This window comes from Lycium barbarum, chromosome 11 (assembly GCF_019175385.1).
Source record: "Lycium barbarum isolate Lr01 chromosome 11, ASM1917538v2, whole genome shotgun sequence".
Lineage (NCBI taxonomy): Eukaryota > Viridiplantae > Streptophyta > Magnoliopsida > Solanales > Solanaceae > Lycium > Lycium barbarum.
The window spans coordinates 18,318,172-18,390,260 of NC_083347.1; the positions used below are offsets into that span (position 1 = coordinate 18,318,172).

Genomic DNA, 72,089 nt, shown 5'->3' on the forward strand with positions numbered 1-72,089 from the left:
TTACTTTTCCTTTTATCCCTAATGTGAAAGTTTGCTGCTAAAGGCCTTTTTGAGTGTGTTCCTCTAATGCTATTACTATCATTTAAATGTTTGAATGATCATGTGGTTATGGATTTGCTTGTATATTTCCTTCATTACTAAGACGCAGTAAAGCATCTCTAACTCCTCCTCTTTTACTTTATTTATTTTGCATGATTACCGGAGCCGAAGAGTTTCACTTGAGACTCAACGACGCCGATGCCGCATGGAGCCAACATAATATTATTTTCTCCTTTACATCTGTGGAATATCGAAGTTGGGCAGTTTACCATCCCCGGAAAACTGAATGAAGAACATGCTCATCATCTTACGTATTTTTTTTTCTTTTCTTTGTTTGCTAATTCATGCGTTTGTGTGTTGAAACCAGATCGGTATGGCATTAACAATTAGACTGTATTTAATCATCTAGTGTAGCCGTTTTTATCACATAGATTGTATTAACAATTAGACTGCATTTTATCACATAGGAGCATAACACCTAGTTAGTATAAAAGGGGAAGTCTGTAGTATATTATTTTGGCAAGTATAAAAGTAACACTTTTGCAAAACTCTATTCTGTTTCATTTTTATGGGACGTTTAACAACTCCAAATGACCTTTACAACAACCAGACATATTTTCGTTCTACATCTAATTAAGTTAGCTAATTATTAAAAATTGGTATTCAATCCCAAGCCCCCTTTCTACCAGCTACAAATTCAGCACCCCCCCCCCCCCCTCATTTTTTTTTTTTTTTTTATAAATAAGTGTCTTTATCTAGTAGTATATTAAAATGAGCAAGTTTCGCTTGATAGTCTCAACTTTCATCCATTTTAGCGTCAAGAATTCCTTTAAGAGTCAAGTATTTTTTTTAAATCCCAAAGCCTAATTAATTCACCTAAGTCCGGTCGGTTAACCATTGTTAATGGGTCTTAAAGGATGCCTAACACCTTTCCTTTAGACTAGTTGAACCCTTACCTAGAATCTTAAGTTAGTAGACCTTAAAACGGAGTTAACTTTAAAAATAACTTTAATGAACTCTAGCTGTCCTAATTCACCATAAATAATTAGGTGGCGACTCCTTAACTATAATTAACCCTGGAATTACCGGAATGTTATAAACTATTTTGACTCTGGTTAAAATAGGGTATAACAACCGCCATAGCCGAATAGGGAATTGCAATAGCTCAGCTGTAGAGCAAAAATGATAAGGCAGCTCCGAAAAGGTCAAAAGGGGTCACCGAACCAAGGAGGGATGAAACACGGAGAGTCGAGAGTAATGGATCGGGAGCCGGTTCATCCACTAAAGTTCTGAAGATGCTCGAGACCTTGGCAAAATGGGTAGATTCAACAGAGAAGAGGGTGGAAACGTATAACTCTCGAGTGGATCAAATCCCAGGGGCTCCGCCTATTCTAAAAGAGCCGGATTCAAAGAGGTATATTAAAAGGCCTTTCCCTCCAAGTGCGGCTCCGAAGTTGATCCCAAAGAGGTTCAAAATGCCGAATATCCAGAAATACGACGGCACAACGGACCCACAGAAGCACGTGACTTCGTACACCTGTGCCATAAAAGTCAATGACGTCGAAGAGGATGAAATTGAGTCCGTGTTGTTGAAAATTTTTGGGGAAACCCTATCGAAAGGAGCATTGACCTGGTACAGCCATCTGTCCGAGCATTCAATCACTTCTTTTGAAATGCTCGCGGATGCGTTCATAAAAGCCTATGCTGGAGCTAAAAATGTGTAGGCCCGGAAGAAGGACATCTTCCGTATAACCCAAAGGGATGATGAGTTGTTACGATAATTTTTGAACCACTTACAAAGTGAACGGATGGAGCTCCCTCCAGTTCCGGAAGAATGGGCTGCATAAGCTTTCACTAAAGGGCTTAATCCTCGGAGCCCGACTGCCTCATTCAAACTGAAAGAAAACTTGTTGGAATACGAGGCTGTGACCTGGGCAGATGTTCATAACAGATACGAATCAAAGATTCAGGTAGAGGATGACCAACTCGAACTTCCCCCGGGACCCATAAATATGAGCAAAAGCTTTGAGAGGTTAAGGAACAATTTCTAGCCAGAGACGCGACCATCGAGAGAAAGGTATCGGCCATACTCTCATTCGGAAAAACCGAGCTTCAGGTCGAAAAAATCAAGGGTTGGTCCCAGTCACTTCTCAGGTAGGGGCGATAAACAGGCCGACCGCCCATCAAACAGTCGAGGCCTCTCATTTAGGAGTGATGCTGGAAGTTCGGCTAGAAACAAAGACTTACTGAGGATATCGGAGTACAACTTCAACGTCAACACCTCGGATCTCGTCTCGGCCATCGACCGTATCAGGGAAGAAATTTGGCCGAGGCCATTAAGGTCAGACCCGGGACAGCGGATGCCGAGTGTGGTGTGCGAATACCATGAAATCCATGGGCACAGAACTGAGGAATGTTGCCAACTAAGGGAGGAGGTGGCTCGCTTATTGAAGAATGGCCACCTTCGAGAATTACTGAGTGAGCGAGCTAAAAGCCACTAAAGGAAAGGGAATCTCACAAACGGGCCGAGCCGATGGAACCTCAACATGTAATCAATATGATAACTGGGGGAACAGATGCTCCTCGGGGTCCGGTGATGAAATGAACAAAGGTTTCCATTGTGCGGGAGAAGCGCAACCGGGATTACGTACCCGAGGGTTCCATCTCCTTCAACGACGAGGATGCAGAAGGCATCATTCAACCGCAAAATGATGCATTGGTAATTTCTATTCTTATTTTCAAATCACAAGTTAAACATATTTTGATTGACCCAGGTAGCTCGACCAACATCATCCGGTGGAGAGTGGTAGAACATTTAAGGCTACTCGACCAGATTGTGCCGGTCGCCCGAGTACTCAGTGGGTTCAATACGGCAAGTAAAACCACGAAGGGATAGATTTCTTTACCGGTCAACATCGATGGCACCATACAACAGACGGTATTCTATGTCATCGAGGGAGATATGAAATATAATGCTTTGCTCGGCAGACCTTGGATTCATAACATGAGAGCAATACCGTCAACACTACATAAGTTGCTAAAGTTCCCAACCCCGGAGGGGATAAAAACTATCAGTTGCTGGAGTTATACGGTCACTCAGGACTAAAGCAGTACGGTTCTGCTTAATAGACAGTCAATTGTATCGACGGTCCTTCTTCGGACCCCTAGCCATGTGTTTGGGTCCCGGAGAAACCGATTATGTGATGAGAGAAGTCCACGAGGGCACCTGCGGTAATCACGCCGGTGCCGAAGCCTTGGTTCAAAAAATTATCAGAGCCGGTTATTAGTAGAACTGGATGGCGAATGATGCGAAGAATTTTGTCTAGAAATGTGACGGGTGTCAAAGGCATGCTTTGATGATCCATCAACCCGGGGAGTTACTACATCCGGTGATATCGTCGTGGCCTTTCATGAAGTGCGGAACGGACATCATTGGTCCTTTGCCATGGGCACCAGGTAAGGCCTGTTTTATTTTATTTATGACTGACTATTTCTCAAAATGGGTTGAAGTGCAGGCCTTCGAAAAGATTAGAGAAAAAAGAGGTTATTGACTTCATATAGGACCATATTGTCTGTCGTTTCGGCATCCCGGCTGAAATAACTTGTGACAACGACCCTCAATTCGTTGGCAGCACGGTCAATAATTTCCTCGAAGGCTTGAAGATCAAGAAAGTTGTATCAACTCCGTATCACTCGAGTGCAAACGGACAGGCAGAATCCACAAACAAAAATTCAAACTCTAAGGAAAAGACTTGAAACATCGAAACATCAATAGAGGGAAGTGCTGCCGGAGGTATTATGGGCTTACAGAACTACGTCAAAATCAAGCACGGGAGAAACACCTTTGTCGTTGGTCTACGGGGCCGAAGCTCTGATCCCTGTAGAAGTTGGCGAACCGAGCCTCCGATTCAAATACGCTACCGGCGGGTCAAACGAGGAGGCCATGGCCATAAAACTCGACCTAGCGGACGAACTACGCGAAAATGCGTTGGTCCGTATAGTAGCTCAGAAACAGAGAATGGGGAGGTACTACAACCGGAGGGCCAATTTTCGGCATTTTCAAGTTGGGGACTTGGTGCTTCGGAAAGTTACTTTGAACACCAAGAATCCCAATGACGGGAAGTTGGGTCCGAACTGGGAAGGGCTGTACAGGATAACAGGAATAACGGTCAAAGGATCTTACCAGCTGGAATCCATGGACGGACAACGGTTGCGCAATAATTGGAATGTGGCTCATTTGAAGAGATACTACTGCTAAGGTATGAATGCTCGCCCTTGTGATCATTTTTTACTATTTACCTGTCTTTTTTGTGCAAAAAGTAAAGTACCGAACGAAGTTAGGTTTGAAAACACGTGTTACACTCTTTTCCTTAGTACGGTTTTGTCCCGAAGTGGGTTTTCCGACAAAGTTTGTAATGAGGCAACAAGTACAACGTATTACTTTATGAAAATGAGGTAAAGTACCTGGGTACGCAGGGTCTACCCCTCAAGTGGGGACTTGGTAGTGCTTACCCGATCATGCAGCTCGGACAAACACTAGGGGACTATTATACCCACATCGAGATCTACCCCGAAAAGTTAATGAAGAAACCTCGTTAAATGCTACCCTGGAAAGGTTCTCGAAATTTTATGTATCTCATCTTTGTCTAATCTCGGACCTTCTGTGTTACGTTTTGATGTAAGGACCAAACAATCAAAAATGAATCGTGTCCACTTAGTATTTGCTACGGCAAAAACAGAAGGAGACGGATGAAGTCTTCATATTATGTACATGCAAATACTTGCAATATAAAGAAAATTACGAAAAATCCATCTCAGACATGTCTTCTTATTAAATACCCTATACCGGGGGACTACCGTCGAAATTCGGCATGTTTTTATTAAATACCTTACACCGGGGACTACCGTCGAAATACGACAAAGGCAACAAGGTCACGTTGAACCGAGCCAAAATCCATTAACACCCTCAAATGGGGACTGCCATATCAAAATTTGACAAGGCAGGGATTCAGGTGTCCGAACCTAATCTGTTATAAGTAAGCGATCGGAAAACCTCGGCCCAAATATGCCTAACGTGATTCGGAGACGTCTGAATTCATAAATCATAAATAATTCCTGCGGGCAAATCACTCGATCAAATCCTCGGACAAAAATGTACCGAACGAATAGAAAAGCCAACACTTAGGCACAGTCCGAAAAAAAAAGAAATGACTCCGAACCTTTGAGTATTCCTAACGGGATAAGCGATTAAGGCAAATGTCATAACAAGCATTCGGATAAAAGAATGAAGAAACAATCAAAGGGGAAATGCTCATTTCATATATGAAAGGTTTTTACATTTGAACTTTCCACAAGTGAAAAAGCAAAAACAAACCAAAAGGCAAAAACAAAATAAAGGCTAGTGCAGACCCTGATCTACCCGGTACAGTTAGAGCCAGAGTTCTCGGAAACCGTTCGCTCGAAATCCTTAGGCTCAGAAGTAAGAGCTTTTTTAGTCTCCTCCTCGATTGCTTTGGCTTCGATTATCCGAGCCTGGAGGTCCCCTAATCCTTTTTGGGCCTGTTCGAGGGTAGCGCTCCGGGATTTCCACCATTTATACTCGACCAAAATCGTAGTACGAGCTTCGGCAGCCTCCATGTCGTTAAGAGACTCATCTAAATTGGCCTTGGATTTTTCCAATTTAGCCGCTAGTTCGGACCGCTCTCTGAGAAGAACTGTCTGAATTTGGTTAACCGACTCAAGCTCGGCCTGAAGCACGCCATTTGCCTCGACTGCCTCCTCGAACTTGCTCTTGAGCTAGTTACTAATCCTGGATCGACCCTCGGCCTTCTATTCGACCACCCTCAACTTCTCCTTATCTTTAGCACTCTCGGATTCAAGATGCTGATGCCTTTCTGCCATCTTCACGGCATCGGCCATGACCGAATCGAGTTCGCTTCGAAGTTGGAAAATAGTGGCCTCGAGTTCACCGAGCCTTGAAATAAAATGGAAATTGTCTCCGTTGAGGCCGGCATTATCTGCATCAACGAGCCGGTTCTTTTCAACCATGTTGGCCAACTCGACCTTCAAACAAAGATTTTCGGCCTTAGCCGCCTCAAGCTCGGGTTGAAGGTTGGAAAGAGCGACGGCCCGGCTCAATTGGTCTTCTTTTTCCTACAGGAAGAGTTGATACTTCTCCGTTTCTCGACCCTGGGCATCCAACTGGCCCTTCAAGTCATCAACCTCGTGTTGGGCTCGGACAAAGCCCTCATTAACGAGCATAACACTCTGCAGAAGAAGAAACGAAATCAAGTTAAGGAATTGAATAAACGGAGTTGAAAATCGCACATCAATATTATGTAAGGATGAACGTAGAATTTACCTGGTTGCCTGCATGCATGCCTTCGTTGATAAGGCACTGCCAAGGAACCCCGACCATCTTCACCTTGTCAGAATCTGAAATAAGGAGCCTTAGATAACTTGCAACCCCCACAGGACGGGATAAAAAACTACAGTCCTCGGGGATGATGATCACCGCTGACCTTATCCTCCTCGGCTCTACACTAGGGGCTAGGAAAATACCTACAAGATTGTTCTTCGCACCTGTTTTCGAGGACCGGCTAGCCGCCCTCGTGACCCGAGGAATGTGAAGATGGCTAAACCCGGCAGCTTCTCCGGTTGCTGAAGGGGTATCCGAGAACATGTCATCGAGGTTAACAGACCTCAGCGCAGGAGTAGGAGAGGCCGGAATAGCCCCAGCGGTCTCGGTAGAAGCAGGTGCCTCGGATGTTGCAGCTTGGTCACCACCGGGCAGTGGGCTGGTATCCGTTGGAGCCTCGGTATCGGGGGCCGACTCTGCTCTTTGTTCGGCCTCAATATTCAGAGATGGCCCAGATCTTCTAGGCCTCTGCAGGTAGGGCTGGGCATAAATACCGAAAACCGAATACCGAACCGAACCGGCTATTTCGGTATTTCGGTAATTCGGTTTTCGGTTCGGTATTCGGTACTGAAATATAAAATTTAGTATTTCAGTTTCGGTATTCGGTATTTACAATTATACCGTTCGGTAATTCGGTAAATACCGAATACCGAAATTTATTACCAATACTGTCCGTCTGTACACCCTAAAGGAGTAAAGGGCTAAAGGCCCATTGTAAAAACATTTCAAGTCCAGCCCAAATTCGGAAATCCAATAGCCAAATCCGTAAAAATCCCAATACTAAGTACTGACACTGTAATCCCTAAGACCCTAACACTTCACCTTCATCGATGATTTCAGGTTCCTTTTCCCTTTCCTGCTTACACTGGCTATTCTCTGCACGCATGTGAATAACTTGGACAGCTGTCGTCTTCATCCAAATCCTAACCGAGTTCTCATCCAAAGCCTATGATTTCTCCATCTTAATTTCTGATTCTGCTCCATCTTCGTACCTTCTTCTTCTTCTTCCGTGAGCTGACTGCTGAATTTTTGTTATCCGCTGTTCTCTGTCTACTTACTTGGGTCCTTTCTTGATTTGTTTTTGTTTATCTTGTGGTTCATGTTGGGAGCTTGGTGTATTCCTCTATTCAATTCGTTTTCTTTTTGTATTTCATATACTGTTCATGCTGATGTGGGAAGGGCATCGGGGAACATGGGTGTAGTCACACAGAAAAGGAAAAAATTTAAGTTGTTTTGGTTCTTTTTGTTTAAGTTGAAGAAAGGACATAGGAGAAACATAGTATAACAATTTAGAAAATAGAACTTATTTAAGCTTCTTTAATAGCTTCCGTATTGTATTTTTTGATTTTGTTTTACACTTCCAATAACATTTGTAATCTCTTCTATGTTTAGATGGAAGATGAAACAAGTCGAACAGCCAATGTCAGTGGAAGCGCACCTCTTACTGAGTCTCTTGATTCAACACCGGAAGTTGAACAACATCCAGTGACTGTGAAGAGGAAAGCTATAGAACCAAGATCTGCTGCTTGGCCGCATTATGATAAGCTCATAGAAGATGGAATTAATAAAGCAAAGTGCAAGTATTGTGGTAAAGTTCTCTTAGCTGATGCAACTAAAAATGGAATAAGTGGACTGAATAAACATTTGAAAACTTGTCCTAAAAATTCAAATAAGGTTAACACTTCCAATTCTAAGTACAAACAATCAAATTTAAACTTTCCATTAGAAGGTAAAATGGGTGATGGGGCAACTTGGACTTTTGATGAGCTTCCTTTTCGTTTTGTTGAAAAGGAAGGTTTTAAGAAGTTTATGAAAAAACCCAACCTTTATTCCGAGTTCCCTCCCGTAGAACAGTGACTAGGGATTGTTATGTAGTTTTTGGTGAAGAGAGACAAAAGTTTATGAAGTATTTGAAAGAAACATCACCGAGAGTTTGTCTAACCACAAACACATGGACTTCTATACAGAGAATAAATTATATGTGTTTGACAGTACACTTTATTGATAGTGATTGGCTCTTGCATAAATGAATTTTAAACTTCCAGGTTGTTACTAGTCATAAGGGTGACGAAATGGCCCGTTGTATTAGTAAGTGTTTGCTTGATTGGAAATTGGAGAAAATAATCACTATAACTGTAGATACTGCTTCTTCTAATGATGTCATGGTGAAAGAGTTACACAAACAAATGGTTAATTGGGGATCTAACATGAAATGTGGTAACCATCTTCACGTGAGATGTATGGCTCACATTTTGAATCTTATTGTGCAAGATGGCATGAAAGAAGTTGGTCCATCTATCAAACGTGTTAGGCAAATGGTGAAATATGTTAGACAATCTGCCGCAAGGATTAGAAAATTTGCGGAATGTTGTGAACTAAAAAATATAGACAGTAAGAAGTCATTATGTTTAGATGTTTCAACCCGGTGGAATTCGACCTACTTGATGTTGGATGCCGCACAACATTTTGAGAGTGCATTTGATAGGTTTGATCTTGAAGATGGCAGATTGTCAACTTATCTTGCTACTCATGTTTGTGAAGATGGAAGTGTTGCAGGTGTACTTGAAAGTGATGATGGGCAAAAGGTGAGAAATATGGTAATATTTCTTAAAAGGTTTTATGATCTAACTGAGAAGGTTTCAGGTTCACTCTACGTCACTTCTAATGGTCACTTTGAAGATATAGTTGAGCTTCACAATCATTTAAGAGAGTGTATGGAAGACGATGATCCTTCTTTGGCAAAAATGGGAGAAAAAATGAAAGAAAAGTTTGTCAAGTATTGGGGTGCACCTGAAAAAAAGAATAAAGTGCTTTTTATTGCCTCTATCTTAGATCCTAGTAACAAACTTGAGTATGTTGGCGACACACTTGAGGATATGTTTGGAGATGAAAAGGGGAGTGAAATAAAAGATGAAGTGGTGACTTACATGAAATCTATGTTTGAAGAGTATGTAGCAACATTCTCTAATGCATCTCGACGCTCATCTTCTCTCTCTAATTTATCGGGTCAGACATCGGATTCATCTAGCTCTAACACTAGCACAAAATCAACAAAAGTGAGAAATAGGATCCAAATGAAGAGGAACAAACAAGATGGTACAGGTTTGGGTGGTAAGTCGGAGTTGGAAAAGTATCTTAGTGAAGAACTAGAGCCGAATGATGATGAGGACAATTTTGATATCTTGTCATGGTGGAAATCTCATTCTCCTAGATATAAAATTCTTTCCGAGATGGCTCGTGATGTGTTGGCAATTCCAATTTCTAGTGTGGCATCGGAATGTGCCTTTAGCACCAGGGGCCGTATTCTTGATTCATTTAGGAGTTCTTTGACTCCGAAATTGGTGCAAGCTGCTATTTGTCTTCAAGATTGGCGTCAAAATGAGCCTTATCCCATAAATGTTGAAGAAGATTTTAATGATCTTATGAAACTTGAACTTGGTATGTTTTTCAGTTTTTGTATTTTATTTTTATATTTTTGTACTTAGTTTAATTGTTGACACATTTTAAATTCTTTTTAGATATGGCTAATAGCTCAAAAGATTACCTCGTTCTTGATTTGTAATCACAAGATGCCTCAGGTATAAGGCTCTGAATTTTAATTTGATTATTCCACATTATTTCCACCAGTACTTTTAACTTTTGATAATGCCAACGGCTGCTGCTTATGATCACTGATCAACCCCATTAGCATCCTTCTTGCCATTTGTTTCTTTTACTGATGGCCCAACCACCTGTTGAGAATTTTCATTATCCTTAACCTGCTTCTTCCCCTTGTTAGTTTTCCATTTGTATAAGTCTTTAACATTGCTAAAATAGGAGAGGCACTCCTAATTCTTTGGTAGTGAAAATAGAACTTTTCAATGGCCAGTCAATCTGTAGAAGGCAGACAAGTGATGGTACATAGTATTTGTTTACATGTAAGGCAGATAGTGATGATACTCAGGCACTTCAGCTCTTGTCTGCATTGTAATCTTGGGAACAAAGTGATGGTTGGGAGTTGATGTTTTATTTACTGTCAGGAGTTTGTAGTGAAATATCTACACAACTAAATGTACCAAATACTTGAATTCATCTTTATTGAGAAATGAAGCTCTCTTATGGCCATTTTCCTTGTTAGATGTCTTATGTTATCATGATAAGTTACATATACATATATTGGAACAAAGTGATGCTTGGAACCCAACTCAGTAGTGGCTTGCTGATAGCGTAGGTGAAATGAGTAGTAACAAATAGCCAGTGCTTCCTGATTTGGTTAGAGTTATAAAACTATTGGTTAAGTTGCTCCACTCAACTGAATACGAAGATGATCGAAAATAGCAATGTTGCTGGAGAAAATTAATGAAGTTCTGAATTGCCAGCTAAGGAACTTCGAAAAGCTTCTTCTATGAATACCATTTATGACTATATCCTTTTAGTGTACATTGATGCTACATGTTATAAAAGTTATTATTGACGTATGGATTCAGTGGGAAGTTGATAATAAATCCTTCTATTTATGAAGAGGACATGGAACCGTAAAGTCTAATTCTCTTAAAGAAGTTTTTTAAAATGGTCTATCGGTGCCAATTATCATTGGAGGCCCCATTTCCATATCTTCTTGCTGTACTATTATTTCCCCATCAACACCAGAGTGAACTTAGTGACACTCTTTCAACATGGAGTGACTTATATATACTGACAAATATTTCTCTTCCAGGTACAAATAATCCAGCAGATAAATCATGATGGGGAGGTCAATCGGGCTAGATATATGCCCCAAAACCCATTTATCATTGCTACTAAGACAGTTAGTGCTGAAGTTTATATTTTTTACTACAGTAAGCATCCATCTAAGCCTCCTCTAGATGGTGTATGTAATCCAGATTTGAGGTTAAGAGGCCACAGCACAGAGGGTTGTCGTTTGTTATTGAAATAACTTAAGGATTTTTAAAGATCTAACTAGAATGTCTTCAATTCTGGAACTTTTGTCCAGTTGGTATACAATTTCTGCCCAATTTATTTTAAGAATATGTTGCTGTTGTTACTAATTACATTGACCCCTTGCATAGTATACTTGCATTCTAATACAGTGGACTTCGACTTCAATATGGTATTACCGAATACCGTACCGAACCGAATTTTGATTTATCGATTACCGAATTACCGAACCGAAGTTTGAAAGTTCGGTATTTGGTATATACTTTGAATTACCGATTACCGAATTACCGAACCCGAACTTTGAAAATACCGAACCGAATACCGAACGCCCAGCCCTATCTGCAGGGGAATCTCTTCGGGTGAAGCGTTGTTATATCCCGTATTTTTGAACCTCGGAGCATCTGCTGGGGTGGGGCCCACATACCGAGATTTTTTTTGGAACATCTGAAAAGTCATATGAATCACATATGTAAAGTTAAACACAACTCATGAAGTACCTTTGGACCAAATCAAAGTGGAAACCCTCCAAACGAATAATTTTAAGAAAACGTTTTCGGGTGACCTGACTTTGGGGGGCAAAAACTGTATTGTAAGTTTGGAATTTCGAAAATACCTTGAAATAGAAGTTGTAGATAATTGAATTAGATTTCCATCCATAGGTCGTGGGTTCCCAGGTGACGTCGGTACAAGGAGATATGAACGTTTTAAGGTCGAAAGGTCAGTGGGCTAGGCCCAACTCGGGACCAACCGAGTTGGCCCAAAAAAATGAAAAAAAAATTCAGGCCCAAGTGAGGAGACATTCGGCCATGGTCCATAAAAAGGATCCAAGCCCATGGAATTAAGTCATGTGGTCAATGAATAAAAGACCACTTAATCATCCAAATTCCATAGAACTTTCAAGAGAAAGAATAGGAGGAAAAACAAGAGAAAAACAAGAACAAAAAGAGGGCATTTCGGGTTTGGCCATAGAAAAATCACCCCTCAAAATCTTGCCTCTAAAATTATTTTCTTGTTGAATTCCTACTAAATTAAGTGTCCTCTACAACTTGGTGTAATTGTTTTGGAAGAAGGAGCACTTATTTCTTCAAGTTGACAACTTGTTCAAGTGAAGAAGTTTGTAGAAAAAGGTAAGAATCAATTCCTTTTTCTTATGTTATGAAGGTTTGTTTATGTTGTGGTATATGGAAATGAGTAGAAATTATGGAAATAAGGAAGTTTGCAAAGTGGGTATGTATATATATATGTAGCCATGGGTGTATATATGTTGTATACATATATGAGTTGAATTTTATGTTGCATTCAAGTTGTGGTTATGATGGAAATTATATTGGGAATGAAAGTTGAATGAATTTTGGTTGAAGTTGGAATATAGATGATTATGTCACTTTAGAATAATTTTGTGATATTATGGAAATGAAGTTGTTAAGATGTGAATTATGATTATGGTTGATGAATTTGGAAGTTGGAAATTTGTTATGAAGTTGTATGCCAAAGATTTGATGTTTTGCATAAGTTATGATTTTGGCGGAAGATTGTATATCATGTATATCGAGTGTATATCTTAAGGAAAACGATATGAAATGTTTCTAGAACTATATGGTGATGATCATGATGGTTGTTGAATATGAAATTATTGATCTTAGTTGAAAGTTGGGTTAAATTGAAGATTATGTCAACTTGTGAGAAAAATGACTAGTTGAAGGATATTTGTGTTTTTAATGTTCATTGTTGATATTGTTGTTGTCGTTTGGGTTGTTGTTGATGATTTATAGCCGAGTTGAATTCTCGGGGTGTCATATGTATAGGGGAAGTGCTGCCGAAATTTCGGTAGCCAAATATGCTTAAAGTTGAAATAATGGCATTAATAATTCACAATTGGTAAACTTGACCAATTGCAGTTTTTCGACGAAACGGGAAGTGAGTTTGGAAAGGCTTAAGGAGCGCGAAAGGTATGTAAAGCAACCCCAATTCTTCCCTTGGCATGCCCCTAGTGTGTTAGGGTCGGATCCGGGCCTCGAAGGACCTCTTGGCCCTCGGAATCCGCAAGACAAAATTTCAGTTTTTCCTTCAATAGAATTGAACCATTTTGATACGCTTTTTCTGAAATTATGCAATTTTGCTCTAAATTATTCAGAAAGTCATAGAATGTTTGTATAACCTTTTTAGGTGATACTATATGCTTAGAGGGCACAATTTGAGCCCGCCGCCTTGTTTGTCCCAAGGTGGGCCCGCTATTTACGGTTTTGCCCCTAATGTGTTAAAGCTTCCTTTTTAAGCGATTTTTGAAAGAAATGTTTTAATTACCCTACTAATCGCTCAACGAATATTATTTTAAATATTCTGTTAAATATTATAAATTATTTTGACACTCGGAATGACTTCGGGAAAGTTATACTTCTGTAATTTATTATGATATCTGAAATACATTTATTATGATTCCGTCCGACCCCATTGGATTTGTTTGTCTTTGATACGCTTCATCGAGTCTTTGAAAACATTTATTATATTTTTAAATTGCATTAGTCTCTCACTACTCCATTCGTGGATGTCCCAATGTTCCCCACACTGAGCCCGGGCCAGGATATGTTGTCAAGCGTAATTCTCTGCATTGTTCGCCGCGTCCCGATGTGAGGGGGCAGGTATACGCGTACATGGGTCTGTGGAGTATGATGTGCCATGTCCGCCTATTCTGATCTGATCTTTTATGGCCATTTTGATATGATATTATATGATACGGGGCCACGCCCCTTTTCTGATTCCTCTGTATTGTGGCACCAGTGTCGGGAGGGTGACCACGTTCTGTCTGCCGAGTCCCGTGGCAGGGATCGGATATGATATGACATATGTTTCTGTACACATTCTGTCTGATTTGGAAATATGCATTTGACACTCTGGATTTTGTACCCATTTTCTGTAATCATTATGATTTGACTTCTGTGATTCCGCTTTACATATTCAGTACATATTTCGTACTGACCCCCTTTCTTCGGGGGCTGCGTTTTCATGCCGCGCAGGTACAGACGACAGGTTTGCTGGTCCGCACGTTTAGGATCCCATTTCTGCTATTTTGGGGCGCTCTCTTCTACAGAGCCCATCTTTTGGTACAGTCTGTCACTGCTATCTGGATATGTACTTTGTTCAGGGTATGACGGGGCCCTGTCCCGTCTTATGATTATGATATGTTCTGTAGAGGTTTGTGGATACATCTGTGTGGGTTCTGTACATATGTTTGGGATGTTTTGTTTTATGATAGCCTTATCGGCTTCTGTGTGCCAAGTCTGCTCTTCGGCTAAATTCTGTAGCATCCACTAATGTTATTATTATATTATTATTCTGATAATATGCTAATTTGGGTATCGGGTACGTATAGGTGCCCAGCTAGGGCACTGGTCGCGGCCCATGGGGTTGGGTCGTGACAAGCGTCACCTGAAATGCCAATGAATTCAATTGATCTTAGAGGAGTCAAAAAGAACTTCTTCCCCACCTGTGTGCGGAGCCGGAATAGAAGGTCCTTCCTCAGTTGTAGGAAAATGCGGTATGGTGGTTTTCTCCTCCGGAATAGAGGCGACGAAGGGGTCCTCTCTAACCCTTCGAATAAGAACGTCGGACTCTGATTCATCCCTCAGAGTCCGAACAACGCTCCTCACCCTTTTATTTGGTTTCTGCCATTTTGCCGAGAGCTTTCTCCGTCTCTTACCGGCTGCAGCAATGAGCCGAGATGATCCTGATGTATCAAATTCAGGAGCCGGTGCAGCAGGGTCGGCTGTTGGGTCCGGTCTTGGATCCACCGAGCCCTTGGGTAAACCAGAATACCGAAGGGGTTATAGAAAGAAAAGGAAAAAGGGGAGGATGCAATAAATAGCAAATCAAGGAGAAGATTACCATGATTTTGGGCAACCCATCGGCCACGCGACAGGTCCCCTCATGTCTGTTGTTCATGAGTGTGTTGGCCGATGATTGCTCCAACCCATTCGGTAAGGTTATGGACGGCTGGAGGTATCCATGCCTCGGTTAATAACAAAAAAAAAGAGAGGGGGGGGGGGGGGGGGAATCACATCGATACAAGGGAGCAAATGTTGACAAAGCGTGGAGGAAGAATAATTATAGAAGGGAGAATTGAGAAACTTACGCCTATCGTTCCACCTTTCCGGAAAGGGCATGTGGTCGGCGAGAATAATATCCGCGGTCCTTACCCAGACATAACGTTCCAACCATCCTCTATCTCTGTCCTCATCGAGTTTGGAAAAGATAGGGTTCCGACCTCGCTTGGCGAGCTTTATCACGCCCCCTCGAAAGATTCTCGAGGAATATAACCGGATGAAGTGCGTCGTCGTGAATTCCTTGTTGACGTTATTGGCCAATAACCGGAGGCAGGCCACGACCCTCCAGATAATCGGCCCAATTTGGGCCAAGGTCACGTTGTACGTCTGGCACATCTCCAAAATAACCAGATCGATTGAAGGATCAAGTTTGAGCGTAAACGGATACGTGTAAACGTATAGGAAACCTTATCTATGATTGGTAATAGACTCGTCGGGCCCGGGGGCAAACACTTGCACCGGACGATTGTCCCATCCGCAATCGGCTCGAACCTGGTGGAGGAGATCCTTCGTAATGATCGAAACCCCTATCCGCGATCAAAGATGGCTTCTCGACGTCAAATTCATGGTTGTAGTTGGGTCTGGACGACACTATGTCCAAAGCAGTCGGTTTAACAAATGTTTTTCCCTCGGGTTTTGAGGCTGGCTCGGCTCCCTGAGAAGAAACCGAGGGAACGTCCTGGGTAGTAGATTCGGTGGTGGCAGACATTTGGAAGGTGTGAAATAGTGGGTAAGAAGATTCGAGAATTTGAAGTGGCTGATGGAAAAATTCAAAAACGAAACAATGGAGGAAATATTAGGAGGATCGAGGAGACAGTTGAAAGATGCAAAACAACAAATGAAAGGTTTAGCAAAGAATGCTTGTACGATCAAAACAACAAATGAAATGAAGTTGGAGTGGCTTTACGATCAAAAAAACAAGAAACAAAGAAGCAGAGAATGAGTAAGTGAAGTGAAAATGAAAAAATGACACAGCTTTGGGCCTTATATAGGCATTGTACTATAGCGGTTACAGAGAACAACCAATCGGGCGGCGACGCATGTCCACAATTAATGAGATGTGATATGAAGCGAAGTGCGTTATGGCGGTTCCCGAGGTCGGCCATTCGGGACGAGACACGTGGCCGATGTCAGAAGGACGTGGCATAACTGTTTCCCGCCAAATTTGAAGATAAGAACGAGCTTATGGAACCACCGGTTTTGTGACTTATCCACTTCCCGTTACTTCGGTAAAACTACGGTCCGGAAAATGTGGGGACTATCTGTTTACGGTAAAAACCGGGTCAATGTAAGACCGGAGAGATCGGGGGGCCGAGGGCAAGTCCAAATGAGCACGAGTATGCTTGGTCTTTTCTTCAGACCGGGGGATCGCACCGAATATAGCTGACCCGAGATAAGAGAAGTATGTCCGTTGGTCTGGTTTCTTCGAATCAAACTCATCGTGGTCGTTGGTCCGGTCACTCCGATCCAATCTGAACGTGGCCGTTGGTCCGGTTACTCCGATCCAATCTGAACGTGGCCGTTGGTCCGGTTAACTAGTTGTGATGCTGCTACGTGTCAAGAGACCGTTCTGTCATTTTATACTGACAACCGTACGGGTGTCAGACCGTACGGTCCTACCTTATCCTTTTAGGGTTTTCTTTATACTAAAAGGTTTTGTATTGTATCTAAGGCCCATGAGGCAAACCTATAAATAAAGGGCATTATCCCACTTTTAGGGGTTGGCCTTTTGAAATCTGAAACATTGTAATAGAAAAATATATTGAAGTTCTCTCTCTCTGATTTTAGTTGGAATAGTTGTGTTCTTTATCTTTGTTCATCCATTTGACATAAAATATTGCCATATATATATATTTAGCTAAATCACAAATATTAATATATTTTTATTCTAGGCATTAGCAATATATATATATATATATATATATATATATATATATATATATATATATATATATATATATATATATATTAATTATAACAGACAAATTCATACACATTTCATATCAACCAAAAATAGATTAAATTTCATCCACATATCCTATACCTCACTTACAAATTCAATTGTTACCGAAATTCGGGGTAAACAATATTATATTCAACCATTGATATATATAGGTTGTGAAAATTTTTTGTCCAAATATTGTTTCTCAACTTTTTACATTCAAACAAAGATGAGTTCAAAGGAGGAAAATCAAAGTAATTTGTTTCAGCAATTTCTTCTCATGGTTTAATTTAATCATTCTTTTTTTACAATACAAAAATGATCAACTAACTATCAGATTTAATTTAATTTGATCTTTGATTTGATGTTATTTGTATCAAACTCTAGTGTTCCTTTTTAGATTAAGTTAGAGGTGAGGCTCATCTCCCAAGGTAGGTCAATTTAAAACAGGTTAAAGACAGTTTTGGCTACTTCTTAATAACGGCTTTTTGACGCCTAGCCTTGTTGGAGTGTTGGTCGGTTCTGTAGGGAATAATGTGTTATTAAATTACAATTATCGGTAAGAATATTCGACTCTATTGGTTAAGCTACGTTCCACATAGCTCTAGATATTAAATTAATAAACGGTGTAGTGGATTTCAGACTTTAACAATATAAAATGTCCAATTTAAGTTACTCGACTAGTCTACTTCATAGAGAAGATGTTTAACAGAGATTTTATATGGTTTCACCTATGCCAACTATTAACAATATTAATCCTCAATTAATCTGCATGGCAACTACTATGTTGACTTCATTATAACTACGTGGCACTTGGCAGGTAAGATTCTTCTAAGTTTTTGTGTGACTAAATGTATAATAGGCAAAATAATTGAGTTAGGTAAGAGTTAAAGGGAAAAAAGGTCATGCGTTGAGTTACTAATATACTTTTACTGTATATAATACTCCTTCTAGAGGCGGATGGGGCACTATATATAAATTGGGGTTCAATTGAACCTCAAACTTTCGATGCGAGATATAAATTTATGTGTAAATTTTACTAAAATTATAATAAATAGTAGATATGAATTCATAACTTTAAAAATATAATGGTTCAATGCGAAAAAATTTAAAAGGTTGAATCCCTAGAGTTTAAATCGTAGATCCGCCTCTGACTCCTTCTGTTTCAATTTGTTTGTTTGATTTTGACTTGGCACAGAATTTAAGAAAGTAAAGAAGATTTTTGTGATTTTAAATTAAAGATATGTAGTTTGTACCAAAATGTTCTTTAATGATCTTATGGTATTAAACATGCCACGTGTAAAGTTGGAATTAATGAGTTTCCAAAAAAAACATACATTCCTTTTTTAAACGGAATAAAAAGGAAAGGAAGAAAAACAAATTGAAATAAGGGCATCTCTTACCCGGTATATAAACTTAACAAAGAGTTGTGAGTTGTTAATAGTTTCTAACTTGTGGTCACTAAATTATATCCATTACAATATAGTAAAACCACAAAATGATATTAGTTATATTAAAGCAATTAAATTTTACCCACTATAACGTAAACACTATACTATTCCCACTATAACAACATAACTCCCATCAAGGAGAATTTACTCGCCATTGGGATAAATTTAGGGACTTTACAGTTACCAGGGGTAAAATTTTAGTTACTTTGTGGGAAAAAACGTTCGACTTTAATGTTATAATGGATAAAATTCAGTTACTTTAATATAATAAAAAATTAATTTTATGAATTTACTCTCACATTAGATAAAGTTCAGTGGCCATAGGTGAAACAAACCTGTGTTTTGAGTTAAATGCTTAGACTTTGCAAGGCAAATGACACCATTTGAGTGATTATTAATCGGCTAATCAAGGGAACTCATTTACTGTTGATCAATAGGACTTACTCTACTGGCGAGATAAATCAATTTACATTTATGAGATAGTGCGTCTACATGGGATACCATGATCAATTGTAGTATCAGACAAAGATCCACGGCCAATTTTCACACTTTGTCCAGAAAAGTATGCTTTTTATTTTTATTTTCTTTTACCCCTCTTTTTACATTCCTTTTGCTGCCTGTCTCTGCCCTCTACCAAACAGTGGGGTTGCAATGTGGGAAGAAGAATATCAATGGACACTTCAGGTGTTTGATGGAAACTTCTCATCTTTATATAGGAGGAGATTCTCTTACTTGTTTTGCAGACACTTTTCCAACTAGCATCATGCCATTGTCTCAACATGAGAATGATATGGAAAGTGACTTTACCTTATCATCCCTTCTTGCACAAATATCAGGGAATAATCAGTTCTTTACTGCCATAATAATAACTCAGCTTTACAATTGTTCTTAATTCCTTTTTATACCTCTATGCTCAAACAGTTTCTGCATGTCTACCACACTGCTTTTTAAGTTTTCCAGTTTTTATTTATATACAGCCAAATTTTTATACTCTGCATAACAACTGATTAGTCTCAAATCATTCTACTGTTGGCAGCCAGAAAAAAGTAAGTGGTGGGGTAAAAGTAGTAGTAGTACTCCTTGCTATTCAAACAAAGCACTAATTTTTCATTTTCTATTTACATGCACATTCAAAAAATAAGTAAATAATATTAATAAAGTAAACAAAAATGATTCAAGAACATAGTCTAGGTAAAGATCTAGCATTGTTTTGACTTGATACTCTTGATTTCAACATCTTTGCCATCTGATTTTGCATTTTCCTGCAAACTTTCTCCAACTCTAGCACTCTCCATTGCATACCTTGTAAATGTTCTTTGAGCTTCTCATTCTCGGTTGAAAGATCCAGCTTTCCCGCGTATAGCACAATCTGCTGATCTTCCGTGCTCATATTTTCAGTTTCCATGAAACTACAAGGCGAATCGAGGTAAGGGCTGGATTGATTGGTTTCTTGAAGCAGGCTCTTCAGCTTCACTTGCTGAGAAATGAGAGCTTGTCCAGCAGATTTTGAAGGGAATTTTTTGTTCTGAGCAAGGTGGCTACAAGCCTCTGATGACAACTTCTCATAGTTCAATCCACTACATACTTTCAACTTTTCCTCTTCAGATATCCCCGAATGGACCTGCAATTTATCATCGATCATCAGCGTTTGACCAACCAGTTAATTTCCGGAACAATGCCTAAATAATAGGGATTTTTTTTTTGGCCCATCGACCGAAATTAGCTATGGCTCACTAACCAAATATACAAAAACATATATACCGATCATGTGGATTATATGTACATTGTTGTTGTATACAAAACCTATACATTTTGTGGCTACTTTTTTTTTTTTTTTGAGCCGTCCAAAAATGATGCCTCATTCTTGAACATGAACTTGTACTGAATTTATAGGTTTGTATCAGTTTAAATCAGCATCAAAATACAAAGAAACAAGTAATTACACTAATTTAATTATTGTTCTTTAAGCATCATAGAAAATTTAAGGCCTCTTGGGGAAGAATGGGAAAGGCGTACCTCAAGAAACATAACAGTAGCATGGTAGATTGCATCATATGAGTCCCTAGCAGACTCGGGCAGCGACTTGACCAGGCCAAGGAACTTGGAAGGTTTTAGACATGGATCAGGAGCTACTTCTGCTATATACAAGTCCATCAAGCTAGCAACTTTCCTCAATCGAGTTAATGGAACACAACATGCCCCTTTGCTGATGAATGATTTCAATAACCGAAGAACTAAATTCACGTCATATAAATAGCTCGATCCAACAGGTGACGTGAGCAGCAGGTTATCCAAATTCGCTTGATCCAACTGGGAGCCAATCATGCTCTCTAACTTGTTCCTGGAGCACTTGCTTATCTTTAAATTCAGAGTAATTCGAAGCAATCCAAATAATGTTTTGAAGGGCATGCAGCTTAAATCTAGTAAATAAAGCATCTCAATAACTGTCTCCATGGTCTTGCATTTCTCATCCATCGATTTGACAGCTGCAAATCTTGATTTTTGGTAATAGAACAGGAACTTACTAAGAATCCCATGGTCAAGGTTTTTGGATACCATTTGCTTTACCAAAATTTCGATCAAGAAGGGCTCAAAAGCAGCAAGATCCTCAAACCACCATGTTGCCCGAAATACGCTATTTCTCAAGCTCTCTGTACTCTTTGAGTCACAAGACAACCGTAATCCAGAGCTGTCAGCAGAAGAAGTTGACGGACAAGGGCTCGTTTCACACGAAGATGCAACCCGCCCGATAAGAGAATCCAAGTATTTATCAATTAAACCCGAAGAGCTTGCCACGGGCATCAAATTTTGACACAGTTTTAGGGCATCAAGAAGTTCTGACCAAGTCCAATACCGTATATCTTCGAGTGATTTCTTGGTTAGCTCGAATAGATTTTGGTTCCCGGATACAGATTTCTCCATTTCCATATAAGAGGCAGCACAATATAGAGTTGAAACATTAATGGGATTTATCTCATGAATCTTCCCTTTGTTGTAACAGAATCTTGTAATGAGCTCAAAACTCTCAGCTCCACCAGGGAAGTCATGAAATATCACCTTTAGATATCTCGTCCCTCGTTTCGATTTGCCAAACAATTTGTTTATTCTTCCTGCATAGGAACAGATAACTTTCTGCACAAAATTTATAACAAAACACAATCAGATAACAGAATTAGCATGTTCAACAAAATAAGAAGTAAAGGAACAAGGAAAATAAAATCTAACAAGAATGTTATCTTTACTGGTAAATAATAAAAACTGAAACAGCTACTTTAGGGACCATATGATAGGCCTATCACTCATTTGTTATTTAATAACCTTAGCTTGGTAACCACTAATCATTCAATCACTTTCATAATTTAGGATACAAGAACCTTAGCAAGGGCATTAAATTAAAACCACCAAAACAGAAACTTAATTGAACAATCTAAAGAAGTTCCAAAAGAATGATGACAGGTTGTTATACTGAATTAAATTGTTGAAGGAAAAAGCGTGTGATGTACCAGCAAAAGAGGGAAAGCACAGTAATGAGTTGAAATGAAAGCAACCTTTTTGGACGCTCTAAAAAGATGTGAAAGAACCAAAGGGGCCAGAACATTTAAGCCCCATAATAATAACATCAATAATAAATGAGAGGAAAAATACAAAAAACAAAAGGGCGGTGAGTTTACATCACACTGGAGAAAAAAATGGCCAAGAAAGAGAAGTAAGCTTGTAATTAGGACTTAGTCCCACACATGAACAATGTAGGTACACAATTTAATTTTGGTGCTAAAACATGAGTAGGAAAAGTTAAGGACAATAATGTAGAGAGAATTGAAAGACAGTAAAGAAACATATACTAGCATGATCATGAACTTCACAACAGCACAAAATGGAACCAAATTAAGCAGAGCACAGTAAATATGCTTCAAGAGGAAACATGACAAATCCAAATAAAACAGAACACCAGTAATGAAAGAAAAAAACAACAACTAATTTTGAATACAGAAATAAGAAAAAGAAATTGAACAAAATAGAGGAGAAAACAAGCCAAGAACAGAGAATTAGAAATGAAACAGAATGACAGTAATTGAGAAGACAACAATTTGGACAAATAAACAAAAAAAAAAAAAAAGACAAAAGAGAAGAACAAGAAAGCAAAAAAAAGAAAGAAAGAAAATTTACCTTATCTACCATAAAGACTTCTTCACCATTGACATCCACTTCAAGATCACAAGAAACATCCATTAGAGCCAAAACTAAAAACCTCAAATTAAGAGTCCCTTTTGGAATTTACTTCAAATAAAAGTACTTAAAACTAGTAAAGAACTGATCTTGGGAGAAACCAACATAGATTTGAGAAGAAAACAAGAACTTATTCTGAAATAAGCATGAAGACAAACAGAAAAATGTTATGTTCTTGGTATCTTAAAAGCAAAAAATAATACTTAGTCAATTGGTTTAAAAGCTATGTAGTTTCCAACTGAGAATAATAAGCTTAGATAGACAAGAGTATGGGTGAAGCAAAGATAGGGTGTGTCTCAAGGACAAAGAAAATAACAGATATATAATGCATATAAAAATGTGGATAAAACAAAGAGAAATCAGAAATCCAGTATAGTAAAGGAAAATGCTTGTATGTTAAGACAAACAGAGTTGTTGACTGCCCACTAATCTGTATCTGACATTCCTGTCAATATATGAGTCAATTTTTGATAAGCATATGCAATTTCTGGCTAAATAAAGACCCTCCACACTTGGAAGGTAGACTTTATAATATACAAATACTAGTAATGTATACTCCGTCCGTCACAATTTATTTGACACTATTTGATTAGGCACGAAGTTTAAAAAAGAAATGAAAACTTTTAAAGTTTGTGATTCACAATAAGCCTCACATAAATGTATCGTTGTCTCCTAAAGTTAAATTATTTCTAAATATAGAAATATGACTTTTTGTTTTTACAGATAAAAAAAAAGTGTGTCACATAAATAGGGACCGAGAGAGATATTATGTGGAGAAATTTTATTTTGTGAGTCACATAACCAACCCTATTTATGTGAGGGTACTTTACTACGTACTTGACAAGTGGACACCTGCTTGGTTTAAGCGTAAACAAAAAAGACAATATCATTAAAGTCCACATTTTTCCTTAATTAATTAAATTGCCTAGCTAGAAAAAAAAAACGAAATTTTTAAAAAATGAAAATATCTCCAAACTCTGCAGATAGAGAATGGTAACAAAATTAGCGTTACCAAAATTTTTAATTGTAGTGTTCTAAAACCATTGCTATACGTAGTATATTTTTTGTTATTGAAGATCTAAAATAAATTATTTCTCTAAATATTGCTTTTATCAAATATTCAATTATATATATTTAAAGCCATTACAGTTAAATTTATTTATCTGTTTATACAATAGTGCATCTGGTTCATGATCTTGTGTCCTTAATTATAACTCTATTCATTTTCTTAGAAAAGAAAAAAAGGGAAAAAAAAGAAAGAAAGAAAGAAAGAAAGAAGAACAATAGCATTTTATAAGACCAAAATTCTGGGATTTTAACACTATATATATATATATAGGTTATTGAAGATCTAAAATAAATTATTTCTCTAAATATTGCTTTTATCAAATATTCAATTATAAATATTTAAAGACATTACAGTTAAATCTATTTATCTGTTTATACACAAGTGCATCTGGTTCATGATCTTGTGCCCTTAATTATAACTCTATTCATTTTTTTTTTCGAAAAGAAAAAAAAAAAAAAAAGAACAATAGCATTTTATAAGATCAAAATTCTGGCTTGTTTATGCTTAAAACAGGCAAATGTCCACTTGTCAAGTAGTAAAAGTACCCTCATATAAGTAAGGTTGGTTACACAATAAAATTTCTCATATTACGTGTATGTAAATTTATGTCGCTCAACTGTTATAAACTCTTTTATGCCATTTTCTTGGCAGTAAGTTGCTTTCCTGATCAGTCACTCCCTTGTCGCACTATTAAATTAATCTCTTTCTGCCGTATAATACAAGTTGACGCTGTTATATTTTATTAAGGGATAATGACCTATTTGCCACTGCAAAGTACCTTTTCCTGGATTTTTTTTTATCTGTTTCATTGTCTTTTGCTTATTTTCAGTTTTGAGCATGAGCCATGAGGAAAGCTTTTGCTTTTCTTCAGGTAGTGGAAAAGAACAATTTAGGATTTCAAGATCAACAAGAATGGCTTTTTTCGTAAAAAAGAAATAATAACAAAAGGAAATGAAGAAGTAAATGACTAGTGAAGGAATCAGAAAATTCATCAAAAACGTTCATGGGGGTTTGATATTATATAAAAATGTATAGAAAACAATATTTAGCCTATATATAGTAGTTAGTACTAATAATTTTCTGTCAAGCGTGTTCAACTTACTATCCTTTGCCACTGTAGCTATGAAATTGAGATTAGTTTCAACTTTTTTCTAAAATTCTTTGACAGGTTTTAAGATCAATATAATTTTATGCTTGTATTGAAACTAGCCTCAATTTATTTGAAACCGAGAAAGGGGCACATTCTTTTTCTAAATTTTATTACCATCCAAAACATAAGATGGAGACCAGTTGTAAGGAAAAGAAAACTATTACTATCGTTTGCTGCTTTTCAGTCCCTCAGTTTCAATTTATTTGAACGTATTATCTCTCTAGTTTGTTTCAAAAAGAAAAACATATTCTTAAAATCATAAATAATTTAATTTTAACTCTCCTTTACTCCTAATCATAATAAGAAGTTTCACAGTCATCACACAAATGTTAATGCATATTTAAGATCACAAGTTTCAAAATTTTATAGCCACACAAATGTTATGATATATTTTAATCTAGATTACAAATTTCAAAAATCTTCATTTCTTTATTAAATTTTGTGTCCAATCAAATAGGTTCTCGTAAATTACAAAGGAAGGAGTAATTGTTTATGTGGAAACATCTATCTTAATTTGGTAATTTTCTCTCTCTAACAGAGTATAAATAGTGCAATGTCAGAGCAATAAAAATACTAGTAATGCTATTTTAAATTAGTCTTTAGTAATTCGCATTCTGCATGAAGCTCGATTGATTAATTAGGGGAAAAAGTAATAAAACTAGCCATTTAAGCAAAGTATAACATCTTCTTCATGTATCGTTTTATTGCATAACCTCTTCAATATAAAGGTGCTAAAAGGTTAATGATTTCTACTTGATTGATTAAGAAAATTATTTCAAATCTTTATCACTTTCTTTTGCTTTTTGATTCCTTTTCTCATTAATCAGTATATTGAGACTTCCAAGTATAAGCTTTAAAGTGGTAATTCAATTTGTATACCTTTAGCTGCACTTTTTTGGTATCCGACCTGCCACGTTATTGAAGTTTTGAATGTGCGATATGTCAACTTGTACCAACAGGCTACAGTTTTACAAGAGTACTTCTTAGTTTAGAATGCATGTCGAGTTGTACCTTATGCATTTGTGCTTGTTCCTGGCTCGTATAAATAGGGGTGTCAATGGTTTTTAGAAATCGACATAACCTATCGAACCAAACTGCATCGAACTGATAATTAGGTTTCTTTTAATAAAACTGTAGGTTTCTATATAAATTCATATCCGTATCTAATAATTATCTAAGCAGGTTTTCAATTTTATAAAAATTTACCCAAAAAATACCGAATCATACTGAAGAAATTTATATGTAAATACATTTTATATACTAAATTTAAAAATAATGAAACATTAAAAATTTCACATTGAGCCTGGGGTGATGGAAACGACCATAAGCACAACAATGAACACGATATTATGCTACTCCTGAAACTAAATTAGTTCTAGCATCTTACATATTAAATAGTAAGCTAGCTAAAACGTATTCCAACAATCTTGAGTAGCAAGCTACAAGATATCTTTCCTCTCGTATGATTAAAATTTCTCTTATTAGATATTTAATCTTACACTACTAAAAAACTGTCAAAAACCGATGAATCGCGTTGGTTTTTTCAATGAAACCAACGGGTAACTGACCCTTTACGGTCCGTCGATTTTTGAAAACCGACGGACCGTGTCGGTTTTTTGCGACGGACTGCGTCGCTTACGTGGTCTGTCAATTTTTATCCAATAATTTAAAAAAAATTAAAAAAACCAACGGGCTGAGTCGGTTTTTTTAATTTCTAATTTTTTTTTATCTTAAATAAAAACAATATAAATTTTATGAAAAACCGACGCACCGCGTCAGTTTTTTATTTCAATTTTTTTATTTTAAATAAAAAACCGACAATGCGTCGGTTTTCTTGAAAATTTTAAGAATTAATTTCCAGAAAACCGATGGACTGCGTCGGTTTTCTGGAAAATTTCCTGCATGCAATTGCTGCATTTTCTGCAGCCACACCTGCACAAAAATCAGTACTAAAACCAATACCAAAAGCTGCTCAAAACTAGCATTAAAATGCTCCAAATCAATTCTAAAAGAGTTACAACACATAAAATCACCCTAAGTAATAATAAAACACATCAAACACTATCTAAACACATCAAATACGATCTAAATAGACCTTCAAAATTCAAAAATATTTAAATGTCCAACCAAAAGTGTCATTAACTAGTTTTAACATAAGTCCATAAAACATAGGTCCATTATTAAATCCAAACTACTACAATTGATCATCCGGTGTCCGGGCTACATAATCACCGTCATCATCATCTGCATCATCATCTTCTGGGTCCGAAGGGGGAGGGGGAGGGAGGGAGAAGGGGGCACACCAAATTGTCCACATGCAATGTGGCTTTTAACTTGTGTCATGAGCGATTCAAGGTTCACTTTCATGCAGTTACTTTCCTCAACTCTTTTTGCCTCAGTCTCAGCTAATTTCCTATTAAGTTCAGCGATTTGCTGCGCCATAGCTGCGAACTGAACACCATTAACTCCCTCGGCTTGTCGAGAAGACCCTTCACCTCGCAATCCTGACCGAAGGCGACTTAAGTTGTTCCTTGGGCCTAGACCGTGCGCTCTACCCTTTTGTACTCCCCCAACTGCTCTACACAAAAAATCTATCTCTAATTTCGGTGGAGGACGGCTCGGCTGCTCAGGCTGAGTTTGGTTGTACTGGTTCACATTATCCATAAATTGCGTCTGTATATTAAAAAATAAAACTTAGTATATAACGAATATATCATAATTAAAATTATATATAATTACTTAAATAATAAAATTATCACTTACATAGGAATCACGAGCCCTGTCCTCAAACCATACGGTCGGATCTGAATCCTGCTTCTTCTTTTTTGTGTGGGTCTTTACGAACAGCTAATCCTGAGTCGGCATCTGTCCCGTAGCCTTTTTCTGCAAAAAAAAAAAAAGTTAAAGATTAAATTAATAACTCAATAATGATATATTGATCGTAGGTAACTTTAAAAGTATAATACTACTTACCATTGTCCTAGCTACGTGCCCCTGACTTCTTGTACCCGCAGTGTGCAAAGAGCCACCTTTCTGGGATGCACGGGCAGCCTTTTCCCGCTCAGACTTGGTGATAAACTCAGGAGTTCGCCAATATGCCTTAAGTTTCTCCCACTGTTCGGCGTTTATCCATTGGGGCTTCCTCATATACCTTTTAGCCCTAGAAAACCAATCAGACAACTTTGCACTCCCCTTCCTCTCCAAGTTCGCAGCAACCCTATCATTGTCTATTGGATCCCATGTACAATACATCTGCAAATCAAATGGATAATGTTAGATGATTTATATAAAAGTAAATTCAAGTTATGAAATGTATAATAAGATGCATACGTTAAACTCTCTAAACATAGCCTGTCAAGTATCATATGGGATTTCACCCCATGAAGTATAAAATCGATCGCCCTAAAGCCTCCGAACAACATCCAGCAAGGCTTTTGTAGTTTCGTGATCTAGATAGTACCTGCAGTTAAAATATTTAACGCATATAAGATTAAGTTGAAAAAAACTTTAAGAAAACTTAATAAAAGACAATCTTACCCAGCTCCCTCAGGCACGATGAAAATCCGACCTATCACATCTCTATTTCCCGGTTGTAAACCATGATATACCGGTGCTTGTATAAGAACCGATACAGGTGCAGGTGCAGGAGGACGAAGATGGGTCTGAGACTGGCTGAATGGCAGTGACTCATGCTCAGAGCTGCTATCTCTAAGGCGCAAATTAGATACATTGGGAGGTGTACCACTTGGAGAAGGAGAAGGAGACAAAGTGGCCGATGTGCTAGGAGATCTACCACGTGGTGGGAAATACATAGGTGTAGGTATAAAAGTAGGATGGGTAAATAATGTCAGCTGAGGTTGTGCCGGTTGAAAGACCCACTGACCAAACTGGGCCTGCATAGAAAAGCCAGGCATAAAAAAAGGAGGCGGAGTAGACTGTATATGTGGAGCGGAGGGAATGGATTGACTAGTAGTAGCTGTAGGATCTATAGGTCTCTTATCTTTTCTATTACTAGTACCTCCAGCTTTACCTCTACCTCTACTTCTACCTTGATCACTACCACCTGATGACATCTGCATACAGAAAGTTAATAACTTTAGAATAAAAATTTAACAAGTATAGAATTGTGTTATTATCAAGTATAGAATAAACTAACATGCAACTAGTCATCCTCCCACTCATCCTTGCTTGTTTCATTTTCATCAGATGATTCTTCCCCATCGCTAGTTTCAGGTCCATAGGTCGATTCTTCTTCAACATTTTCTATGATAGTTACATCATCTTCTTCTAATATGTGTTGAGAATGTTCCAGACTATTTTCTAACTCTATGTCCACCGTTTGATGAACAACTGGTACATCATTTTGATACGCCACATCTAATGCATTATCGACCTCAATCCTCCCCACAAGCTTAGTCTTTATAACCACCCACCCATCAGCCTTATCCCTACGTAAAGGATATGGAGCATAATACACTTGCTTAGCATTTTATGCAATTATAAAGGGATCATAGCGATTGTATTATCTTGTGTGTTTGACTTCAATTACGTTATGTTGACGATTCACCCTTGTACCTCTTTGGCTTAGATCAAACCACTTGCACCGAAATAATGTTATCTTCTTCTTAGGGTAACCTGGATACTTAGGTTGTATGATCTCCTGCAGCCCACCGTAATAATCTTTCTAAATGCTTGTTTCATTTTCCTGAATTGGTGATCCATAGGCAAGAACTGACGATGACAATCAAACCATGAATTTTTGTGGCCATGTTTTAAAGTGAAAGCTTTACTATTTTCCATGCAATGAGGACAAGCAAGCTTTCCACTAGTCATCCAACCAGACAACATCCCATACGCAGGAAAATCGTTAATAGTCCACATCAAAGAAGCACGCATATTGAAATTGCTCTTAGTTGATACATCATATGTCACTACACCTTCACACGACAATTGTTTTAACTCATCAATCAAAGGTTGTAGATAGACATCAATCAAAACTTTTGGATTACGAGGACCACGGATAACACAATTTAGGAATATATAGGGACTTGTCATACACATTTCAGGCGGTAGATTATATGGAGTAAGAAATACAGGCCAACAAGAATAGGGTGCAGTCGAAACAGAGTATGGTGTGAAACCATCCGCACACAAACCCAAACGAATGTTTCTTGGTTCACTAGCAAAATCAGGATAAGTTCTATCAAAATGTTTCCATGCTTCTCCATCCGATGGATGACACATAACGCTAGGTGTCCTTCTATTTTCGCTGTGCCATCTCATGTGAGGAGCAGAACTTGGCGATGCAAACAACCTCTTTAACCTAGGTATAATAGGTAAATAATGCATCGCCTTAATTGGAACCATCTTCCCACTAGGTGTCCGCTTATAACGCACATGTCCACAATTCCACATAATTTACATTCATTTAAATCGACATCTTGCTTATAAAACAACATACAACTGTTTGGACAATAATGAATTCTATCATACGACAATCCTAATTTGGAAACCAATCTCTTTGCTTCATAGTAACTCTTAGGTATGTCGAATTCCGAACTAACTAGTTTCCCCACAAGCTTAATCATTGAGTCCATACCAGCTTCAGCAACAGTCCAATCTGATTTGATGTTACTCATTCTAACTACAACAGACAACTTAGAATGCTGACTCCCTACCCAAAGTGGACGACAAGCCTCTTCTAATTCTTGATAGAAGCGCATTACTTCTTCATTAGGAGGTTTCTCAAAATTTTGCTTAGGTTCAAACCCAGGCTGTACGCCAAAAGCATCATTAACCATATCATTAACTCTATCAAATTGGACATGACTATATTCTTGCGACACACTACTTTCACCAACAACCATATTATAAAATATACCATTGACCCTATCAGTCTCTCCATGATCAGTCCAAACATAATATTTCTGCTTAAATCCACGACTATATAAATTAACCCTAACCGCTTCCGGTTTCAAATACTTCGTACCCCGACAACGAGAACAAGGACACCTAATTACCCTTTCATTTTGAAAAGGATGAAGTGACATTGCATGTGTGATAAACCCATCAACACCTTCAACAAATTCATCATGTACACCCACACGATTACTATTATTCATATTATACATCCAAATACGATCCATCTACAAAATTATACCCACAAATTATTGAGGTTATAAAAATATATTATAACTTGAGAATTCTAACTTAAAATATAACTTAAGAAAACACAATCCCAACCACTTCTAACTTTGAATTCTCAATGACAATTCTAACTTTAATAATTTATGGATTCTAACTTTAACATAACTTGGAAAAGCACAATCCCAACCAATTCTAACTAAGCTAACACAAATACATTGACAATGAACATAAAAAATAGAACAATCACAAGCAAATATATATATATATATATATATATATATATATATATATATATATATATGAAAAGTAAACTAGTCAATAAAGTTTACATTTTTTCACAAATTGAACATCAATAATTTAAGAAAGCACAATACCTACCAATTCTAACTTTGAATTCTCAAAAACAATTCTAACTTTAATAACTTATGGATTCTAACTTTAATATAACTTTGAAAAGCACAATCCCAACCAATTCTAACTTTGAATTCTCAATAACAATTCTAACTTTAATTCAAAAAATTGAAAAGTAAATCTAGTGAAATAAAGTCTACATTTTAGTTTTGAGGTTATAGAAATACTATAACTTAACAATTCTAACTTTGAAAAGCACAATCTCAACCAATCCTAATTTGGAATGATCAATAACAATTCTAATAACTTATGGATTCTAACAAAAAGCACAATCCAACAAAAAAAAAAAAAAAACTAGTTAAATAATTAAAGTATACATTTTTGCACATATTCAACATCAATATTATTACAAACAATGATAACTAAGCTAACACAAATACATTGACAATGAACATAAAATATAGCACAAAAAAATAATGAAAAGTAAACTAGTCAAATAAAGTTTACATTTTTTCACAAATTCAACATTAATAACATTGCAAATGATGTTTAACAAAGCTAAATAGACTAACATTAGGCCTAAAATCTACAAATAAAACTAAAATTGAAAGAATTTTAAAAGCCCTAATTTAAAAGAAACTAACCTCAATTTATTAAGTTAAAAACGGGTCTGGGGTAGGTGGGGGTGGGCTGCGCAGGGGGCGGGGCTGGGCGGCGGGGCTGGGCCGAGGGGAGGGGAGCAGCGGGTAGGGTTTTAGGGGAATGGGGAGTTTTGTTTGGGAAGAGGAGAAGAAATGGGAAATAAACCCGTCTGCCCATTTTGTTAAAAAAAAAAAACGACGGACAAAACCTACCCTGTCCGTCGGTTTTTTTAAAATTTTGACCAAAAAGAAAAATTAAAAAAAATAGAAACCGACCCTGTCCGTCGGTTTCTTAAAAAAAAATGTTTATTAGTTTTTTAAAAAACAAAATGAATTGCAAATTATTTAAAATATTTTTAAAAATAAAACCGACGTTGTCCGTTGGTTTTATATTAATTTTTTTTTAATAAAACCAACGTTTGGAGGAAATATATTTTGAAAATTCTGCCAAAAAACCGACGTCGTCTGTCGGTTTTCTAATTAAAATAATTTAAAAAATTAGAAATGCAAAAAACCGACGCAGTGAGTTGGTTTTCCGTCGTTTTTTCAAACCGACGCAATCTGTCGGTTTTTTGTCCGTCGATTTTTGGCAGTTTTTTAGTAGTGAAATTAGCAGACTCGACTCTTGAGTCTTATCTTGATTAATTTCATTTCGCTCGTGTAATTTAAATTTTGTCTTTGTATTACACAACTGTAAAATAGTGGGATGAATCTCTATTCTTGTCGTCTTACATGTTCCCTTGATTCATCACCTTTAATTTAATTTAAACAGTAAAAATGTGTAGAAAGAATTTGCCAAAGTCCAGAAGTATACATGATCTCGTGTTCTAATTTCTACTTGTGATTCTTACATGATGTTTTTAACCAAATTAATCAATCTTACCAATATCAAAGATAAACCGAGATGATGAGATTGTTTTGAAAAGTCTGATTTTGATTATACAAAATAAAATAATAGAAAAATTAATATGATATAAATTTTATAGAATAACCGAATCGTACCATATTTTGTTATATTTCATCTAATAATATTTTATCACGGGACAATTGAGATTTAATTAAATATGGGTCCCTTTTACTTTTGCGTTTCGGAATATATACAACTGCCCGCACTAGGTGGGAGTAATAACTTTCAGAAAGTTATGGACTTAAGTCAAAAGACTCAAAACTACTCCTACTAGATTTTACTTTTAAACTAGCAATAAGTAAATTCCATACATGACTTGGAAATTGAGAGAAAGTTTTATATTAAAAACAGACATTGTATTAGTTACACAGAAATTACATAGTAATGCAAGTTTTGTAGTACCTAAACCAAATTATGTCGGAATTATTTCTCCTTATGATAGTGAAACAAAAGAATATAGCACTTACCACTCGCATGTAACATTAAATTAAAGCTAGGATAATTAAGTACGAGAAGAAGTGGAATCCAATCACGTTCATACGATTTTTTTTGGTTTCCCATCCGGTATCCGATACCCGCATTGGGGCTCGACTAATCCGGATTCGTGCCGGGTAGTCTCACATTGGGGGGCAAAGCACTCCGTAACAATGGTGACTCCGTATCCAGGGGGCTCGAACTCGAGACCTTAGTTAAAGATGGAGTAGTACCAGTCACTACACCACAACCATTATTGGTATGTTCATACGATTTATTCTTGGCTCAAAGTCATTATGGCTCGCTATTTTTTTCATTGATTTGCTTCTCTCATTATCACCGACTAAATCTCTATTTACCATTGTTTTTGTCATGGAAGTATTATGTGATTTGCTATACATCGCTCTTTTTTCTTAATTATGAAGTCCTCCTTACTCAAGAAAGTACAGTGACCACCTTATAAGTTGTATCTAATTACGTGTAATATGGTGGGATATAAGTTTCTTGCCAGCACTCTCTTTGTTTGATTACATATCTCTTAATTTATTCAGGAGCGGAGTCAGCCCATCGGATGTGGGTTCGGCCGAACCCAGTAGCTTTTATCCGAACCATGTATTTGTATTAATTTTTTTGTCAAATATGTATAAATTATTAATTAAGAACCCAATAGTTTTAAAGAATTAGAACCCCGAACCCACAAACTTCGAATCCTAGCTCCGCCTCTGAATTTATTATAGGCTTGTCGGTTGCCTTCGATATTCTATTATCTACAATTCATCCATCCTAATATTCTATTTCCAGTCAGTCCTGTCAGTTAGTTCATGCATGAGCATCTTGTTATTCACTCTGTGTATATATATATATATATGCACTTAATTAATACTTATTGAATAATTAAGTTGTTCGTGGACAGCTTCACTTAATTAGGTCATTGCAACACTAATGATGCATGAGGTGATCGTCTTACCATATATTGTATTCTTCTAGATCTTTTTATAAACGATAGGATATAATTGATGTACGCCTACGTGTAAACATATTTCATTATCTCAAAAATGATTGATTTTGTAAATATCTTGAATAGTAAATTCTAAATGATATATACACTAGTCTAGCCATATACATTGGGTTGGCTATATTGGCACAGTTGGTTTGAAAATTTGTTTGTAACTGAATCTTGTCCTAATTATCCAACGGTGATGACTTGAGGAAAAATATAAATGGGACCAACGTTGTGATTCTGAGAGTGTCTTGTTTTTTGAAGGAGTTTGTTAAAAAGCAACCTTATCCTGTAAAACAGCAGGTAAACGGGGGAAAAAACGGGAGTCACGTGAATAACTTTTGCACTTTTTGTTTTTCTATTCCCTTTTCTTTCTTGGGGTTTCAGTTTTGCCCGACGAGATATCTGCCAAAAACTTAAGGTAATGAATACAGTAGTTATGGACCTTTATGAGCCATTTTCAAAGATAACTCCTTTCGTTCAATTTTACTTGTTATTTTTCATTTCTCGAGAGTCAAACTGTGTAAACTTTGATCACTATTTTAAGATTTATTTTTTCATCGTATTAATATCATGAGAAGAATTGCAACTTGCATTAATTTTCATATGATTTCCGAACATCTGAATTTTAATTTTAAATATTGAATTAAGCTAATCTAATTTATCTCCGAAGACAAGTCAAATTGACTCTTGAAAAGCGAAACGTAACAAGTAAAAGTGATCGGAGGGAATACAAAATAGTTGGTTCTAAGATAGGGGTAATTCTAGGGAAGATCACTCACTTTCATATTATTTCACTAAAGTTAGTAAAGTATAACATAAAAGTTATTAAATTTTAATCGAGTATCACAAAAAGTTACTAAAACTACTTTTTATAATAGAAAAATCATTCAATACTATAAGCATATCACAAGAAGTTAATATATAATATTTTGTAATAAAAAATCATTCAACTTTGCCTAAATATCATATAATCATTTGTTTTTTCTCCTAATAACGACTCTCTGTGATACTTAGGCAAAGTTGAGTGACGTTTGAGTCCATCAAAACAGTTTGGTGACTTTAGTGCGATAAAGTAAAAGTAAAGTGACCATCCATATAATAACCCTTTTAAAATATTGTGTGAGAAAAATATAACTCCGATCCAAAATCTTTTAAGATAAGCGAATTATCTCATAACCATGAACTCCTTTGGATACGTTTATAAAATGGATATGGGAAGTGGTATATTTCTCGCAATTCCTTTTATCTATGCTTAAATAATTGATATACTTTTTTTATAAAAACTAAAGAATTAAAGCATTAGAATTGTTATTCACACGGTTTATATCCTTCAAAAGATTGAAGATCACATAGTTAACAATTTTGAATAGCCTCTATATATTCATTTGGATTTTCAACTTTCAAAATGTTGTAAAACGTTTTAAATCCTATGCTTGGAGAGTTGCAGTAGCTATAGTCATATTATCCATTGGAGCAGCTCCTTTGCCTTTCTCTTCTATGAATACGAAGGTTTGGTTCTCAACATACCTTGTGAGTAATTTCTTTCATTAAACTAAAACTGTTTTTTTATGATCATGAGTTTAAAAGTTCGATATATTTGTTTTATTACTAGATTTTCTTACACTAGATGATTAGAAGTCACTCGATCTTTTATGGCTTCGCTTAAAATCGGTGACATAATTTTATTGGATTACACTAACCTTGGTTTCACCTATCAGTTGCAGATAAAGTACCTTTCAATTCGAATTAAAGGTTGAAACCAACAAAAGTGGAATTTTAAACTAAATGGTCCACAAGATCCAAATAATGCCACTTTGTTCATGGTGTATCTCATATTAAATCCAGGCACTCTATGCGACAATCCAAATTAAGTGACAACAATCCTATAATATAGAAAAGATATCACAAAAAGAGTTTGCCCCAGTTTCCAGAGAAATAATACAAGTAGAAGTAGAACCCACAATTGGAAAAAGTTAAAAACGTAATCTATGACAATCTATTTTAAATCAAACAATGATTGATATCAAAGATAAATACAAAGTTACCAAAATTTAGAAAATCATAAACAATAACTAGTCATCCTTCTTTTAAGGAGAATCCAACAATAATCTCATAAATTATGGAAACTCACCTTTCATTTGGACAAATGAATGAAAATATATAATGCAGAAAGTGTCTAAGGCGAACAATACAAGTGTATTTTAGAAAATGTGGGATCATGATGCTACGTACGTTTTAACAGACAAATAAAATGTCAGCATATCATAGCGGGGCAAACATGCAACGGCACTGTCGTCTTACTTTAGTTCGGATAAATGGAACCTCCGTTTAAATTCTTCCATGTTAAATTGTTGATTATAATAATCAGCTTATATTTATTGCTGATGTGATTTCCGTAATGACTTAATGTAGTAAGAGATAATGAGTAATGACTATACATAACAGCAAAGGTTTCCCCAAAATGAAAGAAACAAACAAGAAAAAGTTGTTGGTGCTCCTTTTTCGTGCTGGTTCGAATCTAGAAAATCCGGTACTATACAGACAAATAAATGTGTCTCTGGTTAACAGTTTAATGATAGATATTTTACATGATTAGAAGTATATCTAAATCATATAAAGACAGACATACTTTCAGTTATTGTTAGGGTGTTGTCGTCATATCGATTTCAATTCTGGTGGATCTTATTCATAAGAATGCTCTAAATATTTAAACCTCACTCTAGATGATACGGAGTTCCAAGAAAATACTTGTGCTTAGTGTGTATATATCAAGAACAATTTTTGACTGCTAGAATAATGGGCAAACTGATCTAGCACTTCATAGCTACGTAAGTTGGCAGTTTTTGAATGTGAGGAATGAGTTTAACTGGTCCATCCAAAATACATGGACAATTTCAAATGTCAAGTTTTGAACATTGGCTAACATTTAAAGCTAGCATGGAATTAAAGCATATAAAAGAAAGTAGTTAGAGTCTCACGGCTACCCATCATCAAAATATTCATACAGGTTTGACCAAAAAAAAAAAAAAAAACTACTTTGACTGGAAGAGTGGCAAACTAAGTTCAAAAATAAATTTAGATGCATTATCAGAAAATCACTAATTTCTGACAATCACTAATTTCTGACAGAAATCAATAGAAATTTTTTATCCAGAATTAGCGATTTTCTTAATTGTTTAAGTTATAAGATGTTCACACAATCAACAATTAGCATACATAACTTAAAGAATTTCTTTTATTTAATTTTTGAAGAAGTGAATACAATCACAAACCTAAAACAGTGACGGAGTAAGGGGAGATTTGGTTAGTTTGACTGACCAAACTTGGATAAAGTTGTTGATGTCATATCGCAATCAAATGAAAATCATGTGGTACTCTTCAATCTGATTCTCTGAATTTTGAAAAATAATAATTTAGGATGAAATAGTTGAACTCAGCTAAAGGATTTTAACATCCCACTCGTCACATGATAGCCCACCGCCCAATCGTTCAGCCCATCCTATCTAATTGGGCAAAAAGTTGCTAGCCATTCTCCACAAGGGAAAATGACATAATAATACTTATTTAAGACCCTATATTACAAAACATAAGAATACTTTTTCTTATTTACAAAACATACTAACTTAATTACAAAACATAACGGCTTTGAAAAAATAAAAAACCCACCCTTCCCCCCTTTTCCCCGTTCTTTGTATTAATAGATCCCCTACCCTTCCCCCTTTTCCAATTCTTTTGTTTCATACAGATCCAAAAACCCACCCTTCCCCCTTTTCCCTATTCTCTGATTACCGGATCCTCACCCTTCACCCCTTTCTAATTCTTTGTTTCACACAGATCCCCACCCTTTCCCCCTTTTCCCTATTCTCCAAATCATACAGTAAAGGAATTTTTCTCTGTCGCTCCGGGAAAGGATAAGGTGATATACACTGCCGGTAATTTGACAAAATTGTGAAATTGGTATTTTTTTCAGATTTGCATTTTTCTAGTTCCGTGTTCTTCAACTGGTGTGAAGCAGCAAAGCAGGGGGAATTTGTGCTAAACAAAGAATTGGAAAAAGGGGATATGTATGATACGGAGAATAGGGAAAAGGGGATCTGTATGATACGGAGATTCAAATTTGTATTAAAATTGTATGATAGTTGTATGCCGAGTTTGTATGAAAATTGTAAATTAAGTTTTCTATGTTGTTGTTGTATTAAATTAAATTCATATGAATAATGTATGAATGTTGAATACAATGTTATTGTAGTTGTTTTAACTTTCCAAAAAGCTAACATGAACTTTATATAAATTTACACAGTTATATACATATTTCATACAGTTTTCATATAAAAACAAATGTGAGAATTCTAAGCCTTAAGCGAGATATAAATATTTCACACAGTTTTCATACACAAAGTTTTGAGCATAATTTTTAAGCCTTGAGCGAAATATACACATTTCATATAGTTTTCATACACAAAAAATTGAGCGAAAATTTTAAGCCTAGAGTGAAAATTTTCGTATATGTTTTGCAAGAAATCTATAGTTATATTTTGTAAACTGAAAAGTATCGTCATATTTTAGTAAATATACCCTATTCTTATGTATATATATGTTAAACACCCTTCTCACAAATGCTCCATTTCGGGGTGGTCTTCAATTTTTAGCCCTCAAATTTGTGGTCTTTAATATTTTCCTTCAATATTTTTGACACTGCATAATTTAGATTTCGCAATGCATAGTTTATATTTAACTTTGATATATGTATCATAACATCCGAACCAATTATGCCAGACAAGGCAACACTCAACATAATCTTAAAATGGTCTGAATATTATGCCTCGTGATTTAATACTACAAAACTTATGCCTCGTGATTTAATTCTTACATAACTTATGCCTTGCGAAGTAGGTCTAAATATTTTTAAATAAATAGCAGAAACAAAAATTAAAAATCACAAATATGAGGGACAAAAATTAAATACCAGTGCGTTTGAAAGAAAATCCCTGCAAAGTTGCTGATGGTTATGGACCTTGGACCGTTCCGCTTAGTGACATAGCAGCAAGCCAGCATCGTTGAGGGTTAAAAATAAAATCCTTTTAAAAACGTACTTTCACTTTTTGTTTTGAAAAACATGAAATTTTACTTATACTCACAAGTTCTAAAAACTATCAAGAATATTCAATCATACAAAACATACATATTTGCTAATTCCAAATTATGCATAACATGATATTTTAATAATAACTGTTAATAACACACTTACTAGCTACTATAATTCAAATTACGATACAAAGACCCTTCAACTCCATTGAAGGTAAATAACAGGAAGGAATTGCACGGTTTGTCCTTCAAATGGGCTGGTTTTTAATTTTACCCTTCAAAATCGAACTTATGTCTAGTGAGAAACATGTTCTTTAAAGGTGTGGAGCATAACTTGTAGGATATTAGGATGCGAAAATATAAACTTATGTTTGCGAAAAAATTATTTGGCTTAAGGGGAAAAAAAATTATAGACCAGCACAAAATAAGGCGAAAGTGCAAATGACCCAAATAACAGAGGGCATATTCATGGGCTAAACTTTGATGCTAGACAATATGAAGCCATTTTTTTGCGCAGATTGTCCTTCTTTTGGGGTGGTCTTTAAATTTCACCCCTCAAATTGGTGGTCTTTTATCTTTCGCTTGAAAAGGTGGCCGAAAATACTGAGATTCTGGGTTTGAATCCTCGCTCAGGCATAAAAATAAAAATAATTTTACAAGGCAAGACTTTGAGAAAAGTCTGCTTTATGCGACATCGGTTGCCTTAAGGCATAACTAAAGTTATGTCGGATCCGGCATAGGTTGCCTTAAGGCATAACTAAAAGTTTGCCTTATAAGGCAACCTATGTTGGATCCAGCATAACTTTAGATTTGCCTTAAGACAACCTATGTTGTCTCCGGCAGAGGTTGTCATAAGGCATAACTAAAAGTCTACCTTATAAGGCAACCTCTGCCGGATCCAACAGAATTTTAGTTATGTGTTAAGGCAACCTATGCCGCATAAGCCATACTTTTCCAAAAGCCTTGCCTTGCGATTTTTTTTTTTCTAATTTTTATGCCTGAGCCAGGGTTCGAACTCAAAACCTCATGGTATTCTAGGCGAAGGATAAAAATTAAAGACCAGCAGTTTGAGGGACAAAAATTAAAGACCATCCCGAATAAGGGACATTCCTGCGAATTGCTCATATGAAGCTGAAAACATATTCATGGGCTAAATTTTGATGTTGGGAGATTTGAAGCCCATTAAAGTTGAACCTGAAGAAGTTGACTGTAAAGAATGAAGACGTCGTTTAATACTGAAAAGAGGTAACACATGAAGAATTAATTATTTGTATGAGATTTCTTCACCTTTAATTAATTTTGATTTAAATTCTAAGAATAAGGAAACACTTATTCCTCTTAGTGTGCCTACACCACACGATTCAGAATTAATAAGACTTGTGGAGTTGTATATGAGATGATTTAAAAGAATCAAAAAACATTTTTGCATTCTCTGTATTCTGTTTAAGCTATGAATTGATTTACGGCATTCGAGCCGTTTGGTTGTCCAAAAATACCATCCACATGGGTGGGGCAAAATGAAAAAGAAAGATTAAAAACAGTAGCACATTGGTCCGCCCAATATACATTTCTTACAAAAAAAAGGGGAGGCACTTCTAAAATTTTAACTGCTTCAAAAAGCCGCTGCTTCCCTCCTTCCTTAGCCAACAGATCTGCCACCTTTTTCTGCTCTATGAAGTTATGCCTTAGCTCTGGATGACCCAGCCTTCTCACTAATCACCTGCATTCAAAAATGATAGACATGTAAAGCAGATGACCTTCCTTGATCATTTTAATTACTTCAGTTGAGTTTGAATTGATCTGTAGAGGAACTAGATTATGTTCCGCTCCAATTCTGAGCCCCTGCATGATATTTGTTAGTTCAGCAAGAGTAATAGTTATGTGTGGCAACCCTTTCATGAATCCTATTACCCACTTCCCACTACTATCTCTAAACACTCCCCCTATTCCACCTATGCCTGGGTTTCCTTGGCAAGCTCCATCAGTATTGAGTTTAAAAACATTGCTGTTAGGAGGTCCCATTTAATAGAAATGGTGATTTTTGGGTTAGGAAGGGTGGTGTTTAGGCCTATCATAGAGTATTCTATGGCTTGATTGTAGATATGGGTGAAGGAAGGATAATCCTATTTGCGGTTGAAGAGGTTTTGGTTTCTGTTAAGCCATATTCCCGAAAAACAAAAGGGCATCAAGTGAGCCCAATGGATTAGTGATCAAAGTTTTGCTTTCTTAATCTATTTCAGGGCTGATCCAATTTGCAGTGTTGTTAAAGGAGGAAGAGTCAATGGTAAGGTTACATTTTTGAGTCACACAGCTCCTGAGTTTTTTAATAATGTAACACTAAAAAAATATGTGGTTGATGTCCTCCCGTGGGTGACCACAAGATGCACAGATGAGGCAGATATTAATGCATGTGGAGTGGAGATAGGATGTTGTTGACAGTCTATTATGGTTTAGGAACCAAAAGAAGAACTTGATTTTGTTTGGAGCCTCAAGTTTCCAGATCCCATTAAAGTTCATAAAGGCTTCAAGAGCACTATCAGTAGTTCTAGTATCCAGCATTTTATAGATTGAGATAGAGCTAAACTTGTCATTGCTAGTAAGCTTCCAGTGGTTATAGTCTTCTTCAGTGCTATAAGGGTTGATATAGGTATTGGCAATAACATCTTTGACTGTTTCAAGCAGCTCAAAGGAGAGATTATTTAGATGCCATGTCCCATTACGGTTTATGTCAGACACTTTTTGTAAATCTTCATTTCTGTTTAGAGGTCCCTCAATTACTTCACTTAGGTTAGGACTATGGGAATCCAATTGTCATGCCACAGATTTACCTTAGTGCCCTTATTAACAACCCATTGGATGGCTTTTCTACGGTGATTGTATCCTTCTAAAATGTTTTTCCAAGTCCTAGTAGGGTGTCTTGTGAGGTTTAGTCAGTTCTTAGCTATGAGGGTGGAAGCCCAATCCAAAAAGCTAAAGTCATAAACAAAACCATCCTTACCAGTCTAGCTTGGAGAATACATAATATCATTATATTGCTATAAAGTACTATTGTTTCTAGATAAAGTCTTAAATGTTTCATCTTATGCATCTAAAGTCTGTGATCGATATATCAATGCTATCTGATTCTTTATGTGAGTTTTTTTTTTTTAATTCCACTTTTCTTTTCGCCATAAGTTTTATCAGTTTAATTAATCATGCCAACCCCCCTGGCCCACTTAGGATAAATTTTAATTTAATGCACCTTCTTGACCCCATAAAAATCCTAGAATTTGGACGAAATTGCACAAGGCGTGGACCACTTTAGGTGCAGTAAAATGTCTACACAATATGCTTCTAATTCTTTTCTGAAATGATTACACAAAAAATGACAATCATGGATCATAGACATCAATATATTACATATTTCAGCCACATATAGCACCAGAATAAAGGGCATTAATATTTAATGGTACTAGAACGTAGCCTGGACAAATATTTAATCTTCTGCATTACAATTTAGCGCGTTTCTTAAAATTAACTATCCAGCAATTTAAACTTTTAGACGAGACATTACACATTTCATCACGGTATCATAGCAAGCAGAGGTCATGGATTCGAGTATCGCTACCATGCCCATTATCAAGAAAATATTCATATGCTTAGCACGTGAAAAAGATTCAATCTCGCACATGAGGAGGTATGTTGAAGACGTAATCAAACAAATAAAATGTCACACACGCATTTCTCTCATTTCGTTAGCTCTTATGTGACACTAGTAGAACACAAATACAAAAGGTGGCATGTGATAAAATTAAAGTATCTCTTCGATTCTAGCATTTAGCCCTTGTCTTGTTTACATTACAGCACCCATGACAGAAAAAGCAAATCCATCGTGTTATTTCTCATCCAGTACATGGACCACTCTGAGAATGAAACTTCATCTCAATTTTGGCGCTACTTTAATTCAAAGCTACCATTATACATTTAAAGACCACTTGGAAGTAAAACAATTATATATGACTAGCTACTATTATATTATAAGCTACTCATGAATCCTCATGTCCATTTGTGGTGGGACCATTACCCAAGATGTTGCATAGACAGAGTTATGGCCTTTCCATGTTAATAAAAGCATATCATGTTCCTCTTTCATGCCCCACCCACTTGCATGCTCATCTAATAGTGACTTCACTTCCTTAATTGTTTCCTCACTAAAAGGAACACTCATGAAACCACTATTCTCCATCCTTTGTGAGAACTTGTTGCAACACTCCAATCTCTCTATTCTTTGGTTCCCTTCAAATCCAATAATATTCTCAATTTTGTGGCCAATATCAGCTTCATAATCTAGCCTTTGTCTACTTTCCTTAGGCAAAAATGTCTCCAAGGCATCAAAGGGTATCCATAGATAATTGAAACAAGTGGCTATTCTTGATGTTAAACTTGTGTTTCCCAAATCACAATCCTCATCAACAATAGTCATAATACAAGGGTTTAAATCCTTAACCCTATCAAGAAATATGTCACGAGAAGAAATTACACCCTTAATTTGTTCATCATCAGGCATATACCTTAACCAATTCTGGCAATTAACAACCAAAGCTTCATCATCCCTAAGTTGAAGAGTTGAAGGACTCAATTGGCCCAACAACATGTCATTGTTCAACTCTTCAATCACTTGGAACTCAAAAGGGACATCTCTAAATTTCGCGAAATTTGCCAAACGCAGGCCTACTTCTTCACTTGACACATTGAGCAATGGAGGAACTGGTGGTCTCCATGAAGGCACCGATATTCTTAGTGAAGGAGGACCCTCAGGCCTCTTAGCAATTGCATCAATGAGAGTTGGCCATTGCATACAATGAGTGATACTAAAATCTAATATGTGAACTTTTGTGTGCCCTTCAATTGCCCTATAAATTGCACTATTTGAGGCACAAAATCCAAATCTATGCCAAGGGATGAGATCCACATACCCTGCAAGCTCTGTCACACTCATTAATCTCCTTTCAAGATTATGGAGATTATTATTATTTGTGGCATTGGGACAAACCCTAGAAGCCCTTGAAATTAATGCCCTAAGGAACCATGATGTGAGTCGCTGATTTGGATCACCATTAGAAGAAGCCAAATTATTGAGTACCCACATGACTTGTTGAGCCAAGGTTACATCATTGTTCTCTAGGGCACTTGCACAATGAAGTAATAGTTTTTCCAAGCATGCTCCATCGAGGCTACCAATGCATCCTTTTAGTGCTCCTGCTAGAGAACTTTGAGGGTTGTTGAAAAGGCTAGGGTTTTGGAGGGGGACGGTCGTAGAGGTTCCTCTCATTTCTGCCTTCACAGTGTGATGGATGACTAAAACTTATATATGAGGACAAAAATATGTAGGGGTTTGTTTTATTTACGTGCATGGAGGTTGGAAGAAAAAGGTAGAAGAAAAGGAGGATATAGTTGTGTATTCCATCAAACTGGAGGACTAGTTTATCTCCCTCAAGCTAGAGATATCTTATATATATAGACGAATCAAGGATATTCCAAATAAGAGTTTAAGTCATATGCTCCATATATATTATCAGTATAAAGTATTTTTTAAATTATCAAAGTTACTCAAAAGATATTTGCTGGAAAGCCTTAAAAAGTGAGATTCGTAATTTTGAGAATAAGACAAGTACATGGTACAACAGATAAAGCTAACGTGATAGAGTAAAAATTTCTTACACTGGTCGTGTATATAAATTAAACTCATAAGGAATTAATGGATGACTACGTCTATGGTATTACTCCTGGGCTTCCCCTTCTCCAACTACTTTCTTACTCTTCGTTAGCAAACAAAGGGACTTTAATTTGATGATTTGTTTGTTTGATTTCCGGATATATAGCTATTTGGACCAAGGTAGAACTCTAATGGTATTACTCCTGGGCTTCCCTTCTCCAACTACTTTCTTACTCTTCGTTAGCAAACAAAGGGACTTTAATTTGATGATTTATTTGTTTGTTTGTTTGATTTCCGGATATATAGTTATTTCACCATAATAACTTAGATTAATTTAACGTGCATGTAAGATAAGGACCTAGTCTCGAAAAGTTTGAAATCTAGATCAGATTTTCATCGAAAAGTAATTAACCTTTTTTTTTTTCCCTTTCTATTTGAACTGGATTAAAATTTGAATGCTCTTCGGTCTGCGGAAAAGTATTAATGTAACTAATTAGCATACTCTTATCTTGCTCCGATTCTTTCCAACAATGATAAGGAAAAAGGAAAACATCTCCTCTTTTTCTCTAAATTAATTTAAATCAAGTCTCGGAGTTCCGAGCTAGCTCACTTCGGAGTGCAATCAACCATTAAACTAAGTCTTAGGGTTGCGAGCTAGCTCACTTCGTCATCTCTCCTTATCTTTCATAGTTGAAATAAAGTGTTTAAACTTCATCATCACATCTCCTTCCTCTTATGTTCCTCATTTTCCCTAGCTCCCCTAATGTAACTAAATATTAAAAAAATAAAAATAATTGTCGAGTAAGTTGCCGCATAATTTTGAATACCATGCATTTAGCATTGGGGTCTACTATGCAATTAACTATATTCTCATAATGATTGTTCCACCTTTAACAGACTGAAAATAATTTTGAGTAAAATATTTTGGCGGCCTTTTACACACACACACACACATATATATATATATATAAAAAAAACTCACCCTTTTGGTACGTAGTCTTCGCAGGACACGTATAATTTTGGCTTTATTAGTCATGACTGCGTACTTAAGGTAGAGAAAAGGTTAAACAAGCTGCCTTAGCCGGCCATTTGTTTGTCGAATTAAGCTAATGATGGATTACAAAAACTCTAAATTATATGATTATTTAATTTGTTGTGTTAATCCAGTTTTCTGTTTGAGTTTAGTGATTGATGGTACCATTCATTCCCGTCCTTTCACAGACATGATCATCAAATTTGGTTTTTAGTGCCAACTAACGCCACAACATAAGACAAAATCAACCTGTTGTCACATATAATATAAGGGCAATTCCTTTTTTTCACTTTAAAAATGTAACTATATTCACTTGTGAATGACTGTCGATAATGTGTTTTTTTAAGCTTTCTGATCTTTCATTAATTAGTATAGAGAACCATATATATATACGGACGTGAAACAAAGATTTAAATAGAGCGAAGAAATGTTGTTGCATCTTCTTGGTTAATAATAGGACAAACACCTTCCGTTTGTTATTTAGCATTAGGAATTTATGTCTAGCCAAGTTGATCGTTTCAAATTCAATTGCTAGACGGAAAATTTTCACTGAGAAGATCTAAAATATATATATATATATCAAAAAGCTAAGAGAATTCAAACACCTAAATAATAACAAAATATAAAAAATATTTTGATATTGTATATATAGTGTAATTTTTTGGTTGAAAAAAAAACTCCTAGCTCTTTGCTAGCTAGAACCTGGAAGTTTAAAGAACAATCTTTTTTTTCTTAAAAAAAAAAAAATTATAACCGTGGTGTTCGAGCGCGCACCTCGACTAATTCCACGGGACACTGTCACCTCCCACCAGCAACAGAAAAGAAATTTTACACTTGATGGCTTTCTGTTTGTTGGATACTAAAGGAATCAAACCCGGTTTGGACATACAAAAATTTTGCTTTTTTAAACTATTTGTTTTTCATTTTTTTTAATTATATATAGTCAATTTTTCACTCCAACTTCAAGATTCAAATTTGATCCGATTCTGACCACTTTTTCAAGTAAAATAAAAAATTTCTTAACAAACTTCAATATTTTTTTAAAATAAATATATATCTAGACACAACTTCAATTTTCAAATAATTTTGTTCAACCTAAACTTCAAATACTTTTCTTAAAAATATTACTTCCAAAGTCATGTCCAAACGCCTACAAAGTCTTCTCATGTTTCCAACAACATTCTTATATATAAGAGATTCCTCTTCTATCTCAAGTCTCAACTCCTCCATGTAATAAAGCTATCTCCCAATGAAATTTAAAATCTACATTCCAACATGAGCACTGTTGTGTCCTTTCAAGTTTCAGCTAGTAAGTTAAAATTAATAAAACATGTATTTTTTTTGCCTTAAAAGTTAGTACAAGTGCTGTGACCGATCTGAGAGCTTTTGCATTATTTTTTTCCTTTCAGTGATAGTTGCCTTTCTCATTTTATGATGCCTAGTACTCCTGAGCACCGTACATAGATAAAACCAGACAATTGTAGAATGGAAATAATGTAATTCTGACTAGGTAATTAGTTACTGACCAGTTCGATTTAGGAGATAATAGCAGTCGTACAAGGACGATAGCGACGACAATAGTATTGCTTAAAGCCTTCCTATATTCATGTATATAATTGAATAACTCAGCAAGTTGTCATATTGATAGGAGGGTGATAAAGAAATTAATCTCGGGTCTAACTTAATATCAAAAGTTAATTGGTAAAAGTGAGAATTATCCAAGAACATTAAAGGAAATCAAGTAGCACATCACCCACTGATGTGTGAACTAACCAATATATATATATGTTAAAAATTCGCCAAATAAGTATAAATAATTAATTCTGAACCGAGTATATCAAATGAGTTGCGAAACCCGAACACAACTTTATAAAATTCTAATCGTAAACCCCGCCGATGAAGGAAGCTATAGCTCTACTTTACGGTGCATCACATCTTCGACAAACCAGTATATGTTTTAATTTTTTATGTAGGCATTTATAATTAAGCTATCCTACTCTAAGTATGATATATTCACCGTGATTATACTTTCTCTATTTATGTTTGTTTTACTTTTCTTTCTAATCTGTTTTAAATCAATTTTTTTTTCCTAAGACAACTCCTTAATTCCAATACCTCACATGGTATGTTTGAGAAATAAGATCACAGGACTAAAGGGTATTTTGATGCATTATGCATATATTAAGTTTAAAAATACAAAATCAAAAGTTTTTATTTTATTTTATTAAACTTCATGTCTAGTACGTCAAACTAAGAAAAAACAAATCGAAGCAGAGAAAATAATAATTAGGCTTCCGAAAGTATTTCAATTTCCATTATGGAGAAAGTTAGTAGCTATAGGGTCAGGGGCGGACCTACATGGAAGTGCACTCCTACCCTTCGAAAAAAATTATGTATATATATGTGTATATACCTTGAGAAATTAGTATATATTTAATTGTGCACTATAACAAACGAAAGTGTCTTTGGGACGCGTTGATTGCAACTGCTGCTTCCCTTACATGTCACTCCGGATCGAACCTGAATGTCACTTTTAATTATTTTTGTGAGCCTATATTTAGGAAAGCAATAAGCGTTAAATGAGCTCGCCCAGATTCGAACCTGCATCGCCACCACATGTTGCACAGCCTTAACCACTGATCTATCTCTTTCATTTGCTTCACTGTGTTAAATTTTATTTATTACACACATTTGACCTATATACTTGTATTTTCTCCACTGCTACGCTATTAGTGATCGGTGCGACACATTATTATCCCTCAATCGTCATTAAAAAATTTATTGGCATTTATGTTAAGATACTAGTGCCCCCGTCTTAAAATCCGGGATCCGCCTCTGTATAGAGTATAGCCTGCTTCCCCGCAGTTGGGGGAATAAGATGGAAATACAACAAGAAAAAGAAACCTATGATATGTTGGTCTTATTTCTTTGTTTTTGTGTAATGGGAAATTTGGAATCATCAGCGCATTGTTCGGACGACAAATATCCCATGAGAGATGATTTGATAAAACACTGATCGAAGTCGTGCACCGCATGCAACAATAACATCTACCTTAAATGAATGATTCATGCATTTTTTTCTTTTCACTTTCCTTAATCCCAGAAAAAGACAAGCATTGTAGTTATCACCTTATATTTCTGATTATCTATTTGTCGACAAAGGAAATGAAGAAAATACGGTTAATATGATGTTGTTGAAGAGGAGCTAATGCTGGATTAATTATTGGGACCACCTTATTTCCCTAACTTCGTCACGTCGTCGTCAGTAGGGTTGTTAAAATAGACTAATTGAGTTGAATTTAGACCGATTAAAATGTGATGAGTTAATAAATCAACAGATCAGTTTTTTAATCTGGAATGGATTGGGCTACAATAGACTAACTAACGGGTCATATATTTACAAAATATGATGATACTTTTCAGTTTACAAAACATACCAATAGATTTCTTACAAAATATATATGAAAATTTTGTGTATGAAAACTGTATGAAATGTGTATATCTCGCTCAAAGCTTAAAATTTTCGCTCAGAATTTTGTGTATGAAATATGTATATCTCACTTAAGATTTAAAAATTTCTCTCAAATTTGTGTATGAAAATTATACTATGAATATATATATATATATATATATATATATATATATATATATATATATCTTGCCCAAAAATTAGAATTCTCACATTTTTCGTGTATGAAAATTGTATAAAGAAGGTATGAAACATGTATATAAATGTATATATTTTGTATAAAGTTCATGTTAGGTTCTTGAAAATTTAATACAACTACGACAACATTTTATACAAATTTGTATCTTGCTTCAAATTCGGATGAAATTTAATACAACTGTAGAACTTAGATAAGAATCTCAAGCGAATTGTGAGAGTACAAAAATTTGGAATCTGACAGGATGTGAGAGAATACAAAGCGAAATTGTAAGAATCAAAGCAAAATTGTAAGAATCTCAAGCGAAACTATACAACTTCAAATTTGGATGGCCATCTGGTACACAATACAAAAAATCAAAGTAAGCCACAATCCATATAATTCTCAAGCGAAAAAAGAGCTAAACTGCAGCCACCAACCATGGCCGAGTAGACCTAGATCTTAGATAAGAATCTGACAGGATCTCAACAGATTGTGAGAGAGAATGGAAGGGGAAGGGTTGGTTGTTTTTCCCCCAGATCTGGGCAGATTAGAGAGGGGAAGGGAAGGATGGACTTTTAATTTTTCGGATCTGTTATGTTTTGTAATTAAGTTGGTATGTTTTGTAAATAAGGAAAAGTATTCTTATATTTTGTAATATAGAGTCTTAAGTAGTATTATTAGGTTATTTTCCCAATTTTAATTTCATTGTTTGTTTTATATACTATTTAATTACCTATAAAACTTTTTTGCTTTATTATAGCTATATACTAACATATCAAACAAAAAAATTACGTATCTTTTAGAAATATTTTGATAAAATTTCTCATCGTTCAATTTGGGATACATATCAATCCAACATTTAAATGGTTAAAATTGAGCGGGTCAAAATAAGCTAAATTAATAACTGAGAGAGTCAACTTGAGTTGATTAGACGAGTCACGTTTACGTAAGCTAATTTTGACAACCCTAATCGTGAGAATGACAATTACCTAGGAAAATTAGGCTGCTAATCTCTTTTATTCATTTATATGTGCTCCTTAGTTGGTAAATAGGCAGTAATGATCTATAGTTCTACAACCAATTAACACTGTTGTTTATTCTTTATTCTCAAAAAAAAAAAAAAAATAGGAGTTAGCGACAGACAATTTCTATCACTAAATAAAAATAAAAATCATTAATTCTATTTAACGACGATGAATTGTCAAAAAAACTCAGCTAGCTACGAGCTAATTTGGTAACAGATTGGCGACTTATTTTAATATCTAATTACTATCTTTTTTTTTAGTGATATTGACTTAAATTTCGACCTAATTGTGGAAGTAGAGTACTACTAAAACATTCCTTAGTACCGCCACTTGTCACTCATTCTCGATATTGCTCCTTATTTCTGAATTAATCCGAATCTTTTTAAGTATATCATTCTCTTTTTGACTTTTATTCTCCTCATCTTTCAAGCGTCATACTATTATGGAACTTGCATTTTCACTCTAAACCGTTGTAAATTCACATAAAAGAATAGTAACTTTCAAGTCCTTGAGTAGTATGAACACGAATCCTACAAATGATGGTGAAAATTTGACGGGCAGCCTGTTTTAACCTTACCATTTAATATGTATTCGTTTTTTAAAATTTTTTGCACTCATACCTACTTCAGACATGCAGAGTCTAAAGTGATGCTTGACAAAACCTAACTTCAAACGAAAATGTCTGAAGTTACATATGAATGAAGTTCAATCATTTTTGCCTAACTTTAGTCATTTTTGTTGAACTTCAGCCATATATGCAAGAATTTCAAACATAAATGGCTGAAGTCATACAAAAATGACTGAACTTCAGTCATATGAAACTTCAGACATCATCCCATGTCTGAAATTGTCTGAAGAGGATGCACGTATAAAAAAAATTAAATTGTAAGCACAAGTTAAATGGTGGTGTCAAAATCAAATATCCGTGCACTTCCTCCCAGAAGATGAGGAGACGATCGAGAACTAAGGAGATATTAACGACTAAGCCCAAATTTCAATATGTCATATACTCGAACCAAGATAGGTCATTTGCACTTTGCTACTATTTTGTACTGGTCTTTAATTATTTTTGCCCCTCAAATGGTACTTATGCCTTCTGAGGCATAAGTTCTTTATGGATCTGGCACAAGTTGTACCGGATTCCTTAAACAACTTATGCCCCGAAGGCATAAGTTCCATTTGAAGAGCAAAAATTAAAGACTAGCCCATTTGAAGGACAAACCGTGCAATTTTTTGAACCAAGATCGGTTTGGGCAATGAGTGGGCGTTAATGAGGCCCAAAAATAACTGGCCTCCAGTCCAGGAACTCTTGGGCTCATTGGACAGGTTTAGAGGTTTCTTCCATTTTTTTGGTTTGTTTTCTCACTAGGCGTGGAATTATAAAGAAAAGAAAAAGGTAAGTAACCGGACGGATTTACGTGGTGCAAAATATTGTTGAATATTTTCTTTACAAAAACATTTTTTATGATTGTTTGTCTTAATTAATATTGAATATATTGTTGGTTACATTAAATATGTTTGCACCACAAAGATATCAACTTGTTTTTGATAAGAAATCTTGATAGGGCAGTTTGGTTATTGAAATGCTTGATTCCAAAGTTCACTTGGATTGTCGACATTGCCATTAATTGGAGGAGTAACAGACTAGGATAGGCTATATCGGTAAGTGTCCCAACTATATTTTATCTTAGTGATATAATTTATAACAACATAAATAATTATGACTTATTTAGATCACAAGTTTTAAAAGTCTTTATTTATTTCTTAAACTTCATACTCAGTCAAACACCATAATATAAATTAAGACTGAGAGAATAACATGAAATCAAAGCAGACAGAAATCATGTGCGCCATTCATTATAAAAAGATTTCCACGTATTTGATTCATAAAAATAAATAATCAAGCCCGCACGTAAAGGTGGGGGAGGGTTAAAGACATAAATAAAAGTGCATGTGTTTGCTCTAATAGTTTAATCTTTTAAATAAAATGATCATGCACTTTAACCGGAGTAATATTGGTAATATTTAATTTTCTGCTTAACATGGAAAAGTAGGATGAAGCTTTCAACATCCCTCATCCACCATAAAAATCCTCTTCTTTAATGTTGTACCTAGCTATAAAGAAAATAATTTGGAGTTGGAGCTAGGTGGGGAGGGCCGACAGTGAATGTTACTATAATAATGCAAATGCAAATTGCGCACTCAAAAAATAACGAATGAAACTTCCCATTCTGAAAGCAACAATAGCGATAAATATCATTTTTCGTATTCTAATAACTATGCCAATTACACATAGAGTTGTAGCAGAAATATCTTAAAACTTTCTGATATAAGTTATCAGTATACATTACATGATAAGAGAAAACACATGGAGTGGTGATGACGATTGATGCTCGGGACCATTGACAGCACTGCCACGTGAATTTTCCAGAAATATTTGGTTTAATTAGTCTCTGTGTTTGACATTATTTGTCTAGAGGTGTAAATATCATTAAGTGCGAAAGTGCTATTTGAGTAAAATATTTGCAGTGTAGTTTGCGAGAGAGAGGTGACTACTTTAATGAATTCTTATTATAAGATGTATGTGTGGTAGAAATGCAATTGGAATTTCCCTGTGGATTGTGGCATTTCCAGTTTCCACTTCTACTATTAATTTTCTTGCATGGACTGGCACTGGTGATCTATATGGGACGCTAAGTGTAGGCACATTGCATTTATTGTTTTTTTATGTGGTTGACAGAAGGGGAGGTAGGGGTTAGATTGTTTATATAGTCGCTTAATTATTGAAAATGATGTAATAAAATTATTATTTTTTAATTTTTAACGGGAAAGTCATTTAATTATTGAAATGGTGAGTATAATTAGCCGGAAAGTGTATTTCCGATGACACATGGCACACATTGTTGAAAGCCAAAAAATTTAACATAAAACTCAATTATTATTTTAACCAATATAAGACTATCCGATCCAGGAACCCGACCTGCATTACCTTTTATATCATCAGAAAAATCTGAAAGTTGCTCCGGAAGAGTATACCGGCCATAACTAAAAACATGCATTTTTTAAAGGAAAAAATCGACCAAGAGAGCCGTCAATAATCGTCAATTTCCGACAAAAAGAAAAAGGACAAAGGTCACCAGATATTATAAACGTCAATGAGGAAAGTCGACAGACGCCGCCAAAATTATCCGATAGTCTTCATCGGTTAATTAATTTAAAAGGAGACATAATTTTCTATTGGGGATATGTTCAATTCTTCTCTATGTTAGGATAATTTTGTGAATGCTATTCTGATCTAAGTAGTCCTCTTAGGCTCGAGAGATGGAATAGATAGGGTCACACAAGTTTTGAATTCGCCGTTGGGAATTTCACACGAAAGGAACAAGAATTCTCAATGAAAAAGTATTCTCTGAACTGAATATTGATCTTAATCAGAGTTCAATATGAACTGCATGAACGAGAATGAGAAAAGAAGAAGAAGAAGAAGAAGAAGAAGAAGAAGAAGAAGAAAAAAAAACTGAAACTGTTAAGATCAAGAAAATGAAGTAATGAATCTTATTCAATGTAATTCAAGTTGTGTTGTACATAATGAAACATATGAGATATATATACAAGTGAGATTAGCATCTAGAATCATTTAATCTACAGCTCATAATCTATCTAACTAATTAACCACAAGTTGGTTTAAATAACTAACTTTGTGAACGTAGTAACTAACTTTCAAATAGTCTACTTATTTACAGAATTGCCATTGACTGTTTTAACTATATTTCAAACTATCTCATATCCTATACATTAACATTCCCCCTCAAGTTAGGTCCTATAAAAATGTCTAAGACACCTAAATTGGAGTTATGCAGATGATGTTGTACTCTGGATAATCCTTTAGTAAGGATATCAGCTGGTTACTCCTTGGTTGAGATGTATTGAGTTTGGATTAGGCCTTGCTGAATTTTTTCCCTGATGAAATGGCAGTCAATCTCTATGTGTTTTGTTCTTTCATGAAACACAGGGTTGGCTGCTACTTGCAAGGGTGATTTGTTGTCACTAAACAGCTTGACAGGCAGTTCAATCTTGACATCTAGTTCCTTTAATAGACTGAGAATCCATGTGAGTTCTGATACAGTTGAAGCCATGCTCCTGTATTCATATTCTGTCGAACTTCTAGTTATAGTTGTATGTTTGTTTGATTTTCATGATATCAAAGACTCACCAAGTTTGATCAAGTAGCCTGACATAGATTTTCTGGTGTGTGAGCAGGCTGCCCAATCAACATCACAGTAGGCAGTTACGCTTTCAATAGGTGCACTAGATATAAGGATTCCTTGTCCTGGTTGTGACTTGATGTATCTCACATTTCTTATTACTACATCCATATGAGATTTTTTTAGGCTGTTGAAGATATTGAATCAGTGTTTGGACACTGAATGCTATGTCAGGCCTAGTCACAGTTAAGTATAATAATTTGCCAATCAGTCTATGATATGAACTAACATCTGCTAGTAGTGGATCTTCTGGACCCTTGTCTTCCAACTTATCATCATATTCCTTAGTAGCAAGCTTCACATTTGTGTCCATAGATATACTCACTGGTTTGGATATTGATAAGGCAAGTTCAGAGATTAACTCAAGTGAGTATTTTCTCTGATTCATAAGAATGCCACTGTTGTTTCTGGCAAACTCTATAACAAGGAAATATTTGAGTTCACCTAGATCTTTCATCTTGAACACCTGTTTGAGGGCCATTTTTGTTTCTTCAATTATATTCAAGTCATCTCCTGTCACCAACATGTCATCTACATATACAAGTATCATCACAATTCCTTTTTTTTTCTTCTTTGTGAACAAAGAGTAATCATGTTAACTCTGAGTGAACTGAAACTTTTTCAATGCTTCTGTTAGTTTGGCATTCCATTTCCTAGGAGCCTATTTTAGACCATACAAGGATTTGGTAAGCCTGCACACTAGTCTAGATTCCCCCTGGCTACTAAATCCTTGTGGGAGGTCCATGTAAATTTCATCATTCAAATCACTTTGAAGAAATGCATTGTACACATCCATTTGATGAATGTGCCAATGCCTTGAGGCTGCAACAGATAAGACTATCCTTACAGTCACCATTTTGACCACAGAAGAGAAGGTTTCTTGGTAGTCAATGCCTTCTTGTGGACAATAACCTTTTGCCACCAATCTTGCTTTGAATCTCTCAAAATCTCCCCATCAGCTTTGTACGTGATTTTATATATCCATTTGCATCCTATAGGCTTTTTCCTTCTGGCAATGTTGTGACTGTCCATGTATTGTTGCTTTGAAGAGCATTTATCTCTTCTTTCATTGCTTGTATCCATTTAGGATTTTTACTTGCTTCTGTATAATTTTTTGGTTCTGTAATAGCAGAGAAAGCAGTTAAATAAGCTTGATATTCGAGAGAAATATGTTCATATGAGATAGAGTCAGAAATGGGATATTTGATATCCTTTTGAATGGTGGTAAGGGATATGAAATACTTCATCCAAATAGGAGGTTGTTTCTCCCTTGTTGATGCTCTTGTCTGAACATTTCTGAGTTGCCTAGGTACTTCTTGGCATGGTAGTTGTATTGCTTGACTAGGCTGATCTACTATTTGAGCATCTTGTTATATTGCTTGAATAGGCTGATTTATCATTTGAGCCTCTTGTTGAGGTGGTGATGCTATCTGCATGGTTTGATCAGGCATAGCTGGATTTTGAGTTATTGATTCAGCTTCCTGTGAAGTTCTGATGTGTGTGTCCTCACCATCAGGTGTATGAGTATCATACTGCACAACATCCAAATCATCTGAAGTAAGAACATCATCAAATATTGTAGGTTCTATATGAGTGAAAATAAGAGGCTCAGCAGACTTTGTTTTAAAAGGAAATTCAGTTTCCTTAAAGATGACATCTCTATTAATGAAGAATATGTATTTGTGTAGATCATACAAGATGTACCCTTTATGCACTTCTGAATACCCATGAATATAGCTGGTTTTGCTCTAGACTGCAACTTATTAGTTTGATTTACTATTTTTGCATAGCATAAGCAACCAACCACTTTGAAATGTATGAGAGGTGGTTTTCTGTTATGCAGTTTCTCATATGGTGAAACACCAAGAACTGATGACGGTAGTCTATTTATGATGTATTTAGCTATAAGAACACAGTGTCCCCAAAATTTAACAGGAATTTCAGCTTGTAATCTTAAGGCTCTAGTTACTTATAATATGTGCCTATGTTTTCTCTCAGCCACTCCATTTTGTTGTGGTGAATATGCACATGTTCTTTGATGAATTATTCCTAGAGATTTCAATAAAGAGTCACAAACTTCATTCACAAACTCAGTACCATTATCAGTTCTGCATACTTTGAAAGTTTTCCCAAACTAAGTTTTCACATAAGTAAGGAAATATTGAATAGTAACAAAAGCATCAGATTTCAATTTTAGCAAGTATATCCATGTCATCCTTGTGTAGTCATTTACAATTGTAAGAAAGTACTTATTTCCATCAAAGGTAGAAGTTTTATAAGGACCCCGTATGTCCATATAAACAAGATCAAAACTAGAACTGCTTTTTCTAGTAGTTGCAGGAAATGGAAATCTAGTTTGTTTAGCAAAAGGGGAAATCCTACACTTATCTATCACTTCTGCTGTATTTCCTATTTTTCATGATAACATCTTACTAAGTACATGTGAAGATACATGGCCAAATCTCTTATGCCACAGTTCAATATCTAAAGAAGTAAAGTGCACAATATCAGGTTATGTAGTAGAGCGTTCTGTAGAACTTTTAGCAGCTAGGTTGATTCCAAGTTTTTTAGTTTGTTGATTGAGTAAGTAAAGTCCATCTTCCACTCTACCAATATCCATCACCTTTCCACTTGAGAGGTCCTGAAAAATATAGAAATCAAGAAAAAATAAAGCTGCACAGTGCAGTTCTTTAATGGCCTTGGATACTGACATTAGATTATATTTAAACTGAGGCAATAAGAACACATCTTTCAGCATGTTTTGTCCAGAAATAGAACTATCACCTATGTGAGTTACTAATGAAATAGCACCATTAGGCAGATAGACTTTCTTTGAATTAGCATTTTTTGTGACAGATGACTTGTTTAACATGTCTATACTAGAAACCACGTGATTAGTTGCTCCTGTATCTATAATCCAATCTTTTGAATTACTAGTTACTGTTATACCCCATTTTAACCGGGTTGAAGCAGAGTACAACATATTGGAGATTCCTATATTCGCTTTGTTTTAAGGAGTCGCCACCTAATTAGTTTAATGGTGAATTAGGACACCTAATTTATTAACTAAGGCAAAGCTAACTAAACCTCCGTTAATAATCTGCTTAATCAGTGTGATTCTAGGTAAGGGTTCTATATTATCCTAAAGGGAAGGGGTTAGGCATCCTTTAGAATCCGTTAACTACGGTTATCCGGCCAAACTTAGGTTAATTAATTAATGTTAAAAAAGATGCCTGAAATTTTAAGAAAAAGGGCTAAGAAATATTGCTAAGATTTTTAAGAAAGATATAAGAATGTTGCTTAAGATAGGATTTAGAGAAAATATAATAATTTGCATAAAAGAATATTTTAAATGCCATTTGAAATAAAACTTATAGAAGTTGATAAGGTTTTAAATAAAAAAGCTATTTAGAATGAGATTTGTAGAAAATATAATAATTTGCATAAAAGGAAACTTCAAAAGCCATTTAAAAATAAACTTATAAATGTTGCAAAGACTTTAAATAATAATGCTATTTAAAATAAGATTTGCATAAAATATATAAACAAAAGAAAACGCAGGTTTGTGCGGTGTTTTAATAAATACTTGAAACAAACTAAACGATGAGGTACTAATTGACTTTGCATTTTTAGAAGTATAAACAAAATTATGTTTTATTAACTACATTCGGCTAAACGTATGCATAATTTAGATAACCTTAAAAGATGTTTACAAAATACTTTTTAGTTCTTTTCCTTAAACTAACTACTCATTCCCAAACTAAACCTACAAATTCATCAGGATTTATCTAAACTAAAAAAGAGTTAGTTGCATAATACACATTAATGTGCACAAAATAAAATGAAAGGGCAAATAAATCAAATGGGCCAGCCCACTTTTGAGGGACTGCTGCTGCTGCTGTTGGGCTTTTAGCCCAGTAATTTCATTGTATTGTTGTGGGCTCGGGAATGACTCAATAATAATACATTGGGTTTTGGCCCAACTCCGAATGCGGGAGAGGAACGAGTCTCTCGGACTCATATGCGGTAGTCATGCATAAAAACGAAAGAAAGGGATTGGGATATAATCAAATGAATGAGATCAAAGCACGTAGATTATACACTCACAGCAGATTAGGTGTATATTATGTATGACTAATGTATATTTCATACATACATATGCATAACCAATCAAACATGCTTGCAATATAGGAATCATAACGACAAGATTAAGCAAAACAGCCAACCCAAACATGCCCCACAGACCTGATTTTTTACACTTTCACTAAATATAGCGATCTATAAGTAACTTAATGACTTTTAATTAACACAGCGGACTGCCTCTGACTAATATATCAACAATCTCCAAACAAAGAAAACATGAGTTGATGTATGTAAGCTGGACAAAACTAAATAACATTCTTGTCATGCCACTTGATGTTTCAAGATCAATCGATCAATGACACACCCTTAAGACACTCACAGAATTCCCTAAGTTGTGCTTCCCATTATAAGACACAATGTTTTAATAGTTGTCTTAGACCAGTAGGCCAACAGGGAGGACCAGTTCGAACGACATAAATATAAAAATAAAATCAACAATCAAACAGGGATTTAATCAGATAGGTTAGATGTAGGCAGGGCATCTCAGATACCATAATGGCTCAGTAGGCTAATGAAGTTGAGGTATCACATGGAGGGTATAAAACAGATAGGAAAGCATCTGACACATATTCAGTAGAGCAAGAAAAGAAGACATATCTATATTAACCATGCTACACCCAAATCATGACACAAATGAAGTTATGCCATATGCAGATGAGTAGATGTTCATTGAGAGTGAATTCAGATGAAGCAAGGTGCAGGCAAAGATGTAGACATGAAAATATTTGAAGCTCAGATCTTTTAAAACCAGAGACACCACATGTTTATGAACTAATTGAAGTTAAATTCAGATCCTTGTTGATCCTATTTTAAACCTGCTGTCATCATTTAAATCCTATTTTATCATGCTGAAGAGCATATGAATCCAGATAAACTCAGACTAATATCAAAAAAAAAAACTATCAGAATTCAAACTTATAATCTAGCATGGAAACATCAACAATGTCATATACAGGTTAGTCATCAGGAAAAACAGGTGGACATGACTTTATTTGGATAACAATGACATACAAGGCCAATCCTGACACAGATTATCACCTATGAGGAATAGAACATATGAGGACAGATCAAATAATTACACCGACCCCTTGTGGGTGACTTAGACTAGCACTAATGCATTTGTGAATCATATAGAGACATCAAACTGAAACAATATCCAATGTTATATTAAACTACTGAGATATCTAAATTAACATAAATGAATAATGCACTTGAAACTAGGAAACCAACCCCAAACAAAAATTAGTTTACAGAATGACAAAATATGTATTTCAAGATAGTCCTTTCTTTAACTAGACATTAGTTGATCAAATGAATGTCTTAAACTAATCAAATCAACAATTTAGAAGCAGTTAACATTATCAGCACAAAGATAATTCCCAGAGGAGAACATGCTAATCCATTATTAAAATCCTTTAATAGAATGGTGAGACAAGAAAGAGGAATGCTACTGATATGCCAAAGATAGACTACTTCCACTGAAAGCTTTTAATTACTGGATAAGCACTTCTACCATACTTTAATAGATTTGAAACACCTTAAAACCTAACAAGACAGGACCTGTATCTAAGACTAAATCCTTTTCACGTATGTTCTTACAGAAAACCTTTTAAAATTCAATAAAAACTGAAACCAGACAACACTCAGGCTGATCTACTCCCATAAAATTCTATACGTCAACTCCTAGCTTAATGGACACAAACAGAAACAAACAAACATACATCGAATGGGAGCAAGCATACAGAATCACATACAGGGTCCTACGGCATGTTGATTTTAACTCATTAAATTAACCAAACGTGTGACTCGATTCAGGTGATTTTTTAGCCAAACATGTACTTAGTAAAAATTCAAGGCTGATGATCTTTGATCCATATCACATGACAAACTAAATTTAAAACGGCAACCTCAAAACCTACTTAATCATAAAACACGCCAATATAGCACAGAACTCGCTGCAAATAGCTAACGAAACCAAAATGTAAACGATAAAAGGGAGAGGAATTACCTTCTTCGAGTGCAGAGAAGTGAGGCGAAGGTTTCGATCTAACTTGAAACACTACCAAATCCGAGCTTGCGATGCTCGGATTCACAACAACAAACGAGGCAAACGAATACAAATTGGATCTAGTATTTTGACCCGATATTAAATAAGATTATGACTGCTAAAGGGACTGATTTTTAAGGAAATTTTCATGCGGCTGAAGAACTCTTTCTTTTATGGGATTTTCGCAAATAAAAAAAAAAGGCCCCTTTTCATTCTAGGAACGATTATTTATAGCTAGATTTTTAGGATTTGGGGCTAGGGTTTTCGTGTTGAGGAAGAGAGAGAGGAGCGGGGGGACAGGAGAAAGTGGAAGGGACAGAAGAGCGTGGGGGACAGGGCATGGTGGAGAGGAGATGACGATGACGATGAAAGAGAGGAGCGGATCGGGTGAGCGGCGGATGGGGGGGAAAGAAATGACTTGAAACGGGAATGGGCTGGACCCGATCCTTTGTGGACTGGGTCAATTTCTTTTGGACTGGGTATTAAATGAATGGGCTAGTGCAATAAAACATGGACTGGTCTAAAAATTGAGATCAAAATATGGGCTGATCAAAAATGTTTATGAGTTGATTGGGCTACTACATTTAAACAAAAGACCAATTTAAATTACTTAATATAAAATGTGCAATTACTAATACTCGGATAATAAATTATATGCCGTCATAATAGCAGTGCAATAATATTTGAAATTCAACAGTAAGTAAATGCTGTTATCTAATTATGCGAAGATAAATGCGATGCGTGTGCGTAAGATGGTAAAAAGTGCTGAAATGATAATTATGATAATACTAGTAATAATAATAATAGTAACAAAATAATAATAATAATAATAATAATAATAATAATGGTAGTAATGACGGTAGTAAAAGATAATGACAAGATAATGAAATGCCAGTATTAATAAAGCTAATTACAGTAAAAATGCAAATAATTATTTTTTAAAGTTGCCAAAATATTAGAAGTGAAAAATAGGTATTTTGGAGAAAAGGTGGGACAAAATTGGGTGTCAACAACTTGTCCCTCTTTGCCCGGTAGTGATGAAAAGAGTTGTCGGGCAAAGACGTTGACTTAGTAGCTTATTTTGTCCCGGCTAAAGGATTATGGAGGACTAAGGGTAAAGAAAATTACGGCCGAACTCTGGTCTCTGAATCGCCTACATATCTCGGGCTGCACGAGAATCAGGCCGTGTGTAGTTCTGGGATAACTACAACACCTATGACTGGCAAATCGCGATTGGTGCGAATCTTTGCAAAATATTGTCCCAGTGTCGAATTATGATGACACTGGGTATTGCGATAGAACTCTGAAAATTGAGTGTGCTGGAACGCGAACGAGATATTTGGAATTGGAGCCGAGTGTTCGAGGTAGATCTTTGACCCTTGTCGGGAAGTCTGCTCATCCTTCCGGACGTATTGCCCCAGTTCGCTGCCGAAGAAATAGTTCCACGTTGCGCTAAAGCTCCTGCGAAACTTTAAACTAGATAAAAATGATGCAAGTGCAAGTGCGGTGCAACGCGGTGCAACGCGGCTGCGAGCATACGCAGGGCATTTGAAAAATATAAAGCAATGCGGGTGCGGTGCAATGCGAGCAATGATGCAGTGCCTTCGCATGGCATTTGAGAGCGGTAGTGCATATGCAGTGCTTTGATTCGCGTTGACTTTGCAGATCTGGCTCTCGACGCTTCTTGCTTCCAACTTCGTCTGGACTTGTAAACTCCGCCCATTTCTGAGTCTTGGCTAACTGGGATTATGACACACTGTGAAACAAAGCGAGCGTCCTTTTCCCAAGTCTTTTTTTTTTTGAGGACTCTGTAGGCCATATACTCTTTCATGTTTCTCGATGTCGCTTGCGATGATGCCCTTAAAAATTCGTCCCAGTTTCTAGCACAGGAGGATGTTGAGCTTTCAAAATGACGAGACCGAGCCCATATAGGCCGCCTACGTATCCCACTAAGGGAATCAGGTCGAGCGTAGTTCAAAATACAAAGCAGAATAAAATTGAGATAGAAGACGGTGCTCGGTCCTTATGCAAGAGCATCAAGAGGGCGGTGCTCAGCCTATGCAATGGATAGAAGGCAGTGCTCATCCTTTTGCAGCAACATTAAGAGGGCGGTGCTCAGCCCATGCAACATATAAAAAGGCGGCGCTCAGCCTTATGCAGAAATTTCAAAGGGGCGGTGCACAGCCCATGCAACATATGAAAAGCGGTGCTCAGCCTTATGCAGAGATTTCAAAGGGGCGGTGCACAGCCCATGCAACATATAAAAGGCGGTGCTCAGCCTTATGCAGAGATTTCAAAGGGCGGTGCACAGCCCATGCAACATATGAAAGGCGGTGCTCAGCCTTATGCAGAGATTTCAAAGGGGCGGTGCACAGCCCATGCAACATATAAAAGGCGGTGCTCAGCCTTATGCAGAAATTCTCAAAGGGCGGTGCACAGCCCATGCAACATATAAAAGGCGGTGCTCAGCCTTATGCAGAAATTTTCAAAGGGCGGTGCACAGCCCATTGAACATATAAAAGGCGGTGCTCAGCCTTATGCGGAAATTTTCAAAGGGCGGTGCACAACCTATGCAACATATGAAAGGCGGTGCTCAGCCTTATGCAAAAACTTTCAAAGGGCGGTGCACAGCCCATGCAACATATAAAAGAGAGAGATTTTCAAAGGGCGGTGCACAGCCCATGCAACATATGAAAGGCGGTGCTCAGCCTTATGCAGAGATTTCAAAGGGGCGGTGCACAGCCCATGCAACATATAAAAGGCGGTGCTCAGCCTTATGCAGAGATTTCAAAGGGGCGGTGCGCAGCCCATGCAAAATATAGAAGGCGGTGCGCAGCCTTATGCAGAGATTTCAAAGGGCGGTGCACAGCCCATGCGACATATGAAAGCGATGCAAAGGGCGGTGCGCAGCCCATGCATCATATGAAAGGCGGTGCGCAGCCTTGTGCAGAAATTTTCAAAAGGGCGGTGCATGGCCCATGCAACATGAAAGGCGGTGCGCGGCCTTATGCAGAGATTTCCAAGGGCGGTGCGCAGCCCATGAAATATATGAAAGCGATGCAAAGGGCGGTGCGCAACCCATGCATCATATGAAAGACGGTGCGCAGCCTTATGCAGAAATTTTCAAAAGGGCGGTGCATGGCCCAAGTAACGTATGAAAAATGATTGAGGCCGAAATGTCCTATTAAAGGCGGACTAGCCTAAAAATGTTCAATTAAAGGCGAACAAGCCTATATGTTCAATTAAAGGCGAACAAGCCTAAAATGTCCAATTAAAGGCGGACAAGCCTATAATGTCCCATTAAAGGCGGACCAGCCTAAGATGTCCTATTAAAGGCGGACGAGCCTAAAACGTCCTATTAAAGGCGGACGATCCTAAAATGTCCCATTAAAGGCGGACCAGCCTAAGATGTCCTATTAAAGGCGGACGAGCCTAAATGCAGTGCCTGATTTATGATTACCAAAATTAATGCGGAGCAAAGAGCTTTTGCGATGCTTGATTCATATACGGTGAGACGAGATTTAACGCGGTGCGTAATTTGCAGCAGCAAATATTCATGATGCAATGCCGAAGATTTGGGGACCTAGAACCCTGCCAAAATTTCATCTAAAAAGTTCCTGCACTCAAAGAAATTTGTGAGTTTCAAAATTTAATTAGTATTAAGTTGGCTTTGCCCTTTGGTCTATCCGAATCTTGTAATGGCCGTCTTGATGCTGTGCGATATCCTTCAAGAATAGCTAAAATATGCCCCTGCGTTACTCAAAGAAAAATTGTTAGTGTAAAATAACATGGTTGCCTTGCATTGAACACCAAAGCTTTGGCATTGAATCTGCATTTCTCGTGGTGATGGCATTGCAACAATCTGGTGACGCTAATATATTGCTCGAGATTTCGATTCATGCTTTTGTCGAATAATGATAGTCCATTTGCAAAGCTGCCCCAGTGTTGCTTCGTGGGAAAATGGAATTTTCACTATATTAAGACCGTGTCCAAGAATGAACTGCCTACTTATCCCGAAGGAATCAGGTCAAAAGTAGTTCATACAAAGCTTTAGCAAAAATTACAAGAAGGAAAGCTGATTATGAGGCAAGTGGGTGGAGAATGCTAGTGGCGGTATATCCTTTCAATCATCTTACTTAGTTCCACGCTTCCTTTTCAAATGTCTCGGTGCCAATTTTGATGGATTACCGGTAACAATAATTGCATTTTCAACTGGAGGGCCATCATTGTCGCACAATTTATTTCGTTGCACGCTTATCTTATCCTTTTCGATCATGTTCTGGATCTTATGCTTAAGTGCCATGCAATTTTCTGTGTCATGACCTGGAATATTAGAGTGGTAAGCACAACTCTTTGACCAATCAAAATCTGGCTGTAGGCTTTTAGGGATCCATCCTTTCTCCGGCTTCAGGAGTCCCTTGGCTTTCATTCTCTCAAATATGCCGGTTAATGACTCTTCAAGAGGAGTAAAAGTGTGGAGTCTTGCGTGCTCTGACTGTCGTAAGCTAGACTGTGTTTGATCGGGTTGATATCGAAAGCCTCGTTGATGAAGAGATATATGATCACACGAAACTTGATAGTTCTGTCGTGATTGCGGCTGATATGTAGACCTGACAGCTGAGTCGGTTTCTCTGTTTTTGCCTTGCAAGTTGTTGAATGTCTCAGCTTGAAAAGTTGCTTGTACTGATGAAGTGTCAACAATTCTTCCTGTTCGAATGCCCGCTTCTACTTGCTTTCCAACTTGAATTAGATCGGAAAAGTCACGTAACCACGCATATAACAACTTTTCATAATATATGCCCTTTTGTATTTGGATGAAAGTTGAAATCAACTCATTCTTAGGCAATGGAGGGCGTATTTTTGAAGCTTCCAATCTCCATCGGATGGCATATTCCTGAAAAGACTCATGTGGCATTCTTTCTATCTCACGCATATCATAAAGATTTGGACTAACTCCGATGTTAAACTTGAATTGTTCGACAAAGTTGCGGGCCATGTCCTCCCATGTGTACCATTTGCGAAAGTCTTGTTCTGTATACCAATCTAATGCTAACCCTGATAGGCTCTGAATAAGCAATTTCATTCGTATGGATTCATCTTGTCCAGCTCCCATTAATCTGCTACAATAGTCCTTCAAGTGCGTAACAGGATTTCCTCTGCCATTGAAGGTGTTGAATTTTGGCACTTTGAATCCTGGAGGCAACTCAACATTTGGAAGCAAGCAAATGACTTACAAAGTTTATAACACAAACATTAATAACACGTCCTAATATGCAGGGACCTCTTTATGCCAGAGGTAGGCCTAACGCCAAATATTCGAGATTAAGATAGAGGGATCCAAGCCATTTAATTGAGACACTTGAGTTTGGAAATAGCGAGTACATTAATTAGACAATAGACCGAAATACATAAGAAGGTGACATATTGTAAAGACAATGAGCGCCGTCAACATTACAAAAGGTTTTGGTTGATAGGGTCCAGAGGAATATTTTGGTTGACAAACCCCGAGTCACGAAATTTCCTATTAATTTCCATCCAGAAAATGATATAAGTGGAGAACAGGCTCCTCCTGACAATGCCACAGAAGAAAAAGTGCCTGGCGAAGAACCAATTTCTTCGCCCAGTAAATGTAATGTGCAGAGTCCTCAAATTTGAGAAACAAAAAACAAGACAGTTGCTTTAGCTGTCGAAGTTTCCTTCAAAGTTTGATATTTTAATGATGCATTTTACCATCTTTACGATCTACAGATTTAGACTTCATGGGTGGTCTATTTAATTTCTGCCTCAAAATGTGCACATCATTTGTTGTATTTGCTGTAGTCAAAGCTAACTGAAACAAGTGATTCTCAAACCAGATGCTGGTTCGTAATCTAGAATTGAAATACAAATGATCTCTACAAAATCTTCATACATAAACCAAAATAAGAACAGATCACGAAATCCACAAAACCAAAAGTAGCGGCATAACATTAGAGTGTAGCATCTGCTCATTTTTTAGAAAGTAGCAATCATAATAAGATGCAGGATCTGTTCTTCCAAACGTAATTGCTTCTTGAAAGCAGTAGTAGCACATGCCCTATCAGTAAAACTATTTGGCCCAAAATAATACAGTAAATGGCCAAAATGAAGCAGCCATTTTGTTTTCACAATGTAGCAGTACAGGTCTTGAAACATAATGGCAGGATTGGTTCAGGTCTAATGTGCTTCGTTCGGCTTTTTATTAGCAGCAAGATAGCAGTAGATAGCAGCAACAAACTGGCCCTAGAAGTGACCCAAATGCAGCAGCAAACAGGTGGTATCAAGCGAACACTACAAAGCCACATTCATCAAGCAGCTTCACAAAGGTAAAAGCCAAAGTAAAGTAGCACAAATTGTAGCATTGTCTGCCTTAACATGCCACAAGTGTAGCAATAACAGCTATCGATTCAAAATTAAGTGCATCATCTATGCAAAATGAAGCAGTTAATACCCAAATATAGCCGGGAATTGTCTTTCTAGAATTGACAGAAACAGCAGCAACCAGTAGCAACAATAGACAATAAATGTGGTATACTTAACCAAGAAACAAGAACTGCTTAGTTCAAAAGCCGTGACAAATTGACTCAAATATGGCATCATTAAGCCCCCCATAATACTGCAGTTTATCCTCACCTCTACTTAAAACAAAGTAGCAGCAGAATGACAATAACTTCAGCAAGACAATAGTACCAAAATGAGCCTTGAAGCTCAACAATTTTTCTTGTTGAAACAAAACAGTCAACCCACAGTGCAGCAACAAAATACAGGTCGTAGAACCTTTTAACACTCACTTCAACAGATAGTAGCAAGTAGCAACAGATAGCCATCTTAAGAATTTGATAAACACAACAACACTTTGGCCAAATCTCAGAGTAAAACGCAGCAGCAAAGGTCAATCACAACAAAAACAACAGCAACATGCAGCAGCTATGCATACAACCAACTATGATAGATGGGCAAAACAGTCAAACACACTACCAGGTTCACCAATTGCTTGTCAAGCATCGGCTCAAAATAGACATCAGGACAGAAGGAACTGTAAGCCCTCAGAAGTGCAGCAATATTCCCAAGAATTCAGCAACAGACTCAGGGATATTTTGGGATTTAAGAGTCCCCAAGTCATGCAAAGAAGAAGGGATGAAGGATTAGTAACCAGAAGCAATTTCCAACAAAACAATACTCAAATAGGTTGAAAGGGGATCTTCACTTGATTATACGACTATAAAACTTAGTCTTAAGCTAGACAATGGTTAAGGTGACAGGACAATCAAGTTCACAATCTTTAGGGTTAGATTATACCATCAAACAGGTTTGCAATATGACCAAAGTCTCCAGAAATTAGAAACTCCTAACAGGTAAGACTTGACTTTTAAGATTAGGGAACTATGTGATTACTCTCTAGCAAAGTAGGTTTGTTAAGCCAGGTTTATTGAACTATAACAGGAGAAAACAAGCATTCAAACTAGACTTCTTCAATCAGCAGTTAGGACTGAGTAAGAATGAATTGCAGCTCTTAAATTGGAAGAAAAACATGTTTAAACAGACTTCATGTTGTGGTGGATCCATACACAATATGTATGGACAAACTATATTTGAATGCAATTAGCAGATTCTTATCTGGTCCTGATTAATGGCAGACCAAACATCAAACTTGCAAGATGAGACAAGCAAAGGGGGTTACCACCATCCATGATTCCAATGCTACACAAGATCCAAAGGTCTCTATAACCTCGGCATGGTGGGCTATTGGTGGAGGCTAAACCAGTAAGCTTAATTAATGGAAGAGTAGAGGTTCTAATAATGAAAACACTTAAAAAGGGAGAATTTTTAAACATGCTGAAGCTACACCAGAACTCAAAAACACTTTACAGACAAACAGAAAGAGAAGCAATTCTGAAACACTTTTATCCCTTGACATCTTGAACTGAGTTTAAAGAAGATTTCAGTAGCTCATAAGACCACAAATATTCATTTGATGTCCGATTAGTCCATTTGACGTGAATGAATATGATATCAAAAGCTATATCATCTTATTCCAACTTCTTTAAATCAAGAACACATAACAAGATGGGGATATGTAGTAACTCCATCCCTTCTTAGATAAAATCGGCATAAGGAAAGCATGCTGAACCATCTGGCGAGCAATCAAGAGAAAGCTGGAATATCCCATAATTCAAACAGAAAACTGTTTTCATAAACTTTGTACGCCAACTTGTTGAATATGCAAGACAGTTAAGCACTGAAATTGAATTATTTCAGGTTTAAACAAAAGTTGAGAAAAACAAATAATGAACTGAAGATACAACCAACACTACTACAACAGATCTCAATTCCTCCTAACATGCTTCTAAAATGGCACACTGTATAAAAATCAGGAAGGATTTTTAAACACCTTAAGACTCATTCTCAGCTATAAAAAGAAGGCAGGGGAATGCTAAGAATAGGCAGGGACCTTCAAACACTTACCTTTAAACAGTACTTTAATCATTTTTTTTAAAGAGATCCAGAGTTTCAAGCAATGAATTAACCAGAATGAGATGTTAATATAAATCAAGTTGTCCTATCCCCTTACTTTAGCAAAACTTTATGCAAACTAGGCCAACTTTAGGGGAGACACATCTTTTAATCAGGCTTAGCTACAACTTAGGGTGAACTTATGGCGAAATGTTCATCAAAAACAAAACAGCTAGTTGCAGTAGCAATGACTAACCATAAAAAGCTCAACCAAGAGAGGTAGCAACAACTTATGATGTAGCAACAGAGAATCAGAAATGGAGACACCCATGATCCCAAGTTACCATAGCAAAGGGCCAGGATGCAGCAGTTCATGGCTCGAAATGAAACATCATAATGAAGTAGCTAACCCCAGCCGAGAGGTAGTAACAAAAGGCAGCAGTTCAAGGAAATACCACATCCACAAATAGTGTAAACATAGTAGCCAGCTTAGCTCAAGATGTGGCAATTGTTCCCCTTTAATTTAGCATCTCAATTCAGCAGTGAAATGTGGCAAAGCTCAGTCAACTATGCAGTAGTAGTGAATGTAAAGTTTAGCTGGCCCAGCATGGCAGTAGCTTCTTGGGTTTAGCAGCAACTCAAGACATTTAGATTTGGAGAAGTTTCACAAGTTATGCGAGGAAAACAAGGGGTAAAGGATGGAATTAGTGCTCTTAATCTATCTAAATGGAATTTAGGTGTCACAGCCTAGGATGAACAACACAAGGAAGGTGAACTTATTCATCTAAAACTGAGGACCTCAGAGTAATTGATTAAGCAATAGGAAGAAATTGTATTAACATTAAGCACTTATGAACTAACAGGTAGAGTTAGTCATTAAAATACTGAACCAAGAAAGACAGCCCCATTGTTTACGACATCTTTAGTTTAGCCGATGTTCAGTTCAAAGGTTTAAGAGAAGACAGATTCCAATCAAGGGAAAAAGAGCTTTATGCTGAACTGCAGCTTGCTTGGAAAGAAGAGAACCCTCAATTTCAAGAAATAACTGCTTCATTAACTATTCAGGAAAAATAATTTAATTGGGCAGACCCAACATTAGCTACTAAATACCAACAATCCAACAGTAGACTGTCAAACACAATCGACAACCACCTCTCAAAACAGCAGAACAGAACTTCACGATGTGATTTTAAAATAACTCATATGCATATTAGGATGCCAAGATATCTAGACACACTTCATAGAACATTTTGAACCTTTGAAGTCTAAAGCAGCACCTAATAACAGGAGAGAATACTTGCCTACAAACATCATATGAAGAGAAACCAACTCATAACAGCAGACCTGCTAAAGCCATGTTCACATAACTATTCCTGAGGTTAAAACATAGACAGATCTGTAATTTAGGATTGATTCTACCTTAAACCATTTTGGGACCAATCACAAGATAAAGAATCCAATACCAATCCTCTCTAAACTGTTATATTTTAAATAGGAATCCCAACCAAGCTTAAGCAGCTAAATAGCCACCCTAGGTTCATACTTAGCTGTTACCTTTGGTTAAAACAGAGTGAGACTCAGACAACAACACTAAGAATATTGTAACTACTAATCCACAAACTCCACTAATTATCAGAATGGACTGAACAAGGCAACCATTAGCTAGAGACTACGTAATGAGCACTTAATCAAATATCAGATTCATGTCAATCATTAATCAAGCTACTCAAAACTGGAGCTATGTTACACCAGCATTTATATCACATCAGTGCACAAACAATAGTTTTTTTTTTTTTTTTTAGGCTTGGATACTTCTATCATTATCACGTTACACATAGTAT

At 36.4% G+C, this 72,089-nt stretch overlaps 3 protein-coding genes across 5 annotated transcripts; all 3 read right to left on the reverse strand.

Annotated features, from left to right (window-relative positions):
• Positions 1-19,920: 19,920 nt before the first annotated feature.
• LOC132618464 (BTB/POZ domain-containing protein At3g22104) lies at positions 19,921-23,589 on the reverse strand. Of its 3 annotated transcripts, none has more exons than XM_060333511.1 (3): positions 23,035-23,589; positions 20,884-21,999; positions 19,921-20,488 (listed from the first exon to the last, which is right to left on the reverse strand). In XM_060333511.1, the coding sequence occupies exons 1-3, from the start codon at positions 23,095-23,097 to the stop codon at positions 20,042-20,044; spliced, it is 1,626 nt and encodes a 541-aa protein (XP_060189494.1). In that variant the 5' UTR covers positions 23,098-23,589; the 3' UTR covers positions 19,921-20,041. The 3 variants fall into 3 exon arrangements, with proteins under 3 accessions (XP_060189494.1, XP_060189495.1, XP_060189496.1); XM_060333512.1 differs by lacking the exon at positions 23,035-23,589 and adding an exon at positions 22,186-22,304; XM_060333513.1 differs by lacking the exon at positions 23,035-23,589 and adding an exon at positions 22,110-22,205.
• Positions 23,590-43,703: 20,114 nt separating this feature from the next.
• Positions 43,704-45,415, reverse strand: LOC132616775 (scarecrow-like protein 32). The gene has a single exon (XM_060331426.1). It carries the CDS (start codon positions 45,230-45,232, stop codon positions 43,943-43,945), a length of 1,290 nt encoding a protein of 429 aa, XP_060187409.1. The 5' UTR covers positions 45,233-45,415; the 3' UTR covers positions 43,704-43,942.
• Positions 45,416-55,629: 10,214 nt separating this feature from the next.
• On the reverse strand, positions 55,630-56,067 carry LOC132619504 (uncharacterized mitochondrial protein AtMg00810-like). Its single transcript, XM_060334392.1, has one exon. It carries the CDS (start codon positions 56,065-56,067, stop codon positions 55,630-55,632), a length of 438 nt encoding a protein of 145 aa, XP_060190375.1.
• Between the last annotated feature and the right edge of the window lie 16,022 nt (positions 56,068-72,089).

What these genes read in the sequence shown, in the direction of transcription:
- LOC132618464 (XM_060333511.1), bottom strand. Translation starts at nt 23,097, where the DNA reads ATGGATGTTTCTTGTGATCTTGAAGTGGATGTCAATGGTGAAGAAGTC. An exon ending in AAGTCTTTATGGTAGATAAG is followed by an intron (nt 22,000 to 23,034) that starts GTAAATTTTCTT and finishes AATTTTGTGCAG; the next exon opens with AAAGTTATCTGTTCCTATGC. An exon ending in CTACTGTTATGTTTCTTGAG is followed by an intron (nt 20,489 to 20,883) that starts GTACGCCTTTCC and finishes GATAAATTGCAG; the next exon opens with GTCCATTCGGGGATATCTGA.
- LOC132619504 (XM_060334392.1), bottom strand. Translation starts at nt 56,067, where the DNA reads ATGGCCCTCAAACAGGTGTTCAAGATGAAAGATCTAGGTGAACTCAAA.
- LOC132616775 (XM_060331426.1), bottom strand. Translation starts at nt 45,232, where the DNA reads ATGAGAGGAACCTCTACGACCGTCCCCCTCCAAAACCCTAGCCTTTTC.